This window comes from Dicentrarchus labrax, unplaced genomic scaffold (genome assembly GCF_905237075.1).
Source record: "Dicentrarchus labrax unplaced genomic scaffold, dlabrax2021, whole genome shotgun sequence".
NCBI lineage: Eukaryota > Metazoa > Chordata > Actinopteri > Moronidae > Dicentrarchus > Dicentrarchus labrax.
In genome coordinates, this window is record NW_026136708.1 from 19800860 (window position 1) to 19869847 (window position 68988).

A 68988-nucleotide genomic window follows, 5' to 3' on the forward strand; every position below is an offset into this window, starting at 1 on the left:
ATCTCTCCACATTTGCATGTCTTTAAGCCCTGTGTGTATGATTGTACTTCGGGCCTATGCATGTAATAAATAAATAAAGTGAAAAATAATATCCCTATTGGGAATTTATTTAAGTAAATCCTTGTGAAAGAAACATCTAAAACTATTCCTTGAGTTGCACTAAAACTAAAGACTTGTTCCTTGTCATGTGGCCGAACTTTACACCAAATGACATTTGCATATTAAGAGGCTTTTAAAAGTATCCTGCTGACTCAAACAAGGGAAACAATTTTGACAGAAGCAGGTTAGGATTGTGTAAGATAATAACAGAAAAACACCCAGGGTGAATCCACATGTACGCTGTGCCCCCTCATTAATTTCACGTGCTAGAAACAAGTCAAACAAGAAGTTGACAGCCTTAAGGCGGTTTCAACATCATTTACGCAAGCGCTTTTGCAGTTCGATAAGAGGAAGATGATTAATATAATGTTTCCTGAAATGTCATTCATGATGAATGAACGGAAAGAACTTCCTGTTTGGCGTTTTGTTTGGACCTAAAGCACACTAAATGAAGCAATGTATGCGCTTTAGTTAGAAAGAAATGGAGAAGTGAGAGAGATGAAACTTTAATAAAAGTTTAATGAGACCTGAGGGGAAACTGGGTCACTGCAGCAGAATTTGAGTCAAACTACAACAAAGAGCTCAGATTCAAGCTTCAGCAGCGCTAGCAGAGGACTTGGTTGGTGGTTTGATTTAAATCTGTTATAAAACAAAAGAGATAACATATTTAAAGATATTTTGAAAGACTACAGTCATTATACGTACTAACAAGAATGAAGACTAAATACACCACACACAATAAAGGTCTTAGGATAAAATTACAACATAACACAGAACAAAAATACTACAACCCAGTCAGCATTTATTAGTGATTTGCAGGACTACTAGAAGTCCGGGTTAAAAGGAGGATACATTTAGTTATTTAGATGTCTAGGTTGTTTTAACAACGTTTTAGTGACTATATTTACAAGTGAAACAGATCCTAAACAGATGTTAAAATATCATCATACAAATACTGTTATATGCAACCTAAAACATGTTACCTTTCAAATCTTGACCTCTAGACATCTCTCTCTTTTGACCTACAAAGTGCGCACTACGTTTGCGTCCCATGAGAAACCAAAAGTCAATGTTGACTCATTTTCAGTTAACCTACGTAATGTGTTAAACATACCACTCATAGTGACGTAATTGATGTACTTATAACACAAATCTTTTCCTAAACCTAACCAAACTGCATCTCACAACATGTTTATTATGTAAAATGGACCATGATCAGGAAGGTCACCTGACTTTGTTCTTTTCTGCATGTCCAAAGCTCAAAACATGTTAAATGTTTCTCATGTAGCTTTATTTTGAAATTCTAACTGGACATTGCATATTTATTTTTTTTTTTTAACTTTTTCTGCACATGCAAAACTAATGATAAAGGGGTACGTAGAGCATCATAGCTTGAAGCATAGGGCCACTGACCAAACTGCAATATTTGAAAAGTTGGGAATGAGAACATGTTTGTAGAGAGTAGACCAAAAACCAACTATAATATGGAAATCAGGATGACAATAATATAGAGAGATTACAAACATGTACAAAAAAATATGACAATATATGTAACGATACACAGTAGGTGGTTGATAAAACTCTTTATCACATGACCTTTGATCACTGCCATCCAGTCACATACTTCACCAACCACAGCCTGCCAGACACCCGGTTTAGTCACCAAAATGTGGCTACTGTATAGTGAAACCAAATATGGCTATGATTGAATCAACTATGACTGCAGAGCGGAGCTGAATGCTAGGTAGGAGAAAGGGAAGAGTTTTGAGTGGTCGGAAGACTAGAAAGGCGCTATACAAGTACACATACCTGCCAACTTTTCAAAAAACCTTGGAGTGAGAGTTTGTCGGGGGGGACCAAAATTATGCCGCGCACGCAGCCACACAAGTTGGTGGCTCAGATATCAGAGAATTGGAATTCATTTGATGTTGTACCCATGTTGTACCCTGCATTCTGGTGGTTTGTGGGGAGGCCCAAAGCCGCTGATAGGGGCAGCCTACTGCAGATGGACAATATTGATTACATTCTGAGAAGCAGACATAGCTGAAGGTCCACCCCCAGGAAATGTTGGATTAAGTAGATGTGATTTCCTGCATTCTAGTGGATTTTTGGGTGGTCTGCTAAAGATGTGCAATACCTGAACTTATTCTGATTCATGTTCGGCATCACGACTTGTAGGGCCTTCTAGACTTGAGCTGAACATTAAATCAGAAAACTATTGTTGTGCCTAAAGGACTGCCTGTATCACAATAAAGCCTTATTCATAGACCAGTGTTTAAGATTGGACCTAATGCCTGTAGGTTGATTGATATTTTGATTAGAATGGTATTAAACTGTGAGTAAATAAACAATGCAATGAGCTGATATTTTGACGCACGCACGCACACACGCACATGGACACCGATTCAAACGTGAATGTAAATGAAACCTCTGATGTTACCTGGGCAACTCCAGCAGACCGGTGTGCGAGCAAGATGGAGTGACAGCTGGGGACGGCCAATCACACAAGAAACGGCAGAGCCAATCGAGGAGCTTGTGGGCGGGTCTAAACTAACAGGCTTCAGCTTGAGCGGCCGTTTTCCTCTTGGTCCTAGTGCTTGACGAATCCCTGTTTACTATAGCGTCACATTGGTTTTGGACGGTACAAACTGCAGGGGACCGAAACGGCCCAAGATCGGATTTTTTTTGCGTGAGAAATTGGATGTGTGGCGTGAGTGCGTGTGAATACAGGCAAAACCGTGTGTCACACGGCGAAAGTGTGAGAGTTGGCAGCTCTGCCTCAGGTCCATTTACCATTTACCAAAGGAGAAGTAGGGGATGGCAAGAGACAAGAATAAAGTCATAAATTAAAAAAGAGAAGGTCATGGAGGGGCACGACGAGGGAAGGGTTGTGGAGGAATGAACTGAGGGATGTAGGGAAGGAGGGAGTGAAAGGGGGAATGCTTATTGGTGGAATTCTATGAGTTGAACAATAAAAAAATAAAATAAAAAAAAACTTTTATGTTCACTTAGTTTCAAATGCAAGTGAACGTTCCAGTTTACCAAAACATTTCATTTAAAACTATCACGTGTAACAAGGTGTTGACTTTTTCTGTTGCTCATAAGTCTCCTGCACGATGACATCACCTTTCCTTAGAAACAGGTTGGTATCAGATACACAGAGCTGCTGTATCAGCTGCATAGAAACCAGTTAAAGTACTGCACAGCAGTGGGAAAAGCAAATACTGGGACCAGTTTGGGCAGTGAACTGGTGCAAAGGCAGAAAGCCTGAATCACACTGTTTATTGTCTCATATGACCTTCGGCTCACATTAGTTGGCACAAAGTGATTCCTTTATTAAAGATCACAGCCTGTGCCTTTGACACAGTCCACTGCTATCACACTATCACAACCAGCAGTGGTTTTAAAAGCCCACAGATAACATGCAGTCACAACCGCCCACTGTTATAGGTTCAGGAGCCGGGTAACAAACTTTCTTATTCTACTCTCGTTTTTATCAGTGAGCTGGAGATTATTTACTACATTTAAAAAAAAAAGCCTTGAGGCAGCAAATATTGTTTTTCAAGAAAGAGAATCAGAGACATTCAACACAAAGATCAAACACATACTGTAAGCAGAGAAGTAAAAACGATACGAGTGCAATAGAGTTCATACATGAGTCCAGGCGCGGGTACAGACAGGTGGCACAGGCCCTACTAGAATCTGATTGGCCACCCTTACGAGTCAGAAGGTTGAAACTCATTAGTGCCAAGGATGGATTAGGGAACACCTAATATGTGAAGTACCAGAGGTCCCTTCACCAGAACCTCTGTATAAAGTGACATTAACATTTCTTGCTGGAAAGTCCCCACAAGAGTTAAATAGAGAAGACACTATCTAACAAGTTTCTGTATCAAAGATGTGAATAAACACACACACACACACACACACACACACACACACACACACACACACTTCATATTACAGTCTTCCAAGTCAGTCACAAGTCCAACAAATCCACAAACTCATCAGAGTCAGAGTTCTGTCTGTCATATGTCCTACTGTGTCACGTGAGGCTGCTGACTTCATTAGCTCATGACCTTCAGCTTGTTGTAAACACTGAATCATCACTCTGTATTCAGCATTAAACCAATTATAATAAATCTGGTTTCAGTCTCTCATAAAGGGAAATTCAATGTGTGGCCAGGGTGTAAATATTGAATAAGAGTATACGACAGTAGGATAAGATAATAAAAAAAAAACAATTATAAGACAATAAAAGCAATGACAGGGTAAAAACAATTAAAAACAATCAAGCAGTATGAAAGAAATCAACCATATCAGAAGGTCACAAAGGTTTCAAGTTTAAGTTCATTTGAAATGAACAGGAGGAGGACCAGAAGTCTAAAAACCCCCAAAGCTCTAGATAATTTGTTTTTTTCTGAGTTTTCCTGGCCACAGTATAGTTTTTCCTTCGAGCTCGGAAAGTGGGAGTTGCAATCTGCACCACTAAATCCTACATAGTGGTCTCTTGAATTACAATTAATATGAAATATAAATGAAATATAATTTAATGGTTAATCAATTATCAAATATTTTTTTATTATCCAACAAAGTGATTCATTAACTAGTTTCAGCACAATTGTAAATGCATAATATAAAACTGCTGTTATTACAACTGAGTATTAGGGCTACTGTTATTGGAGATTTTAAGAATAAAGTTCTATAGTTAGTTGTGATATTTCAAGAAAAATAATGTAATATTTTGAGAAAAAAAGTCATAATATATTGAGAATAACAAGAAAAAAGTCCTAAATAACAGGTGGCTTCAGTATGAAATATCAGATTTATTGGATTAAATTTAGTCATAATATTATCACTTCATTCTCGATTCTCCCCTCAATGTAGCCCTCCTACACCATATTACATTATAATGATTTAAAATAATAATGTTCGTCTGACATATATAATTTGTGTTTATTTCCAGCAGTGATTATTTATCCTCAGCGAGCTTTACATTGACCACCATTAGCTGACATGCAGTTAGATGTGTTTCCTGGCCGCAGCATGGTAAACATGCAGTGTTGTTATGCTGGAGCTGTATTCAGCATTACGGTCCGCCATCAGCTCGCCTTGCACCTCCGTTTCAGCAGAACACAGATTTACCGGAATGCGGTGAATCACTCAGATCGAAAGTGCAAATGATCCCGACCGGCTGCCGTAACCTTAAAGCCCCGTTTACCACATTAACATGTACAGTAAGCTGCATTATCCGTCCATCAATCCGCCGGGTTTCACACCCCGCCCCGTTTCTCATCAGTGGCGTGATGCTGGGATGGGAGGGAGGGAGGGAGGAAGAGATGGGGGGGGATTTCCCGGATACCCCGTGAAGGAGGTGAAGAAGACGAGGAAGAGGAGAAAGAGCTTCCCGGAAAAGGATGACGCAACCTGGATCAGGAATGACAGACGACCGAAGAAGTAGGAAAATAGGAGAGGACACAAAAAAACAAACAGCAACAAACAACAAACAAACGAAATAATTTAAAATGAAAACACAAGAAAGGTCCAATAAAATATTCATTATGTTGTGAGTATTATTGTTTTGATAGTTTACAGTTCTCCTACATATTATAAAGCATTATTACTGTTATATTCGTGTTATTATTCACAGTTGCAGTAGAAAATTATAGAGTCATTTATAATCATAATAATATAGAATATTATTTTAATATGAACGTGAATAATTATACACATATTACACATACAATATTATTTGCTATTAATTCATTTTATGTTAATTTGATATGCATTTATTTTCTAATTGAATGTTATATAATTGATTTGTAAAATAATATTTTATATTTTAAAGCATAATTTAGATTACAACAATCCAATATGAGTAAATTCTGATCCTCATGTTGGTGTTTTATTTTAATATTTTTATTTTAATATACTATTTTTTGTAACCGAGCCGTAAACAAAAGCTCCTCTGTCCTCCTCCTCCTCCTCCTGCTCCTCGTCTTTTATTCTCAGCAGGAGCGGATTACGTCACCCTCTTTCTTTCCGGGAAATAATGCCTCTCATCCTCCCGGTGGCTTTACCGGGCAACCAGCAGGGGACCGGGAAAAGACTCCGGGAGGATGGGAAACCTGCTCCTCCTCCTCCTGTTCACCATTTATCATTATCACCATAAGCACATTTATTATCAGGAAAGTCTTATTTAGAAATACAGGAACTAGGAATGGTCACTTTCTCCAGTAATAATAGAACAAATTCTTTGTTCTTAATCTGTAAATCTGGGGGTGGAGAGGCAGATTATTAAATAGACCCTGCACTTACATTAGAAAAGCAATTTGGGTTTGGGTTGAAACTGTAGACTTCTATACAAAACCAATTCCAAAAAAACTGATACAATAATAATGAAAACTGGCCAATGAGTCGGATCTAAACTGTATTCACTTAAATAAAACAAGACTATCTCTGCATCTGCTAAATGCTCACACAACTAGAACTTGATCTGTAGTTGGAAAAGTTTTCTGAAAGGAAAAGAGGTTTGGAAACCAACTGTCCTCGCAGCTCATTGCCATGTCTCTACAGGAGCCCTGAACAGACAAACCAAACACTGACTCTCGATAGGGTCGTTCAAGTTTTTTGTGTGTTCCTCTAGGTTTATACTAAATCCTACATCCTGGACCCGGTCCAGGATTTAGTGGCATCTAGCAGTGCAGCTCTGTGGTGCAGAGAAACTATGGTGGCCATGAAACTTAATTAAGGCCCTATCTACAGCCTGTGTTTGGTTTGTCCATGGACTACTGTAGAAACGTGGCGGTTCGGCGGCAGACTATATAAAAGACGACCCACTCCCTGTGTAGATAAAATCAACTCATTCTAAGAACGTTTCTTATATTAAGGTGATTCTACACAAATGAAAACCAAATATTATGTTCAATTCCTGCCAATAGATCCTCCTTAATGTTACACACTGGACCTTTAAAGAGTTATATACAATGACACATTGCCTAATTTTGATTTTGTATCATACGTGGGTGAAGAATCATGTACACCAGTGCCTCCAAAAGTTTGAACAACAAATGTTAGATTATTTTAAGTGACAGGGACATAATTTAATGGACCTGGTGCATGATCTCATAACAAGTGGAGTGTCGGCTCAGTATGAGACTTGTTGGACTCATATTGAGAAAGAAAGATGCAAAATTATAATGAATTTCTTTGAATCTTCTCCCTGTTTAACCTACAGTATTGTTCTGCTGTGTGGTTTCACTGCAGTTTGTCAAAAGTGTTACTGAACATAGAGTTAACTGAGGGTAGACGAACAACTTATAAGAAATAACTGGTGATTATATCCCCATAAAAGGATATAATAACTTATAACATATTTTCCTTTTCACTTTCTCTTCTACCAAGAGCAAACTCTCAATTAGCCTGTGAGAAACTCCCTGATATCCTGATCCTGTACTCTCATAGTGAAACTAACTGCTCTGCCATCACGTCTGTCTTCTGTGTCAACTAACGTCTGTGGCTGAAAGTTCATAAACCAAACAGACTCAGCACTCCAGGAAGTGAAATGAAAGCTCGCAGCAGGTGGGAGTGAGAGTACTGTGGTTAACTCGTGCTGCCTGTGGCCACCTGCTCTAGTATCAGTTTGAAGAAAATTGGGTTTTTTGTTTTTTTTTGTTTAGACTAAGGTCATGAAGCAATATAACATGATTTATTGTCTCAAGGAAAACAGGTAAAGGAAGCGAGAAAACAGCAGATGCACTACTGAACAATACTAAACATATACAAATGACTTCAATTATTAACAGTTGGCTTGTTGTTTCTTACCTTTAGCCAATAAAATACTATTATTTTGCTCCTACACGTTATTCACCATTTTTTAAATACTGAAAATTAGGCAACATAGACTTGACATAACTTAACATAATATAAAAACACCCATCTTTGTCATTACAACCTTTCTTATATAATCTAGAACCAGTTTTACGCCCACTTTTGACATTTGAATTAACAGTTTAAAAATGTTATTATAACTTCCTCCGACAAAACGACTCCATGTGTGAAATGTGATTGTCACAGCTGAACACAGAGTGAAGTCTCATTCCCGAAGTTAATAAACCAAATGAATATATTGCGTTTTAAATCTTGGCAAACAAACACAGCAGTTTGGTGGGTGTGAGCACACAGAGCTTGGTATGAAACCCTCCAAATACAAAAATAGAGAATGTAATATTTAGCACTCTGATCATATGGTATTAATAGTCAGCAGGGTCAGCAATGACTTCACGTCGCAGCATCAATCTGGATCACCACACTGACCTCGTAAACTTTTCAACACCCGTCTGCCTGCTGAGAGAGTGAGAGAGTGTCTGCGTGTGTTTCACCCTACAGATTTTTTCTTCATGGTCTCTCTCTCAATAAAACTACAAGCATGTCAGCTCTAATTAGATGCTTCACACAAACTTTTAATGTGTCGACATTATCTGTCCACACAATGTTTCCCGCCTCTGTCTAACCACTGCTGATCCGTATTCTAAAAAAAATGACTGATTTTGCTACGTTACAAAATATATTACAAAACACATGTCTGACATTGCTGGTCTTCACACGAATCAAAACCAAAAGAAAACCAGACCCGGAACTAAAACCATGAACCGGTGCTCTGGGTTGTAAGCTGTGACACACCGAACATGTTTTAAACATATATCTTGTTAAGGCAGGTAGTGACACAAAACTTGAGGGGATTTCCCAAAAAATTAAAGGCTATTAAATGTATTTTAATACATATTATTCCAGATTGAGGGAGGTTCATACATACGAATCCTGCATTTTTTTTTAAATAAACAGCATTTATGGTGTCTTGTTTCTGATCAAATGTTTTCAAAATGTCTTCTTCTCTTTTGGGTGACACTATCTCTGAATACCTAATATAATATATATAACTTCAAACCATAAACAAACCCTAAATCTGAGATTGTTTCCACTTTCTTTTCCAGAGAAAAACCATTTCATGTTTGTATAACTCATTTTACTATCCCAGAAAGGAAACTTGACTTGCAGTCAGGTGCACAAACATAAAAAACACCACAAAATGTTTCCTGTACATACAATCTACAAAACACTCACCCATAAATGAAATCTGGAAAGGGGAGGATTCCCTGTCCCAGATTTCATCGTATCTCTAAACCCTCAACCCTTTAACCTGGAGCTGGATTTGTTCAGTCAGCAACCAGATAACTATTTTCCACTGTACAGCCTGTTGTAATTCTCAGCAGGGAAACACTGTTTGGTTAAATATTAACCGTTTTATGGTTCTATTTTAATGCTGGGTGGCGTGCACCATGACACCCCAGTTATATGACCAGCACGCACACAGAAGGTAAAGGTTTCCCTGAATGGAAAATCAGCGCTGAGGTGATTTCATTGACATGTCAAGGCTTCCCTGCACAATGTATGACCCAGAGTGAATGAAAACACACACACACACACTTGTTACACATGACCAGGGGGGAGGAAGTTTCTACATCAGTCATACATAATGCACAGCAGTGGTTCCTCTTGTATAATGCATTTCGGGTAAAGTCATGAACTCATGGTACTAATGTAATTCATCCCTCTGATTTCTTGGTTTTGACATTTCTCAATCTGAACTCCTTAAGCAACAATTTGTTCTAAGAAAGACTGGATTCAGTGAAAGTGAAAGTTAAAACATTTTTGTAGTAGGCAGACTAAACAAAAAGTTTCTATATTACAACATTCAAGGCGTTGTACTGGAAATGACAGGAAATGAGGGATAAAGAAGGAAAAGAAAGAAAGGAGAGAAGGCAGAGGAGGAAAGAGCTCTGTTTCTCTGCTTGAAAATACTCCATACTTCCATCTGCTAATAAACTTTCTAATAGTGTTTTTAAGTCTAGTTTTGGCAGCTTTACTGTATTAGTATAGCCCTGCTTCTTTGGCAATACAAAATCTGTCTCTAGAGTCTCAGACATCCCTCTGCAAGCTATGGTCGCAGATTCAGAGCACATTTTAGGCGCATTTCAATTAATTAAAATATGGTTGTCGTAGTATATCGAGCACAAACTGCAGAGAAGAAGATTGTGGCGCTGGAACAGAGACGTTTCTGGATGTTTAGATTTTTTTCACCCCAGTATGAAAAGTTATGACAGTAGCTGCTCGATATGAAGGATGAACATTTTAACAGAAACTAATACATGCCTTGTAAAACAGCAATAATAATCATAATAATAATCTGGGCACAATTTTTGAGTGTCTTTGGGATCAAATAACATAGTCATGATTGCATAGGCATCCAGGAATTGAGCGAAACTAAGTAATGTAAATAACTATCCAAGCTTTGTCTCAGGGTAGGCCCACAGCCTCAGACTATAAAAAAAACCCATCTTAGATAGCTTACAGTGAAGAGACAGAGAAGAAACATGAGGTACCGGGAGATAAATGGGTATGGCACATATTAGAACCAGGGTTCTGTGGTTTTATTCAACACATCTTTAACCAATAGGCCATCAGAATGTAACTGCTAACACCTATATAACTACAGCAGCTTTACTACCAATAGAAAGAAACACTACTACATCTTCCACTTCCACAAGTTGTGAAAGCACGTGGTTATATAGTAACAAGTTTTACTTTAGAGTAAATAAAAAAGAGAAGCACCCATTCCCCTGCTAATGCCAAAGACTACAGTGGATGTAATGCTGGTACAGCTGCAAACAGCTTTCTCTTACAGCTACAGCAACTTTTATACAGTAGTACAACTACATCGTGTGTTTTTAAGGTAGAAACACAACTTCTCACTGACAGGAGGTCAGGAAAACAAGATCAACCGATTAAGACTATAAGCCACTTCACTGCTATAAAACTGTGTACAGTGAATTTACAATTGGAGAAAAAGAAAATATGTTCTTTACCTACCTAACCAGCTGATTGTCACTTCTTGAGAAAGGTCATTTCACCTTTATAAACAAATTATAAGCTCTAAATTTAGAAAAATATATCATTAAAAATCAGCGCAGGATCAGATGAAGAAAGGAGCCGATCCCAGTTCACTGTCTATCTGTCTAAGCTCATAGTTTTATACCCCGGCTGTTGACATGTAACCACAGAATAAATAACTGTTGTGTGTCATTCAGCTTGAACAGCTTTATTCACTCGTTAGTGTGGAATGTCGGGAGTGGGAATCCATGTCCGTGTCAAAACGGGGAGATCACGGAGAGGAAGGGGAGAGGGAGAAGAGTTATTAATGACTAATTTACTTGTTTATTGTTTGTCGTCATTCGATTAGTTTTATTCAGCTTTTTGGATAATTAATGGTAGATGGAAGGCAGGGAGAAAGGGGGAGGAAGGAAGGAGGGAGGGAGAGAGGGAGGGAGGGAGGAAGAGAGGGTGACATAATGTGAGAGAAAGAACAGGGATGAGAAGGAAAGGAGGAGAAAAAGAGAGAAGAAAGGGACTAAAAGGAAGGATGGGAGACTGGGAGTGGGAGGGACAATTAAAAAAGAGTTGGGAAAAGGGGGAGAAAAGGAAAGAGGGATAGGGATGGAAATGAAAGAGTGCCAGGATGGAGGGATGGGAAGAAGGGTGGAAAAGTTTGAAAATGAAGGAGGGAGGAAAGGTGAGAAGGAGAAGAAGAAATGAGGGAGGAAGAAGAGACAGAGGGGAGGAGAAGAAATAGAAGGGAAAGGGAGGGAGGGATGAAAGAAGGATGAGAAAGAAGGAAACAATAGATGAGGGAATGGTGAGAAGAAGTAAAAGAGGAAAAGAGTGAGGAAGAAGGCAGGGGAGAGCATATGGGAAGGAGACAGAAAGGATAGAAAGAAAGACAGAGAGAGGAAGAAGTAGATAAAGTAATTAAAAGAAAGAAAAAATAGGAAGAGCGAAAGAGAGAAGAAGTCAAAACAAGGGATTAAAAGAGAGAATATGACATGAGTTGGGAGAGGGGAAGGGAGAGGCAAGAAGAAAGAAAAAAGGAAGGAGGGATGAATGAAAAGGAGAGGACGAGAGAGAAGATGAAACAAAGGCAAAAATAACAAAGGGGAAAGAAATGAGGAATAAAAGAAGGAGATCACAGGACGGAGAGAGAGAACCGGACAATATCAGGGGAAAAGAAGTGAGAAAAGGGGGAGGAAAAAAGAAAGAGGGAGAAAAGGAAAGAGGAGTGAGGACTGAGGAAGAAGGGGGAAAAAGTGAGGAGAAGATTGAAAGGGTGAGGAAAGAGGAAAAGCCTGGGATGGGAGGAAGGAAGACAAAAAGAGAGCCAGGGGAGAGGGAAGGGGAGGGAGGGGAAGAGGAAGGAGGAGGAGGGGGGGGGAAGCCTGTCCTCTTATGGCAGAGCTCGGGGTTGCTCGATTGCATCATCGCAGCATAATCCTCCTATAAATAGAATGACGTCAGCCTCCCGCTCCACTCTCTCGTAGCATTCCTGCTCCGTCACCAGGCCACGCCCCCAGGCCACGCCCCCCGGCTGCTCTCTATAAAGGCGGGTGATGCAACGCACCGGCTGCAAGCGCAACTGTACGCACCGACAGGAAGACAAACAGAAGAGAAGGAGAGACTGAGCTTTATAAGAGGAGCTTGTAGTTTCTTGAGACCCACTCACTCACAGCTTTAACAGGTAGGTTGGTCTTTTGTTTCCGGGGATGAGGTTTGTTGTAGTGGGGTTTGTGGGGTGGGGGCTGTGTTTGGGTTCGTGTTGTCCCGGTTGGTATAGCGGAGAAGTCCCGGTGCGTCTCTGCGCTCCGCTGTCCCGGGACACTTTACCGAAACTTCTGAACTGATTTCTACCGGTCAGATTGAATTAAAACAGAGAAGAGAGAAGCTGTTTGGTTCAGATGTTACAATAATGTGTGATTGTAAAGCTGTTTTCATTCTAATATAACACTTTTGAGCGATTTTAACTGCGATTAATCTCATCTGCTCGGTCTTTGTCATACATTATAATAACCTAAATAACTTAAACTTAACAAACAATATAAACTTGCATGTTCCAATTAGGCTTTTCTTCATTTATAGGGTTTAGTGAAGTTTATTTTGCCGTTATTTATATATTTCTCTTACTTAGGAAAAGGCAAAAATGTTTAAAAAATGGCAATTAAGTAATATAATTATTGTGTTCCTTACTTTGAGACTTTACTCTATAGAACAGGGAGAATATCTATATATATTATTATATAACTTTAGGTGTTTTTGCATCATGTAACATGCGTGACATGTTTGTTTTGGTTTTGGTCTCACAGAGCTGATAAACATCATAATCATCTTATCAGGCTGTCAGTCATAATTCTCCATGAGTCGCTCCTCTGTTTGGATAACAAACATCGGCACCTATTAATGATTCTCTTTAATTGCTTATGGCATTATTCCCAAAAGGCAATTATAGTTAATATAATATTTAATATTCAGGTGGTACTGCAATCAAGCATATTTGGCTCTGTGACCATAAATGATTTCTCCTCCTTCTCCATGTCACCTTAGATAACCTTAAATCTCATCTTATAACTTTTGTTTTTTATAGTTTTTGTGCAATATTTAAGATCTGTAGCATGATTACTCAACAAGAAAGCTGTCACTCTATTATCTCCATTGTCTCTCTGTGATTTCTTTGTGGTTGTTAATATTTTTAATCTACTATAATATTACTACAGTAAGTTATTTTGTGTTTGTGCTACTTAATATTGATATAAACTGCCCTTGCCGGGTTTAATTGTATTTTGATCCTATATGTTATCACTATAATATCTTTATAGACATTTATAATGTTTTAGCGTTGCGTTTATAGGGACTTTTTATAGTATTTTTTTTATCTGAACCAATTCATATTCATGAACAAATTTTGCATAACATGCTTCTGAATTGTATTATTTGTAGCTGTCTTCAGCAAACAGACCCTCCTAAAATCCCAGTGACTTTGATTAACATGATAATAATCGTGTGACTCTTGTGTTTCCAGAATGATGCTGCAGCACTCAGGTCCCTCGTTGGCTGACATCAGCTGCTCCGCCCTGGTGCCCTGCCTCTCCCCGCCGGGCACACTCACCCTGGACGACTTCACTGATTTCACACCCATCGTGAAAGAGGAGCTGCGGCTGGCCATCCAGTCCAAGCGCCTGTCCAACGGGCTCAGCGTCGACATGAGCTCCGACGGGGCCAGCTCCAGCTCGGACCGAGCCTCGGAGCACCTCGCCTGTGGATCCGGAGTCAAGAGAGAGGTGAGGTGGAGGGAAACTGCAGCATGAAGTCGTCTGTATTTTTTGACACTGACTGTGAAGCGTGAAGGGGTGAAATATTGACAGTTTATATTTCTTTCTCTGGTTTTTAGGCGACACCTCAGGAGCACGAGAGGAGGAAAAGGAGGAGGGAGAGGAACAAAATTGCTGCTGCCAAGTGCCGCAACAAGAAGAAGGAGAAGACAGAGTGTCTGCAAAAGGTAGTTTTAAACTTCTATCAATTTCAGAGAAGATAACCGAGCTCAATTTTGTTTAACCTAATTTATCTACAGTACAAAGTAGCTTGCCTAACAAAGATTGAACATTGAAAGTAACATTAAAGTACAGCATTAACAATCAATTTCTCCTTCCCCCTCTCTCTCTTCTATAGGAGTCAGAGAAACTGGAGACTGTCAATGCTGACCTGAAGGCTCAGATTGAGGAGCTGAAGCAGCAGAAGCAGCAGCTGGTCTACATGCTCAACCTACACCGGCCCACCTGCATCGTCCGAGCCCAAAATGGCCAAACGCCCGAGGACGAGAGAAACCTCTTCATCCAGCACATCAAGGAGAGCACCTTACAACTCCACAACATCACCTCCTCCACTGCCACCACCACCTCCTCCTCCTTGTCCACATCCATCTCCACAATAGCACCTCTAGACGGAGGATTTCTGTCCCTCGATCACATTCAGTGTCCCAGTCACCTATGAGCAATCAGGTGTTTTACCACTTTTCTAAGACTTGCAATGCTTCCACCTGCTGCCATTAATGTAGCACATCAAGTGTTTGAGAGGCAGGTGGAGCTGCTACAGACTTATGACCTGAGAATGATGTGACGTACAATAAACGCCACCTTTGGATGACTCCTCGGTCCCGTTCGCCGTCCACAAAGCTGCTAGAGAGAGTGTCGCATAAAATGACCTCAACGCCTCCCGCTCCCTGATACCTTTGCTGCTGATTGGGCAGGAAGTGACATACCATGGACATCACCTTGACATGCATTGTGTATTTTTTTTTCAAAGCATTACAGACAGTCAGGGCCAAGGACAGATGCTAAAGCACTTAAAGACAAAACAAAACATCATTTTTTATTTACTGGTATTTTGAATAGATGAGAGTCTGATTTAGTGTCTGATTTTTGTACCAAAGCGGGATTTTAAGGTGATAAAGGCACATAATTCAACAGTTCACCCACAAAGAAAGTAGACACAGATTGACCGTGTGAGTGTGTTTGAGCTGCAAGTCACTGACTTAAAAAAAGACATTGTTGTTTGTGCTTAGTGTATGAGAAATAGTATATTTATTAAGTAACTACTGTATGACGTGTCAATGCCGTATCAACCCTGTTTGCTTGTCCTTAATCCAATATGAACTACTAAATTTGCTGCTACTACTAACCACTCAGGACCTAACTGTAGAAGTTGATTTTTTTTATTGCCCCATTTAAGAGCTAACCTCTCAAAAAGTGTGAATACAAGTGTGAGGTTGTTTGCTATCAGTCAGGGTAGGAGTAGCAGCCATAAAAGGGAAATGTACTTTGCAGGCAGGGTTTATAATTCTGCACTTAATGAGAAAAGCATAGTAAAAATTACACTATAATCGTGTATGCAGATAATACCTTACTTTTCTTAATAATTTGAAATTCACTGGCAAGCAAAGTTGTCCCAAAAAATTGAATACTGTACATAATGTCACAAGTACACTTTATTTATCACTGCGTTCCCTCTTAAGTTAAACAGAACTAGTGTTGCTTTTTACATCTTCTGTGACGATGAAGCTTCACGAGTACAAGTGTTATTTTTCAGACATGTTGTTTTCTACCTAAAATCTTATATATTGTATTGACTGCGCATTTACTCTGTACTGTGCTACTGTATGTAAACACCGGATGCCTCCTTTGGTCTTGACAGAACAAAACAAAAAAGATTATTTTTTAAAATGTATTTTATTAATAACATTTGGTTTGGTAGTTGTGTTCACGAGATATCATTAGCTAGGTATCGGAAGTGTTGCATCAGCTTTTTGCTGGTCCTTTACCACGCTTGACTCTGAAGTAATGCAGGAGGATGTGATATTATACTGTATGTTATGAGCTTTATCACTTAAACTCACTGCCAAATATGTTTCCCTCCTTTTACTCCCGTTTCCTCTCTCGCCCGTTTGCTTTAGAGTGAAATGTGGTTTATTGCGCAAACAGAAACGGAGGGAGGAACCAGAATTGGGAGGCTTTTTTCTTGTCAAATACAAACCATAGAATCAATCAAGTAGCCATGCACTGCAAGGAAGACACTGAAACCCTCAATAATTGCAATTCACTCTACAGCTAACACATCAAAAGGGAAACTCTGGTTATCAGTATTTGAATAATTTTCAGTAAGTGGCAACCCTTCACCAAGCTGACGTCTTTGCATAAATATTTTCAAACAGTTCATAACAGAAGTAATAATTTATGGACAAACAGCACATTACTGTATATCCATTCACGGTGAGGACTGAAGTTTTATATTTTATGTTTGCAAGAAGGTTTATAGTGTTTATCATCTGTAAGGAAAAAAAAACTTGTGAGAGTCACACGGTTAAAGGGACGCAGGCGTCTGCGTGTGTTCATAGCGTGTGTGTTGTTTTTGTGGTTGAAGTTGTTCATTGTCCCGTCATGGCTAGATAGCTAATAGGCACTGAGCTCGATGCGTATATGTATTCTATGTATTCTATTGTGCCTACTTCTACTGGAGGCTGTTTTTTGGCTGTTTTTTTCCCCTGTTGCTGCTCAACTGTTGGAGCATCATAGCCTAACTGAATAAACTGTAGGCTGTCAGGTACAACTGCACTGCTACTACCAATGTGTACTTCCATCTCTGTGATCTGTCAACTTTTGTTTTTGATACTTTGTTAATTAAAAATGTGTATTGCAAATGATACCATGGTGTCGTAAATAGTCTTGTAACACTTTGCTTTTAAAGTACCCTATCCCATTTCATTCATATGGAAAATAGTAGTCAGTGCTCTAAATTCTATTCTTTAGTTTACATAGATTATATACACTTAGTTACTGGTTTATAAGTACACTTGTGCAATCTAATACAATACAATACAATCCAGTGAACCCTATCTTTGTGGAGCTTGTGAGTAATAAAGTTCAGTGTCTGACACTGTCTGAAGGTAATTTGATTTAACTCAGCTAATTCCGAGGTTATAGTGTGAGTTTTAATGTAAAAATTTGTTACTTATGTTATAGCCACTTCCCATTCACCTACATCACACATTCAAACAATTATAAAACAAACAAACAAAAAAGTTCTTGTCGAGATAACAGGCATAAATAATTTATTATTGCCCTCAGTAGCTGTTGGCTTCTGTTTTACTTAAACACCCACACACATTTTTGTTACTCAGTTACGTCAGCACCAACCTTTCTATTAAATTGCATGAGGGTAACATATGAGGAAAAACAACCGTTTCCTCAGAATATATACTAATTAGAATAAAAACATAAATTCCCAGATAAACACGGGGAGGCAGCTGTTACATTTTTATAGTTGGCGGGTCATCTCTTTAGGCAATTCATGTTTTGTTGACACCTAGAAAATTTCATAACATAACATGAGTTCACCTACAGACTGAGCTCAGAGCAGCTGTGTCTGTACTGAAGAGAGGGACAAGACTGGGCATGTTAAATGAGAGAGAGAGAGAGAGAGAGAGAGAGAGAGAGAGAGAGAGAGAGAGGGTGCATGTCCCATATCAGCTAATCGGATAGGACTTGTATTATCTATTGAGATAAGCTCTGAAATACTGTTCAAATAACAAACCCACCACTCCCTACTGATATCACCACTGGCTCTACAGACATGGACAATACACACTCTGGATGAACAGAAATATTTAACCACTTTTCAAATGTTGGAGAGTTAACTTTTACAAAGAGCTTGTTTCCTCTCATGGGTTTCATTTTTGCATGTGTACTTCTTGTGTTCAAGAGTTCTGGTATGTTATGTCCATTAAGACACAAATACAATCATTTGAAAATGGGATTAAACATATAAGAAAAGGGCTCATCCAAACATACCTTGAACCAAATTTGGTGAAAACCTGATTTTTGTTTGAAAAAAGTGCTGGAAATTAGAAAATGTGGAAAAACTACTATTAGTTTAATTATTAATACTATTGGCATTGTCAAGCTGCCACCCAGAGAAATATGACTGAAAAGCAGCAGCTGAAGCGAGATTACAACCACAGCAAAAAGATCAAGTCTCAACACCAAAAATCATATGGAAAAAAACTTGTTTTTTTTAAACAAAAATAAGTTACAGATTTTAGCTTTAAGTCTCACTGCGAACTATAGGTGGGTTCACCATGGTAGGACGATGCACATGTGCACCACTAAAGTTGTTGAAAGTCAGTTATATTGACTTCTTTCTGATTTGCAGCTAATTACACAATCACACAACCAGCTAGCAGTAAACCCCACCCTCCTTGCTCACCACCAAAACAGCTTAAACAAACATTGAAAATTTATACTTCTTAATGAATTTTATTTGTAAGCGCTAAGGAAGAGCAGATAGTTTCATAAGACTATTATGTGGGCAAGATCCATATCACCCTCAGGACAGTGAGTGAGCAAGTGTGGTATTTTGTTTGCTTGAGTGAAATGTTTCAACCTGCTTCATTTTTGTTTGATACGCATCTGGTATGTTGATAACAACTTATAACATATCCGGGGGGCAGAGAGGGAACCAGTCATTTCCAGCCTTCCTCCTCTGTTAGGGAGTCCATAGAAATGTTAGCTTCCCTAAGGTTTGTAGTGGGGCTATTTCATTACATTATGTTACTTTATAATTGTTTTTTTTTTTGTTTGTCTTTTGTGTCATAGATATTCCTTGAACGATAGATAGTCTTTTTATAGGGGACATTTTCACTTGTCAGAGAAGGAAAAACAGGAAAAAGTGTATGAAAAGCACTAGCACAGCGTTAAAGCAATGTGTGGAGATAGGTCTGGCTATGTGAGACTATAAATGTATAAAGAGCTGTGTGTGTCTATCTGTTGAATTCACATAAAATCCGACAATGTGCACCTTCGGCAAGATTATGCATAGGCGTGGAGATGCTTAAGAACGTAAGTGTTGTGAAACAATGCGGAAATTATGTTTAATTTCCCTAAATCACTTTGTTATCAGTACATGGCTCCTTCTCCTCGGTCATTCTCTACCACCGCTTAAATTCTATTAGGTATGCTTTTAATAATAACACAGGTTTAAGAAATAGCACCAGTGATGGCAAAGGTGTAATTAGTATCTTGCTACAGTAAGCAGTATGTTGGTGGGCCAGCATGCACAACAGAGGCATCATAGAACTAAATGGAATGCAGACATTGGTGTTTTCTTCCATTATAATATCTATATTGTTATTAGTTATCTTTATTTTACAAGTCAAAAGGTTTTACTGACAGGAAATAACCTAAAATATAGACAGATGTATGTTTACATGTATGCTTATCTGCTCCATAAAAGGAGAATATAAGAAAGTAGATCGTATTTCATCTGCTTATGACATGAGTCAGAGGTGAACCAAGGTTCAGCTGTCATTTCTGCAGGCTTTAATTAAATGGTTTGATGGGAGTGCTGGTAGCAAAAATTGTGACGACGCGAATAGGATCTGACATGAAGGTGTTTGTGCAAATGAGATTTGTTTTATATTTTTTTATTATTATGAGAAATCCTGCTGAAACACAGTCCCTCAGTCTGTGCAGACTAGGAGTCTCCAAAGCTGCACAGGGGTTCGTGAGGCCTTCTTGATTTTAAGGTTCTTTATTAAAAAGACAGTAGGCCCATATCTTAGTATTTGATTAATTACTGTGCAGAAAACTAAATTAAAATTATTATTTTTAAAGTTTATATTATTATCAAAGCTAATTAAAATAATTAAAGTGTTATAATCTATAACACAAGCTATATTCACAGAGCCTGCACTCTCTGCTGAACAACCTTGTCCTGCTTTAGAAAAGTACACAGTTAAAACATCCAAAGAGCAAATGTGTCAACAAAAAAAATTAATAATAAAGACAGAGAATTGCACAGAAGTTTTCAGGAAAAGAAGCCAGTGTTTGGTTTTTCTGTTCTGGGCCACTGTAGAAACATGGTGGCCTCCAAGAAGACTTGTTCCCTCTTTAGATAAAAACAACTCATTCTAAGGTAACGAAAACACAACAGTTCTTATTTTCAGGTGATTATACTTTAATGAAAACATATTTATGAATATTACATTCCATTTCTGTCTATAGATCCTCCTCAGTGTTACACACTGGACCTTGAAGGAAAAATGTTGGGAATCACTGGCTTAAAGGTTAGGGGGACAGAGTTTGTCATCCACTGTACAGATGTGAAAGCCCTGATTATAAAATACAATGTTGGACTATATAAGTTAAATATGACTTGACTTTGTGGAGAAGTACATTTGGTTCTCACTTCAAGTGGAAGCAGAAGTAGGAAGTTCAAGTTTCAACACACTGAATACTGATAACAGCAGTATCGTACAGTGTATTTATCGAGTCAGCTCAGGGTCATATCTGAAGTCATTGTTGAGTTGCTGTGGTAAAGTGATCACAGTTTTTACCACTAACTTTGATCACACTGATTATTGACCAGGATGTTTCTATTTGGTTTAGTCTTTTGAAACCTAAAATCTTGAACTATTGTGGCTTGCGGTCAAGACCAGGCTTTCGTCCCATGAGATATTGGTCAATATGGGGCCAAAGTACACATACAAAGAGGGGAGGAGGGTGAAAAGGACAGGGAAGATGCTTTGTCATTCTCTCGAATGAGGGAGAAACTGATGCAACGCAGTCACAAGCGGGCGCAAGGTGACTGATGCAACGGCAGTGTCATAATCTTTGAACAGCAACATCCTGTGTGCTGAGGCCAAAGGTCACAGCTGAACACATAAGCACAACATTTTGAGGTATTTCCAGTTCCCTTATCATAGAAGTCAAAATCGACAGATAAAATAAAGTCATTGTATATGGGATATGTATAGAGAACTGCTTACTCACTAACTGACATGTTAATATAGTATACGGAACAAATGCATCCGTTTAAGGAAGTTGCACTGAACTTTTCATTCAGAAGAAACTCCTCATCTGACAACAGTATTTATGTATGCATTTTATCTAGCACTGTCAAAGTGCTAACAGCCTTTAAAGAGAGAAGGAAGTGCAACACAGACAAAATCAGACGCTGGGGAGGGAGAAATGTAAAAGGAAGGAAAATTTTTAACTTATGCAAATGTTATAAAAGTGAAAGAAAAGAATTCCAAAGAAGTAAAAAGGAGGAGCCATAACGACAGCAGGACAAGGAAGTAAACCTGTTATGTATTCACAGTTGCTTTAAGTAGGGTTTGCAAAGAGTCTTCCTGGATTCATCAGACAGTAAACACTTCTCATATATCACATCTCATATGTTAACCAAGGGAATGCATTAATCCTTTGACACAGGTAAAGGCGCAGATGAGACGTTTCAAAGAGCTCAGTTAACATGTGCAAAAGTAACTTGCAAGAAACATTTCCTAATGAGCCACAATATGATGCAATATGACTTGTGAGCTCTTGTTTGCTCTGGTGGTGAAGTTACTAAGAACTCTGCTGCTGTTAAACAGTGTAGACACTGTGGAGGATTACAAGTACCTGGGAGTTTACATGGACAATAAACTTGACTGGGCTAAGGACACTCAAGCCCTCTACAGGAAGGGCCAGAGCCAGCTCTCTTTTCTGAGGAGGCTGAGGTCCTTCAACATGTGAGTCTGTGGTGGCCAGTGCTATCCTGTTTTGCTGTGTGATTGGGAAGCAGGTTGAGGGTAGCGGACGCTAACAGACTGAATAAACTGACCCGCAAAGCCAGTGACGTTGTGGGAGTGGAGCTGGACTCTTTGACAGCAGTGTCAGAGAGGAGGATGCTGTCTAAGATTCAAACCAGGACAATGTCTCCCACCCACTCCACAATGAACTGGTTAAACACAGGACATGCACCACAGAGCGGCACAGGAAGTCACAATGAGCCATCAAAACTCTTTAACTCCTCCCTAATACCCAGGTTTAACGTGCAATACACTTGATTATTATGTAATTCTTTGGAATTATCTATAACTTGTGCAACACCTCAACTCATTACTGTTTATTTCATTTCTGTCAGTAATTCTGTGGAATATGTTTACACTTATGTTTAGATTTACATTTACTTTGTATATAGGCTCTTATTATCTTATTATATGTCTTAGGCTCTTATTATATTTCTATTTCCATTTTTACTTTTACTTTTACTATATGTATATACCTATACATTCATTTCTATTCTATATATTGTGTTAGATATTGTATGTAAGTACTATTACTTTAACGCTGTGTGAGAAGAACGACTGTAACAAACCATTTGTTGGTGTGATTGGTTGAAGTTTGCCGATTTGACGGTGATGGACAGATCGTTCAAGTGCCTGCTCTCTCTACTCCAGTCACAAATACAGTCAGTTATTGGCACAGCGCTGGCGTCCAGGGGTGTTTCCAGACTTTTTTTGAAACAAATGGGGCACTGACTTATGCAAGGGTGGCATGAAGTGTGTGTTAGTCATTTCCAATTCATGCAATTTTAAAATCGATTTTATGTAGAAAACTGCAAGTTTTTGTCCCAAATGTCTGCAAAGGGGAGACTCATAGAACACATTTCATTCAGATGTTTTGAGGTCAGAGGTCAAGGGATCCCTTTACCATTGCCAAATTTACCTTAACTGTGGAGTTTCATATGATAGCAGTAGCTTCACTATAGCTTTACAACTGTAGCCCACTACAGCCTCTGAAAGACAGTGCGCAATGGAAGATGTAAAGATAATAGGGTGGCACTTGGAGTGGCCAATCAGATTTCAGGGGTGGCCAATGCAACCCCAGCGACCCCCCTCTGGAGATGCCCCTGCTGGCTTCCCAACTGTGTGACCTTCTTTACCCAAATTTTATGGACAGCTTCCATGAAAATCTATGGTGGGGCAACCCATTATAATACCTACAGTATATAACTACATACATACATAGGGTTGGTTTATATTTACTGATATGAATAGAACAGACAGATCATGGCATGTTTTAACAATGAGGGGATGGAGTCAAAGACAGCAAAGTATTTCTAATAAATGTGTGGGGAAGCTGGAGCAATGTACAGGAAGTCAAGAAGCTCAAAATATACTTGTGGCATCCCAGTTTCTGGATTTCTCAATTGTTATGTGAAATGAGTCAAGACATAATTCCGGGGAAGCTTTAGTAACATTTGGTAACAAAAGAATTGTGAAACTGTGACATTGTTAAATGCAGATCATAAAAATGCGTGCGTTCTACTTGCTGTCTCGTTCATCCTCTTATCTGACAGAGGAAGAAGAGGAAGTGATTGAGTCAGGCATCCCAAAGACCAAAGAACCAATCATCAACAGGCCGCGTGCAGTCGGTCATAATCCCGCACTGGCTTCCCTCCTATAGACAGTGCCACTTGTGTTCATTAGAATACCAAGCCGTGACTTATTTCATAGAGACTGTGTATGTTTGTTGGTCCTGTGCAAATCTTTATCAAGTTTTAAATTCCTCCTTATCTTACAGATCTGATATTATTTGTACTACATAAACTGGCATCTCAGGAGGTTTGACGTCTGCTCAAATCCATCAGTTTATTCCCATTTATATTTTGTTTTACAGGTAGAATAAAGGGAACTAGAGATTCAGATTTTTTTTCAAATCAAAATGTATTGTGTTTGATTTATTTATAAATATAAAGATGAAATCATGGCCCTATAATTATAGCCTATATTAACTGTAAATTACACTGCTGTATATATATTTTGTCCTGTGCAGTTATATGAGGGGGGCCCAGGTGGTCATAATTTGGCTGATCGGTGTATGTATGGTGGTTGGGAGGTGTGCACATGCTGGTGTGTCTTTTGTGTGGGTCTCAGTTTTCTCTGTTAGCTTGTGCGTGTTGTTTTGAGTGTGGCACCTAATTAACTGTTCAATGGAGGGTTTGAGTAAAAATATATTCCCATAATAGTCTCCAGGAACAGATTAAGTTTTAGTTTTTCTATGGCCATGAGAACAATTATTGGTACCAACATTAGAACTGCAGTAAAAAACAATGCAGCCTCTTCATTTTATCATTGTGTGAACACAGCAGGATGGCAAACATTTTACCTGAGAATTACATAAATTCCACATTAAACTTACCCCCATGATACCTTACATGAACCCAGTGTCTGCCAGAGTTAGCGGTATGCTACAGGTGTCTTTTCTTAGAGCTTTTTGGGAAGTTAATGATGTGGGAACACAATGTGTCACACCACAAAGGATATAATGTTTACTTTGTGTTTACTTTTCACAGCTTCCTCATAAAAGAATAGATTAAAAATCTAAGTGATTTGAGTTTGTTTTAAAAATGAATATGGATAAATAAAACAATAATCTAATCCTTGCTCCATATCAATATTTAACCTTTACGCTTAGAATGAGTTGGGTTGGTTGAACTTGACTCATGAACTCTGTGTTTCTCTGGCATTAACAAAGTAGGCAGCGTCAAAACAACAAGGCAGTTTAACTTAACATCTAAAGCTATTGTTGATTTGGCTAATTGTTTTTCCTTCAGTTGTTTCTGTTTTGTCATATTTTAGGGCAGTGATGTTGGATATTGTTACTGCTGGTCTGACTGTCTGGTGCTATCTACAGTAGTTCAGTCAAGTGACACTCCCCCGCAGATATGTTTACATAGAGATAGTGGGGAAAAATACCCTAAACCCCCTACCCGGAGCCTACAGGTGGATGCTGGGGTGGTGGTGGGGCTTACGAAACGATGCACTGATGGAGCAGAGGGCTTATACCAGATTGGAAGGGTGTGTTTGGTTTGTGACAATGGAGAGTGAGGCATGATATGTGTGTACGTAGCAGTGCAGCTCGAGTTGACCGCCTGAACTAGCTCGCAGGCCTCGCTCCATATGTGATATTGGCATTGTTCCATTAACACGGTGTTTCTGCTGAGGATGTGGCGGATGATGGATTACTGTGTGGACGTTTTTCTGCATTTTATGTATGAATTTTGCGTATTTTCACATTGTTGACTCTGTGGTGGTCTAAGCGATGCACTTTTGATGCCCTCTAATGCATTCTTTCCCCCCGATCTGCTGTAATTATTTATTCTGACCTCATATTAATCCTCCCATTGCGTGGCTTAAAATAACATATGTTGAAAAAACTTTTTAACACAAAGTGACAGCCTTGAACATGACTCAACTTTTGCTGTAATGCAATGCAACATCAACGTGTAATACACTGTGTTGGTCAGTCCAATATGTGCACATTTATGCCATGAGTACACTGACACTCATGGCACAATTTGTGGGTTTTTAGCAACATGAGGAAAGTTTAAATTCTATGATTGAAAACATGCTCATGGCCAGTATTTGTAGACTTAGTATGTTTAAATATGACCTTTTTCTGAGAATGCTTTAAAACCTTATTTAGAAAAATCACAAATAGTAGAATTGAAAAGACTAAATTAAATATGAAGAATCCAATAAATAAAAAACAAATAGAGACCTTTTTATTCTCAGTGAATGTTGCCAATGACCTCAGTTTTTCCAGAATATCAACCCTGTTGTCCCCTACTTAAGCAACACACCCACACCCCTATAGCTGTGTCTGAATGTTGTCAGTTGTAGTGAATGATGTAATCTAACTGTACTCATAATCAGATGTTTTCACTTTAACACTTTACCAAGAAATTACCAAGAACTTAATCAGGATTTTACCGGAAGTGTGAACATCTATGTTTGTACAGCCCAGTGTGTATCTACTGTGTGTGTCTTGGCACATTCACAAAAGTTGCGATGGTAGTAGGCAGGTGTGTATGTGTTTTCCTGCGTGTGTGTAGCGTAGACGTGTACATGTGTCTGTGCAGGCTTTCCACCGTGTTCCTCAGAACTAGAGGTGACGGGTTCCCAGGAGTGGGCCTATTTCCGTGGTTGCTAGGTGACTAGTGTAATCATTATGGTGGTGATTTCAGAGTTAAATTAAGAAACTAGTCTGACCTCGGTTTCACACTGACCACTATGTCAGTTTCCTGTGGATGTCAGGCCGAAACCAGACACTCCTTTGTCTGGCATACCAGGACAGTGGTGCCGCAAATTCACTCAGTTCTGCTGTGCTTTATTGTAACTTAACCTGTGGTTTCGAGTCTGGTTTGACTAGACGCTCCCCGGTTGCGAAAAACAAACAAATAAAACCATGAAAGCAGTTTGAGCAACATCACCCAGGGAGATCAGGTGCACGTACTGTAAATGAGCTCTAAACGGCTTCCTGCAGTGTCATTAAGAAACTCTCTCTCTCTCTCTCTCTCTCTCTCTCTCTCTCTCTCTCTCTCTCTCTCCTCTCTAGTTTATTGAGGCTGTAAACACTTTCAGTTTTAGCCTGCACCACTCAGAGTTAATTTAATAATCTGATATATACAACATGGTCGAAAGTAAATAATTGCTGATCTGAAACCAAGAAGGACCTCTAATAAAACTTGATGATGTTCGAAGGTATTTCCAGAATCCTCAAACACTCTTCTGACCTTCTGAATGAAGTCAAACTGTTAATCTGTCTACCAGGTGCACAGGATATAGGAAATTATGAATTCCTGCAGTTTATCAGGGACACAACATTTATTAGAGATAGAACGTTGTAATAATCAATACGGTAATGCAGAATTGTTATGACTGAAACGTTTTGACTAATTAACTCTTTCACCAATAGTCTCGACTATTTCTGCTCACTGTCTATTAACGTTTATATTGTATTTTAATTAATATTCTTTTTGCAGCTGTTTTTGCTGTTTCCCAAAAACATTCATTTAAACTTACTTACATTTTGATATAAATATCCAGTTTCATAACTACACTAAAACATAGATGTGGTGTGTAAAGATTATTTTTTAACAGCAATTATTTATTATTATTATTCATTATTTAAAAGTTTGATCATTTATTCATGATCTATTTGTAGTTACAAAGACTTTCCATGCAGCAGCCTGTTGTGTCTCCACCCAAAGACCAGCTGTTCATTCTACAATAAAGCATTGTAAACAGCACTCTTCCCCATGTCTATTATTCCCTTTATTATTATTATTATCATTCCAAGAATTCATGAAAGGGCTTTTGAAGAATAAACATCATTCCAGCTTCCAAGAAGTCTGCGGCCATTAAATGGCTGAGTTCCACTTCCGTTTGCCACATCTGGTATTGCGTCAGCATCGTAAGATGGACTTGTCATTCACCTCAGCTCACGGAAGAGGAAGGAAAAATAAAAGAGAAACCCTGAGCAGACAAGATTTGATGTGACTGTGGTGAAATTTGGGAAGTGTTACTTGTCAGTGAGTGACCTCCAACGTAACCAAACCACAGGTTTCTTCTCTCTGCAGGTGAGACAGAGGTTATGGATCCACTCTGACATGTCTGTGGTTTCAGATGACCTCAAAAGCTTCAGTAAAATGAAGTAATACCCCAGAATATATTAGTTTTTTTCATAATCAGTGATGCTGGTAAATATGTCCAAAACCACAGGACGCTTATGACACACTTCAGTGTTTCTGCAGTTTCTATACATCAGTGACCGGAACGCTGACGTTTTTTACAGAAACATCTTGAGTTTTTCTTTCTTTATCTTGACTAATCGATCAATGAAAAATCACGATTACTTTAAGTATAATGTAGGCTAAGTGCTAATTTCTCTTTTATCTAACAGAAACTGCTGCTTGTTAATTTAATATCTCAATGATGAAAACTAGTACATTATTAAAGATCCCCGAAAGACATGTATTTAGACATACACCAATCAGCCATAACATTATGAGCACCTGGGCACCCTAGTAACTAGATAATCAGTGTTATTCACTTCACCAGTCATTGCTCATAATGTTATGGCTGTTTTGTGTATCCGTACACAGACACTTCTGCTGAATTGTAGAGTGAATTCTTGTGTAACTTCTATGGAAGGGTAGGCACAGCAGTGCCAATATATTACATCACTGGACCTATCAGCATATGTTATGGCTGATCAGTGTTTATACAATAGTAACATTTCCATATTAAAATCCTCAAGGTATCTACTCCTCTCTACCTCATTAAACATTTCAGAATATATGAATATGCCAATTTTGTTCATGTAGTTTTCCTGCCGGACACAAGATGTCTCATATTTCCCTGTAAAGTCCATTCTCAATGTGTGTGCAATAGTTGCTTCAGATTTCTACATCACACTTGTGTAAGTTGTATACTGGACTAGGATTAACTTCCAAATGCTCATAGGCCGTGTCCCTTAAAAGGCCAGTGTGTAACATTTAGGAGAATCTAAATGGAATATTATAATTATAGGTATGTTTATTAGTGTATAATCATCTGAATATAGGAATCGTGTTTTTGTCACATTAGAATGAGACATTTTTATCCACACATGCCCGCCATGTTGAACCACCCTGTTTGTACAGTAGCCCTGAACGGACAGACCAAACACAGGCTGTGGATGGGGCCTTTTTTCCGCCACCATAGTTTCTCTGCCACACTTCACAGCCTGTTCTCATTCCCAGGTCATCAAATACAGACTTGAGCGGTGTTCTAGTTAATTGCAGTCTGCCACTTCACCGCTAGATGCCACTAAATCCTACACGCTGGTCCTTTAAAATCAGATTTTCAATGAACACAAAGAAACTCTCAGCAGATGAATGTGAAAGCATCCTTCTAGTCACTCTCCACATACATCATTCTGCACAGTGAAGCTCAAACACAAAGGAAAACACATTTTAGTGGAGGGGGACTTTACTAATCCTAAAAATTAATATAAAGTGATTGAATGTATTATTTTCATTGGGTTTCAGTGAACAAATTGTGAAAGACTTTCCCTCTCACATTAACAAATGACACACATTTTTATTAAATTATTTTTATTTTTTGGAAAATATGTATTTGGTGCTTTGTTACAATTGCCATGCACTCATATAGCAAAGAACAAATGAGCTAATGGAAGAATTCATGTATCAGAAGGTGGAGGAGGAAATGTTAGGCTGCAGTGTGATATAAATCTATGACTGTATTTACATTTATGGACATGAGCTGGGTGTAAAAGGTTTAACCACCAGAGGACACTCTTCACTGTGATTACAAGTGTTGCCACCAGAGTTCAGCAGCACCTCAGCCTGTTTAAGCACCACTTTATCTCTGATCATGGTGAACAGTGCCCTCCAGGGGTTTTACTGGTGCATTACATAGCAGTAGCTTTAAATAACAAGTTACTCTGATCACTGTGCTCAGAAACATTATTACTTGCTTCAGACCGAGCGGGCTGCCATGGTGTCAGGCTGCATGCTGGCCGAGGTTGAGGAGGAGGCAAAGGAGCAGTGCATGATGGGACAAAAAGGCTCATGGGCCCTGAGTGCGTCGGTCAGCAGGCGCTGCTCTTCGGACAGAGAATCCACCTGAAGACGAATCAACAAGCAGAGATTGACTTAATTACTGTAATTATTCTGTGTATCGGACTCCTCATTTTGTTTTTAAATGTAGATTTAACGCACTCCTATGACGCTTCGAATTAAAGAGGTCGTAATTGTTAATAAAAATGTTTTGTGTATCTTTACTGTGCTAATAAAGTGTACAATAGTGCAGTGGTCTGTGGTGACGGTAGAAGAGCACAGAAAGCAAGAACATGATCTAATCCCAACAGGGATGAATGATATCCAAGATTAATGCATTTTGTACATTGCGTGTTGTATGTACCTCTCTTTTCAGGTTTCTGTTCCTCTGCTCCAACAGTTCACAGGCCTGGGAGAGGAAAGAGGGAAGAGGAGATGGAAAAGGAGAACAGGAAGAAGCAGAAATTATGAATGAATGAAGGCTTTAGAGGGTCAAGTTTGAAGGGGAATTCCTAAATTTAACACAACAAAATTTGATTATTAGTCATGGCGACAACACAAACAAACAAACAAACAGTTGCATAATGTCTTCTGCAAAAGTTCTTAGTTTGAGAAAACCCTTAATAATATCCTCTGGGTGACCTGTTATTGCGGTTGAGTTTTAGTTCGACTAACAGTTAGAATTTAATATCAAGATACCTTTGCCTCTAGAATTGATAGTATTGATTTTGACCATACTTCTTTTCTCTTTTGAGTACCCCAAATTTATTGAAGTGCAATACTAAAAAGCATATTGCAATCACTTGAGCATTATTTTTCTGAATTAAGGAGAAACCTTCAGCAGGCTCTCCATGCCCAGGGTCAGCCCTCAGCCCCCTGATCCTAAACCAAATCTCTTAACCAGCCTCCAGCGTGTTCCGGTGGGCCCAGGCAGAGCTCTCAGCACTCTAAGCCTGACCAAAACAACCGTTACACTGGGTCTCCAGCCCACGCAAGGCTCTCTGTCCCCTAGCCTTGCCCCCCCTGGGAGGGAGGGAGGTGGGTCCATGCCCACAGTCCAATGCCTGTTCTCACTGTATACTGCTAGAAGGCAGAAAGACATGCATTGGCTTGCTGGAGGCTGTCTCAGGGTTTGAGTGCCAGTGCAAGGGACTGGTTATGGGATTTGTGAGCCAGCCCTGTGCATTGAGATCCTGCTGAAAACAGAAAGACGGGGCAAACATTGTTTTCTCAAGTGAATGCAATATGCTTCCATAAACTGGGGGACTCTTTTAACCAAAATGGAATTCTAACTTTAACCCAAAAACCAAGTTTCAGACCTTAAATAGCCATTTGAGGAACAGAAAAAAGATAAGGGCTGCAAGTGTCCATCCAAAGGTGGAAGTACAAGACGATGCACGCACGCACCTCATGCAGAAGGTCAGCTCTCTGTGTTTGTCTCTTCCGGCTCTTCTGGGCTGCAACTCTGTTCTTCTCTCTCCTCTTCAGCTTCCTGCCTCCATCCTCTGAACCCTGAGACACAAACACGCACATCCACAAAAACAAATCTCTCTTTGTGGGTACCTAACACTGTGAGTGGGCTCCAGCTTTGTGACCCCACAAATACTGGAAAACACACCCACCCACACACGCACTATATATGATAAACAATTCAATTCCTAGTCTTGTACTCAATAAATTCAGTCCCACTTTTGTAGTTTAACTTTATTCCAAAAATGTATTTTTGAATAAGTTCTGTATGAGTCATTGCAACTAGGGCTGAGGATGTCAATTAAATTAGTAATCGAGTATTCTAGAGATTATTCCAACGATTGAGTAATCTGACAAGACAGACTTCTGCTTTAATAAAGTAATATTAGCAATAGTCTTTTGAACTGGTTTCATTGTTTCCTCTAGGATTTTCTTCTCTTGTACCCCCACTGTACTTTGTAATGGATCTCCCTTTAACCAGATGTTGGTTCGAACCCTCACGTTTACTAGCACGACCTTGACCTTTGACCTGCTGTTGGGACAGCGAGCAAGGTTGCACCAGAATAAAAACAATTTCCCTATGACGATAAGATAAGACAATAACACAGCACGTTAGTGGGATCTTACCTCACTTCCTTCACAGAGGTGGTAATTCTTGCTATTCTTCTCATGGGAGTGGCAGGAAGAATCACAGTCTGACATGTTTTAAGGGGTGCATTAAAATGAGAGAAACAGGAGAATATCCTGCACACCGGCTCCGTCAGTAAACAAAAAGTGTTATTTGTGGACGGGGCATCAAGTTCAGTGAAGTTAAAACAAACCAGGCAGAAAACCGGCTGCAGTTTCACTTCAGCTTTCTTTTCACTTTTCAATTTCGCTGCCGTTTTAGAAGAAGCAACGAGGGCAGTTCACATAAGTCATATGACCCAGAGGCCACCAGCATTTATGGACTGACAAGAGGGTTTGACAAATCATTGACCCACAATGCTGCACTGTGTGACATGTTCCTTTATGCCACATCCTGCTGCTGTAAATACTCACTAGAGCACCAAATGTGTATTAATCCACGGCTAAAAATAGTCCCCAACAAATACACTATGTCCTCCTGTTGGACTAACATCTTCAGTAGGAACCAATGGGCTTTGAGCTGAGAGGGGCAGACAGATCGGAAAGAACTGAGAGACGGACTGAGACATTGTTGGTTTTGGTTATTTTATGAAATTTGTTGACAATAAGAAAAACACAGAATAATGCCAGCCTTATCCTTTCAAATAGGTACAGGATGGATAAGAGTGTACAAATAAAATAAAAATAATACCAGTAAATGTCTTAACAGGTTTTTTTTTTAACACCAACAATGACAAATATATGCCAACGAGATATATTTAGATCTTTTAAAAAGGACAGTTCATTTCAGGCAGGGGGAACAAAGAGTCTCTAGAAATGTATTCTTATACACTATAGACAGAACAACAAGAACTGGAGTCAAAGGTCAGTTTTACGATTTCATCTGATTCAGTTTAGTCATAAAAACTTTTACTTAATTTAAATTTTCCTCACAAAATCGGGATGGTTGCAAACAACCTTTGACTTAAAAAAGGTGCCGTAAGCGATATTCTTTTGTTAAAATAAGCCACATTTCAACAGCCATCATCAAAATATAGTGTTCAGTCAGTGACTCCCAGTCTCCAGCCCCTGCTTCTGCAGTGAACAGAGAACAACATTTCGGGTATCCCGTTGGATCAACAATTGCAGTTTTCACTTACAGCACCTTTAAAATGACGTCATAGTTTCAGGACTTCTTGACCAGATAAGATTAACATGGTTTGTCAATGTTAATATGGTTAATACTAGGGCTGTCCCTAGTGTGCTGCACCATTTTTTGGGCTTTTATTAAATCCGTCTGACAGACTGGTGCCATCCGTGGTCGATTAACTCCAGTCTCCCCTCGCTGACAATCTCCTATGCTCTGCAGAGACACCGAGACGTTAGGAGAACAAGTCCCAGGTGTAACCCTGTTTCTTTCTGTGCCTGAAACATCTTTTTGATGATTTGAATCAACATACTTGAGGTGATTTTTTTTCAGCAGAAACTCGAACGCTCTTGCAGCGTTTGCCGGCGCCACCTTGTGGTTTTGTGCCATAAATCGATCGAGTCGTAGGAATGCAGAGGGAACAACAGTTCTCTGCGTTTATGGGAATTAAAGTAATGTCTCACCATTAATATTATTTATTCAATATGTTTAAAATGAGTAAACATCCCAAGTCATATCATTTTAATCACTGCTTTCTATTCTTAAAAAGAGTTCAAAAACAACACTGCGCAGAAAAACACACATTAGTTCCTGACATCCAACCATCTTGGTTGTTCTGTACGGTAGCAGAAGTGTCACTCTGGCTTGACCTCCGCCACAGGTTTCTTACTGAGAGGTACATAGCAGTCTGCGGCTGCTGCTTCCTCTACAGTTCTCTTTATTGGCTGCCTGTTCCTCGAAGCTCCGCTCACAGGAGGCAGGGGAGCGTCTGATTGGCCGTTAAAACCAAACACTTCTCTGTGGATCTCCAGAGTGGCGTGGCTTGGTTTCATGTTGAGGATCTCACAGAGGCCTTCAGCTTGTTTCTGCAAACTGTTGATTGACTACAGGGGGGAAAAAAGTGTCAATAAAGCTTCTGCTGTATATATTTATCTATAAAATGTACATTTATAGATGAAACTTGACACCGGTTTGGTGTGTTTGTTACCTTTATGACCTGGATGGCCTGTTTCACCATCCCAGGAGCCGCTGCTGACAAATCGTTCATGATGCTCTCTGATGAAACACAGACACGGTTGTATCACTTCATGTTGTATCCATAACCAGTTTCTACATTTCTACTCACATTCTCAGCTCCATAATGTACTGAAACTCAGAAGGTGAACAAAAAGCACTGTTGCATGTAGGTGTTTCAGTTTAGAGGGGGTGAAACTTTCAAATGTCCATCTTAAAGAGAAGTAGTTCTTCCTGTGTATCATACAGGAAAAAAAGTCCACTATGTAATGTCCAGATATATATATATGTACCCACAGGAATACGTATAAAATATATAAAATATAAAATAAATATTGCTTTAAACCAGAGAGACGTATTACTTGTTTTGTAATTGGTGCTGAAGAAGTATAAAGATGTTTTCTAAATGTTTTTGTCCTCAAGGATCTGGTCAGAACACCATAGTTCACTCAAATGAAAAATGTGTGTGTATAAATGATTAGAGGCAACAACCTTGATCAGGGTCTTTGGCCACCTCTTGAGGTTTGACTGCGTGTTCATACAGCCCCTGAAAAACAAACACAGCAGGTGTCAGAAAAGTGGACACCGGACACATTAGCGCCGCATGCTGCATGTACTGTATGTGTGTCTGCTTCAGTTGTTGTGGTTGTTTTAATTTAAACCTGTATTAATCAAATATATTTATAGGTTAGGTCAATAAACATTATGCCATTCCCCACACACCACCATAACAAAGTGTTTATTTTATGATTTATTCTTTCATTTACATCTTGTGTTTTGTAAGTTAAAGGGACTAAAACTTGCATTTTGTTAGATAACCATGTTGTAGAACGAACCTTGTACCTTGATACTAAATCAAAATTTAAAAAATTAAGTTGATTCTTTCAGAAATGCATGAGTTTATTTTACCTTAAATCTAAATATTAACTCACAATATAAGTTTCTTCCATGAAACTGAGCTGTCAGTGTGTCTCAACACTCTTTACTGCACATTTATCTCAGCTAAAAGAAGACAAAGCGACTAATGTGACACCCACCATGAGTTTACGTTCAGCTTTGAGGGAGTGGACCACATGTGGCAGGATCTGTCTCGGGTAGGAACGGCGCCTCCTGGTGGTCTCAACAATGGTGTCATCCAGCAGGCTTTCCAGGTCAACAGCCTCATCCACCGCTGAGTGTTTGTGGTTGAGAGAGAGCAGAAACATGAGCGGTAGTTTACTGAATGGACAGTTAGTGCTTTTTATTGATTAAGAATTTAATGTAACCCTTATTTTATAGAGGTTAAAGCGGCATAGAGCGTTACCTTCAACATCAGGTGCCTCCTGCCAAGGCTGTCCATTCACCAACACGTTGTCCTGAACAGCCGCCTCAAAGTTCTGTGCAGATACGAATCATTTTCACTACTGAACACAAGTTTCAACGAACAATACAGCTATAAACAGTTCACACATCAGTTAAAGTGCCCATAATACAGCTGCACATTATAAACTGTATCTTGGATCATGCATTATTTATAGGGCTGCACACTGATTAATTCTGATTTATCTTTTGGTCTATAAAATGTCAGAAAATAGTGACAAATAACAATTCTCTGAACTTTCTAAAGCTGTCATTCAGATCCTGTTTGATCAAGAGTTTAAAAAAAAAACCTCAGATAGAAGATATTCGGTTTACTATCAAGACAAAAACAGCAGATTCTCACAACTGAGAGAAAGTTATCAGTGGCAGAGGAAGCTTATTCTGTTTATTTTGTCCTCAGATGCCACAAACCATTAGATGTGAACAAGTAGATACTGTATATGGACCATTATCTGTACACTGTTAAACCTTATGCTGGAGTATATTTAGGAGTATCATTTCTCGTTTTTATTTTCAGACCACTTCACAACTTGTAAAAAAAAAAAAAAAAATTTAAAAAATGAGTTGAATGAATTGTATTGCTAAGAGTTCACAAGGATAGGAAACTCTTGTGTGTTTTAATGAGCTGGATTTATTTAAAGAAAGAGCTGCCCTCTAACACTTCCCAGCCGAAATGACCAAACCATCTAAAAATATGTTAAAATGGCATTTAATCGTGTTTCGCTTTTGTGTAAAAACACCAACAGCAACGCAAACCTTAAATACGATAATTTATGAATGGAGATTTGGTTTAAAATTCTCAAAGACTTAAAACAACGCTCAGCGGCCTGTTCATACCTTACAGGAGCAGTCTGCTAACCCCTGAATTATCTGAATTTAATTATTGAATGAGTATGAAGTACATTAGTAACATTAAGATGTAAATAAAACGTCAGACCCACCGCCAGCAGCTCCTGCAGGAAAACTCGTTTCGTCTCTTCTGCCACATCCGGCTGTCCGTCGAGAGCCGTCTTCAAAATGTCTCTGTATTTATTTATCTGCTCGATTACTTGTTTCTTCGACGTTGTTTGCACTCTGTACTCCTGGTTTGTTTCATCGGCTGGTAAGGGTTCACTCTCTATCATCGGCTCCATCTTTACCGCCAACTTTGTTTATAATTTTTGACGCAAACCGGAATTGAATTAGTATCTTCCTGGTCCGTCTGTTAAGGCTACCCTCTGCCGGAACGATACTTTTAGCATCGCACAAGTGTTCCGCCCGGTTGTTGTTTCGAAAGACACAGGTGAAATGTAATATCGCAGTTTTTCATGATTGTTTTCGCTCTTAGCTCGTATTATTTCTATTTTCAATGGAATATGGCTTTGTTGACTGTCACTGTCATATATCAGCCCGTGAGTTTGAAGAGGTAGACACTGAACACAACAACACAACAACACAACATGTAAACATACACTCACTGTTATCATTTACAGTTAGCCACAGCTTTTCAATTCTGTGTCTCATCATCACTGTGCAAACAAATTAATAAACTGTTTTTTTGTTTTTGCTTTGCAGGATCTGGAGGATGTGATCCAGAGGACCACCGAGGTCAGTTATAAGTTTATCTGTTGAACAATGGTCAGTAACTTCATCAGAGCAGTTTGACAGACGCTGTTACAGAGAACTGGGAGCTGCTGATGCCTGGTGATACCTTACACTGTACAGACTGTAAACTGTATTGTGGGACTCGGCATGATGAATATGAAGCCAGGCTGACCTTATTGATCTCTTAAGGAAAAGGAAACGGGGAGAAGAGCCATTCATTCGTGTGTGTGTGTGTGTGTGTGTGTGTAGGCCGGGGTAGAGACTCTAGTTGCTGTTACAGAGGAAGTCGGAGAGTTTGCCAGAGTTCTCCAGCTGCAGGAACGGTCTGTCTGTCTTCAGTGTTATGTAATCAGTCCTAGGCCATACTGTACAGTGGAGGTTGAATAATAAGGGATTTTATTTAAAGGCTGATAGAATAACAGTAGTTTGGTGCAGGAAAGCAGATAGCAGCCAAACCAATTTATTAGCCGACCTCTCCTATACACAGTGTCGTCTCATAAACTTATATTATTATATTATGAGTCCTACAGAAGGACTGGTTCAGTAAATGCATGAAAAAAAGACTTTGGCAGGATTTTTGTTTCTTTTATAAACATTTGGAGAATATTTTAAGATTTCTTTTGTTTTGATAATAGTGAAGGGGAAGTTATAAAACTACAATGAAATAAAACCAGGGGGAAGTGATGCAAATTAATGAATTATTACATCTTGGTAATTTAAGCTACAGATATTCTTCTTAATTCTGAAAGCTAGTATTATGTTTTGCATATAAACTGCAGGTTAAGTGCACCTGTCAGATCAATGTAGTCAAAACTACAAAGTGCCAGAACCTCCACACTGTACCGACAGTGAGTGCAGAGCTTGTGTAAATGTACGTGCAGTTGCACAATGTAAAGAATAAGAATGTTTACGTTATCCATACATCTGCTCTCAGCTGGATAGCATTGTGTTTATTATTCAGGGTGTTACTGTTGAATTCTTTCCTCACAGTTATCCACATCTGGTGGCTCCATGCCTCGGCATACATCCGCTGCAGGGCGGCGGGGGCCCCGGGCAGCGCAGTGTGAAGCCTCAGGTAGCAAAACAGTCTCCACCTCCTCCGTTTTTTGATTATTTTTCTTTATTGATTCCAAAAATATGAGGAGAGAAACTGTATCCAGTCTGCTCAGTGGTGTCCCAGCTGTCCTGCTGCTTCAGAGTGTAAGACAGAGGGAGAGGGGGTGTGTTTCTGAGGCCTCTGGGGGAGATGAAGGTGTATTTGTTTTTTCTATTAAGGTCTTATTGAAAGTACAAAACTGTCTTATACAATAGTGTAAATACTACAACAGGTTCATTGGGGTTTGATGTTGTAGAAAGAAGGAGCTGTTCCCCATAAAGACAAAGCAAAAAAATCATGAGTGAAATCATGTCTGTTCATTTTAATGTCACCTCTCACGTTACAGACACTGATGGAAATCTGATGCCACGTTGATCAGCTTCTCTGATGTTAACATTAAGTTGTGAAGAAACGTGTAAATCTTCAGAGTTTCAGGTTTCGTCTTATCAGCTGAATAATCCATTGGGACAAAATCTGGCAGCGAACAGAAATTGAATCATTTCCAATTGCTTGATACCTTGTTGAAGCAGGTCAGCTGAGCCGGGATTAACTCTGGTGATAATACTGTTATATACGGCTGCACAGTATGGGGGAAACAAATCATTTTGCTATTATCTTGACAGATATTACGATTGATTTCACTAATAGTGGGATTTTCACTGAAAGAAATATGGATCCATTCGTTAGGATCTGCACCAAGGGCATATCCACAATGCTACAGTACTTATTATTGTGCCTTGATAAGCAAGCACAATACTATTATTCCGGCTTAATATTATTACTCTTCCGTACGTTTTGGCGCGCTTCTCCCGCAGCTTGCGCACATACACAAAAGGTATCAAAACGTGCGGCCGATGAGGACATTAGTGCATGACTTTTCTAAGAATTCAAACGGTTTGCCGATAAATCGCCAAAACCGGTCCAAAAAGAATGGGTGTTATGCAGAACCTCCAACTGAAAAAAACTGCCAGAGTGCGGACATCATCGCTAGAGTGTGGGAGAGAAAAAATTTCGAAAAATAATTTGTAAACTGCTGTCATGGCCACAAATTTCACTCTACAGAAATAATTTATAGATAGAAACGTAGGTAAATTCGTTGGGGTCGCAGTGATACTACTGCGAAGCTGTCAGACTAATAGTTTTGGCGGGAAACGCACTGATGCGCCAGCAACGCCCTCCACGGCCCCATCTACCCCATGTTAAAATGTAGAGGAGAAACTGAAACACGCCGTGAACCCTTCCCCAATCTCCCCAGGTCACATTTTTAACTTTAGCCACTGAAACTGGCAGTGCTATAGTCAACAAGTTGACACGCTCACGGTCTTCGGTTTCATTTCGGTCGTTCCTGGCCATGCTTTGAGGGGATTCATTTTAAATGTTTCTGTCTCTCGAGGAGTTAGAGACAGAGAGAGAGCGCGCAGCTGCTGTGGGCTCCTCTGATTGCCATGACAACTAAAGCCTGCCACACACACACACACACACACACACACACATACTAGCTTCAGAGGAGCATTTAAGCTATTAATAAGCTAGCGCAGCGGCAGCTAAAGATAATTAGCAGGTGCTAACAAGCAAACAATTTAAAGCTGAGTGATTTTAATATTAACACAAAATAAGTTCAATACACCTTAAATATTTTACCCACTATGAGCTGTTCCTTAATTTACATTAGCACTCCTTCAGGAGCATAATACAATAAACACATTAACCAAAGCTAGCACTAGCAGCGATTAGCGCTAGCAGCGATAGCGGTTAGCAGCGATTAGCACGAGCAAGCGCTAGCTCGGTTAATGTGTTTATGTTGCTAGCTCAGCTAGCTACCTAAAGAGAATTAGAGGGTATTAAAATGCTAGCAAAAGAATTAGAAGATAGAGAAGGTATAGAAGGCAGCAATTAATAATATGCTGGCTGCTAGAGAGGACAAGCACTAATGTTCAGCCAAGCTAGCAGACAGAACAAGGAGAATGTGCAGCACCCAGCTAGAGAGGACAAAGGATTACGTGCTAATTAAACGTCACAAAAGACACACAATTCTTAATTAGCCATCTATTTCAACTTGTTACACCGACACAAGTTATACAGATTTACTAATGTAATAAAACATCAAGATAGATTTATTTTGTGAGGAAGAAGACACCAACTGTTGTAACTGCCTATGACTGCACAGTAAGAATAGTTTTCTTCTTAATTATGTATTATTTATTAATATAAATATTGTTATTCATATTATTGATAGCATTACTTATTATTGTTGTTATTTTTATGATTATTATTATAACTACATACTTATTATTCCCACCATTGTGGTTATTACTTATTTAGTTACTTTAGCAATTTTAATTAAACCATGACCCTTCCTGCATTATCCCAGGACAATATTATGCCAAACTCCATTTAAGAAATACCATATATTAACAATTATTTGCGCTACATAAAAGCACATAACTGTAGAAACACAAGAAAAACCATCATATCTCAACAGTCTTCTTGTTAATTCGGCCTCAATATAATACATGAATACAAACTTTTGGCCGACTTGTCGCATCAACTCGTTACCAGCCTCACTATTTCAGTGGGAGAAGACCGGCAATAGATGGAAAAAACAAGATTTATCATTAAAATACGTGGTTGTTAGTGGATCACCGGACCCAATTAAACACAGGTGTCCCCCTCATTGTACTGTAAACTACTCAGCAGTGTCAGTAATGTATGGGCCAGTGTCACGGGCCAGAGCAAGGCACAATCAAAATTGCTTAGGAATCAGTTCATCATTATGATACTGTTGTGTCACCTATTTTACCTTCATGAAAAAAATTGCAGCTTCTGTGATTTGGGCATTTTTCGATTTTGATATTTTGTTTCAATTAATTGTGCTCCCCTATATACTCACTATGCTACTCACTATTTTTCTTCAAAGAAGGTCCTCTTGTGATACAATGAAGAGAAAAATGTGAAGAAAAGCCAAACAACCTGCTTATTAGTCACATACTTTCCACATACGACAGCCAGTCACGTGTCAATAGTTTAATAGCTGCTGTATAAATATATCTTGGTGTTAAAATTAAACTAAATCTATGATGCAACTTTTAATGGAGACGTGTTTTCCACAGGACCTGGATGCTGCCCTGCCACAGTTCCACCAACACAGAGAACGCCTCGTCGCTATTGGAGAGGTAGACTGCTCACACACACACACACACACACACACACTCAAGTTTGTACTTCTATACTTGCTGGACTAATACTGACATAATACAACCCCTAACCCCTCACTGTCACTTTTACTTAAACCTTCTCCTCATCTTAGCCCTAAAACTAAGCCTTAACCCTCAAGCAGCCCTTTAGAGGAGTGAGGACAGGACAAAATGTCCTCACTCTCAAGGTCTACACGACTCTAATTGGTCCTCACAAAAATATAGATATAAGGCCATTTTACACACATTATCTATTAATTGAGTGAGTCAGTGTGGCTGGGTTGCAGCTGACGGGCTAACCTACTAACATTATGATGAACGGGATGCTGACTGCAGTTCACTTAATGGCCATTGGTGTCACTATTAATAATGGTTTATTGAAAGCTACATAGAACCTTTAGGGAGATGTAATAAAACACGTAACACACACCTATGCTTGTGAGTACACACACTCCCCCCAGCGAACAAATCCTAACTTTAATTTGACTTCTGGTAAAGAAAAGCAGATTAAACTAATTAAAAACTCCTAACCGGCCTCCTAATCTTCCTTCCTTCCATCAGTCACACTCTATCTCATGCACTTACACACACACGCCGTTCATTCTGTGGTTGTGTTTAATGCTACAGAGCCCGGTGAGGAATGTGTGTGTGTTTGTCAGAGCAGATTTCAGGCATCACAAGACTAAGTCAACAATCCCACACTCCTGTTTCCATGAGTGTTATTTTTATGGATCAGGTTGGAAGCACAGTCGGGTCCGCCCTCTGCTGCACTGAACACATTGTAGTTTATTTAGTCTATAAGCCCTTTCCTCACATTCATTTTACCTGCAAATGTTCCTGCAAGTTTATTTCCTCTGAAATTGAGCGGTAGACTTGAGACTTGGACTTCAGTCAAACTTGAGATTATGGGCTACATTAACGAAACGATTATTTTTTTTTGTCTTTTTTTGTCCTTATATATTATTATTTATAGTTCAAGGTAAGCGATTACCAGGAAGACACATATGAGACATGATGTAGTATGTAGTTAACAGGATGTACCTAAATTAAGTACATTTGCCATTTTACATTTACATTATTTTATTGTACCTGGTCTCAGCTTTGTAAAAACACGCAAAAAGATTTGCATTTGTCTTACTCTTATTTGTATTGGACTGAACATTTGAACATTTCATTCAACGCATTATAGGTAAATAATAAGTTTTTAATTCAATTCAATTTTATTTGAATAGTGGCAAAGCAAAAGTTATCTCAGGACACTTTTCATATAGAGCAGGCCTAGAATGTGCACTTTATAAAATGATATACAGAGACCCAACAGTTCCCACCGTGAGTGAGCACTTGGCGACAGTGGCAAGGAAAAACTTCCTTTTAAGACCCCGACTCTAGGGGGTGGCCATGAGCCTCGACCCGTTATCACAAACAGCCGCTACAGCTCCTATGAGCCTCTGACAGTACACCAATGGCTCCTGGGATATAATGAGTAATATTGTTATCTACTTTTGCTCTCAGATTGGATTGGACTTCACGCCATGGTGCGCTCCCACTCAGCAGGACAGAGACGACCAGATGAATGTCTTCATTAAACAGCTAAATGTCGCCAAGGAGCTGGACCTCCCTGTGTGAGCACGATACACAGTTCACCTGTAGCTGTGTAGGCTATTTGTATATTCTATTGGTGCATATAGTTTAGCGTAGCCTCATTAACGTTATACACATGGGATCGTTGAGTCCCTCAGTGCTGTAGCCTCTGAACAGGCTCAGGCATTAAGTTGAATATAGGCTGCTGAACCAAGAGGTTGGCTGGTTGACTTGATTTGAATCTGTTTTGCATAAAAACATGTGATTAGAAAATGTGCTGCCACTACTCAGCAAACTTTTTTTTCATGGTAGTAAAGTGATTATACAAGTGCTCATTGTCTATGAGGCATGCATGACTGACAGGCTGCAGGAAAATCACTGTAATGATAACACAATAAAGTAAAAAATACACAAGAATGCACCCATTTTTTACTTTGGATGCTCTCTGAATGTGAAATAAATAAGTGACTGCGGTGATGCTGACCTTCTTTTACTTCCTGTTTTTCTGCACAGGAACGTACACTCACGATCAGCTGCTAAGGTTACCATAGAAACCATGAGAGAACAAGGTGGGTGTCTGGCCCCATTTTGTCATGTACATTTGCATGTCTGCAAAACATTTTGGATGTTACAGCTTTCTGATTTTCCGCCAGGTATCAGTCGAGCTCTGCTTCATAACTTTGCGGGGAAGCCGTCGGTCGCGCTGGAAGGTGTGAAGGCTGGTTTCTTCTTCTCATTTCCACCTGCTGTCTGCAGGAACCAACAGGTAGGTGTGAAAGTGACACTCCTCATGCGCATGATTGGTCATTTTTAAAAGGAAAACGGATGTACATGTAATATTTTTTACAAGCCATAAAGTAGGCATTTTTGAGCATCATGGTCCACGAGGTACATCATCAGCACTTCCATACATTTTATGCTGAAGTGTACCTTTATAACATTTATGATTATATAGTTAGGATAAGCCCTAAGTGTGTATGTGCCCAAGTGCATACATCATGTGAACAATCAGCTGTTGCGTGAGGATAGAATTTTGCTAAATCCATAAAACTTAACTGAACTTTGGCTCATCTGCAGTCTTATAAAACACACACTGACATGTGATGCACAATGAGTGAAAACCTATAGAATACACACAGTTTAGTAACAGTAGAGTAGGAGACAACATATTAATGCATAGTGTGAATGGTAGCAGGAAAGTATAACATAAGTTATAGTCTTAGTCATAGTGCTATTATTAGAGAATTATTACTCATACTATTAGAAATAATCCACATTTAATGTATGTTTTTGGTAGTGTAAGTTTTTATTGCAGAATATTAAAAAGTGTAAATGACAGTGGCAAAAGCTTCACAAACAAAGCTCTGGGACACAATGTACCAGCATTCCTCTGTCAACCTGTAGTGGAAGATGAGGAGTGAATCTGCTGTCCTGACTTTTGTAGCGTCAGTCCATATAATGAGGATAATAGTGACAAAGTTAATCCTAATACTGCCATACAGAGAGACAAGCTGATCCAGCAGATCCCACTGGAACACATCTGTCTTGAAACTGACTCTCCTGCACTGGGGCTCGACAAGCAGGTAAGTTTCAAAAGATCGAAATGAATCACGTTCAGAGTCTGTAACACAGCTGGATCTCCTCTGCAGATGTGTTTTTAATCTCTTTCTGTCTCCCAGGTGAGGAATGAGCCCAGTAACATCGCTCTGTCCTGCCGGTACATCGCTAACGTTAAAGGTCTGTCGCCACAAACGGTTCAGCTCGTCGCCGCGCAAAATGCTTACAGGCTTTTCCCCAAGGCTAACAGGCACTAACGCTGACATACAGCGCACAACTTTCTGAAATGCAGGGTTTGGCCTGAGGGTGGCGCCACATGACACTTACGTCACAGTCTGCTTTAGGATATTGTTTTAGGATGTATTCTGCTCTGTGTTAATGGAAATAAAATCCTGAAAGTTGAAGTGTGTTCAGGTCCCGTGTGTAATTGTTGTATTAGCTTGTGGGCTGCAGCCGCCTACACCAGGTGTGATTTATCTGGAAGAAGAAGAAAAGACATGTTACAGACAAAAGATGTTTGGTGGTTGATCGTACAGTATTGCTGGTTATTTGTAGGGAAAGTGTACTGATTTGCAGTGATTGGTATTTATTAGCTGCATTTAAAGGAGTACCTACGTCTGTGATACAGTGAGCAGCATACAGCAACTCTCAAGATTCTTGTTCAAGACAAGGAATGTGTTATAAGTTAGCCCAGAGGTTCCCAAAACCTTTCATTTTTAGGTTTGAAGATAAAGTCTTCATAGTCAATCAGGGATTAAACGTGGATCACTTTAAATTACGGTCAAACTAACGGCCAACCCTATTTCCTCCCTAGTTGCTCTAACTTTCTGGGGACCCCCTACCCAAAACCAATTCAAGGGCCTCTATTGGTCCCCAAACCCCAGTTTGAAAACCACTGAGTTAGTAAAAGTAAAAGTCAGTAAAAACTGACATTCACAAACATTTCTCTCTCATTCCTTAATTAGGGGATTGTTCGACAGGGAAGGCCCTCAGAAGTCTTTACAGGTATTATTATGGAGCTACCGTAGAGACTGACACACGTTGTAATAAAGCACACACACACACACACACACACACACACACACACACACACACACACACACACACTGTGGACATTGGGTCTACAGCTCTTACGGTTCTCTTCGAAGTGCCTTCTCTCCGGAAGCTTGGCGGGCGGCGGCCGCTCGCTGCAGGCCGCCGCCCTGCGCTGCGGTCCGGCGGTCAGAGCGGTGAGGAGGACCGGGCTGGTCCGCAGGTGACTCCGGTAATGTCTCCTCTCGGTCCTCTCCCAGGACTGCCGGGGGTTCGTCTCCACCTGACACCACGTCTCCCTCCGCAGGTTGAGCTCCAGGAGAGCCCGCTCTTCACACCCGGACATTGTGTGTTTGCTGTGAATGTTTTGATGTGTATTTTTTTTTCCTGTTATAAATTATCCAAACTGTGGTCAGTTTGTGATGCTGGCGTTTCCACGGCAACGGGAAACCTGAAGAAGCGCGTCTGCGCGCCAAAGATCTTTTATGCTGTGAAAGGATGAGTTACTCCATCGAGAGTTTGAAAACAGAGTCTTAAATTATTCAAATAAAATAGACATGTATTTCCCCCCTTTTGTGTTAGATATGTCAGTTCTACTTATTGTTCCCATTTGCTCTTCAGAAAAAAAAGCCCACAAATATTATGATTACTTTTTAAAATACAGACTTCAGACCATGATGAGATATTGTATGGGACCAATCTTTGATGTTTTTAAACACAATATATCTCCTTACAGCCTGATCCTCCATAAAAACGTGGTTAACACAATGTCAAATCTGTTAACACTCTCTTTATTTTAGGTGAAACGTGCTGAAAAGTGATTGTGTGTGTGTGTGTGTGTGTGTGTGTGTGTGTGTGTGTGTGTGTGTGTGTGCGTGTCCATTACTGGCCAGTACCAAGCTTTTGGTACCAGAAAACACGGACAGAGTGAGAGCTCACTCCTCTCCTCTCAAACCAAACCAACACTGAGGTCAGAGGTTATTTGATCTGACAGTGTTACAACAAAAAGATTTTAAGTACAAGTGCCTATCATTGTGGACTATTACTTACTCTTGTTTCTTGTTTGCCAGCACTTTAATGTAAAAAAAACCCCAACAGGTTAAGTAAAGTCCACAAAGTCTATATACAGGCCTATTTTTATTTTTTTTGCACACATATCAGTGAAACAATGAAATGTGTGTATAATACATGTGAATGTGGGATCAGACTTCTACCTGCAGTTTGTACCTGCTGCAGTGGATGGAGTCCCACTGGGTCAAACTATAATTAGGATTAGAACAGATAAACTGCCTGAACATATGGGCAGACTAATTACTGTATATGGACCAAGCAGCAACATTACAGGCCTGAGCGGGACTTGAGGGGAGGCACAGGGTTTATATTGGTCATTTTAATTGATTTGTTTCATTTGGTTATTCACTGATTGTTTGCAGGATTTAGCTGATCATGTCTTCAAGAAATGATGAATGTTATCTTTAATTTAGTGTGTACTCTGACATTTAAACAGGCCTACAATGAAAAATAGTGACATTTTTGTTAAAATATCCAAGAAGATTTCAATTATAATGTAATATTTCATATATAATGATTTAATTAAATGTGTTATTAATTGCATTTATTTGATAATAATGATACATTTGTTATTCTTCATTTCTATTAATACCAGAAAGTGATATAACAGACTCAATTCATTAATTAAACTGAATGATTACTGATCTCTACCTCTAATTATATGTGGATGGTTATACCAGGAATCATTTTGAGAGTACACAGCTTATATTTCACTCTAAAGTGTTGCATCATGGGATCCCATCTTCCACATGGTCACCGATTACATTCACATACACCCGGGAAGTAGTACAACATACTACAGCTGCTCTTCTATTGGCTCCTCGGCATCGGAAGGCCGTGTGTCAGCGTCGGCTGAACAAAAGATAGTGAGACCCAGAGAGGCGAGCGGAGGCAGACGCGCACCGGGCGGGCAGATGGGGAGCACGCTCGTTTAGAGAAGCCGAAGAGGAGGAAGAGCAGATACCGGAGCGGTTTTTTTTACCATGATTAGTGCGTCTTAAAGAAGATTATTTTAATATTTATCTATTTATCTTTATCTATTATACTAGTCAGCCATGTTCTCTAAAGCATCGTAGCGGTATCCACGAGTAACCGAATGAGGAAACCGCTTTGTTTTGCGTTTCACCGCTTCCTGCCTCGCCCCTAGTCGCTTTCATCTCTCTGTTTGCAACAACGTGGGGGGAAGAAGAGAGGAGAAGGAAAAGGACCAAACGAGCATTATGGTTGCCGGTGAGCTCGTGCAGGAGCATCTGCGCGCGGATACTGGCGCACCTGACGCTATCGCGGTCGCCAGGAAGAGTCCGGAGCTGGACGGAGCGGCGGAGCGATGCGCGGATCCGACGTACGCAGCTGCGGCGGCGGCGGCGGCGACGCTCCGGGCTGTGGAGGCAGACACGGACCGGGCGCTGGAGCTAGAGAAAGAGGTACCGCCGGATGAAAGAGAGGCGATGCTGCCCAACGGAGGAGGAGGAGGAGGAGGGGAGAAGGAGGGGAATAGTCTAGAGACGAGACTGTACCGGCGCCGGTTCGCCGTGCTCGCCGTGTTCAGCCTGTACTCGCTGGTGAACGCCTTCCAGTGGATCCAGTACAGCATCATCACCAACGTGTTCACGCACTACTACGGGGTGACTAACGACAAGGTGGACTGGCTCTCCATCGTCTACATGCTGGTCTACGTGCCGCTCATCTTCCCGGCCACCTGGCTGCTGGACCGGAGGGGTCTGCGGGTCACGGCCCTCCTCGGCGCCGGCCTAAACTGCGTCGGCGCCTGGCTCAAGTGCGCCAGCGTCAGCCCCGAGCTGTTCGGAGTCACCGTCACCGCGCAGGTCGTCTGCTCCGTGGCGCAGGTGTTCATCCTCGGCCTGCCGTCGCGCATCGCCTCGGTGTGGTTCGGACCGCAGGAGGTCTCTACTGCGTGCGCCACGGCAGTGCTCGGGAACCAAGTCAGTGTGTGCGGGTGCCGCTGATTATTGATTATTGAGTGATATTTTATTGTGTGTTTTTGGATTAGACCTTGTGTGGAATAGATAACACAACAATAACAATAGAATAGAGGAGACACATGGGAGAGCTGGGGGAAGAGGGAACAGAGGAGATATGGAGCCAGTAGAATATAAGATGATATAAATATTAGGATATATTAATATTAAATTATAATTTATTCAAGGAATTAAGGATAAATGAAGAGAAAAAGGCTAACAGAACAGAATATAAGGCAATACACTGACTGCAAAGAAGTACAATAGACCTACAGTAGACTGACAGAACAGAACATAATTAAATCAAATTATTAATATATATATTATTATATATTAATATAACTGAACATCACAGTTTAAAAATGCTACACAAACAAAGATGTTATCACCAAACACTCAACTTAAATGTGCAATATAATAAAACACAGTATAGCAGAGTAAGTAAACAGTATTTTCGGTCTCTCTCTTTCTCTTTCTCTCTGTCTTTCTGTGTCTCTCTCCCTAGTTGGGAACAGCCATTGGCTTCCTGTTGCCTCCAGTTTTGGTTCCCAACACGCCCGACGACATTGAACTGATGGGTCGCAACATCAGCATCATGTTCTATGGCACCGCCGCCGTCTCCACGGGCCTCTTCATCCTCACGATTATAGGTACGCCCCACAGACACACACACACTTGCCTTGCCTCATGGGAAGTAGCATATATGTGCCGCCATCTGTTCCAGTTCCAGATCTGTGGTTCAGTTACCTCAAAGTCAGGTGAGGTGACCACAGGCCCACCTCTGCACTGGGGATGGTAAGATTCAAAGTTCAAGATGTGATTGTGCCGGTTAAAAATGTGTGCATCGGATACAATTTGGGATGAACATGGACCAGATGTCCTCACGAGGGTGGAAATATTCCAGAAACGTTCCACAGTGAGGACATTTTGCTGCTCCTTACATCTTTAAGTGACCAGCTCGGGATTAGGATTTGAGTTTAGGATTAAGATTAGAATAGGATTAGGTTTAGTTTAAGGAAAAAGCTATGGTTAGGGGTTAATGTTTTATGCTTTATTGTGTTTTGGAGAGGTTTTAGTGGTGCGTGGAGAAGGTGAAACACCCATTCTCATTTTAGACTAACCGCACATATTAGATCACAGTTTCTTTCTAATGTGGTGTTTCTGTTTTTTATTTACTACATTAGATAACTTGACTGCTTCTGTGTCTTCTACAGTCATAACGGACCGCCCTGCCCTCCCTCCCAGTCACGCCCAGGCTGTCCTACCAGACTCTCCCCCTGAAGACTACTCCTACAAACAGTCCATCCTCAACCTGATAAAGAATAAAGCATTTGTCCTCCTGCTCATAAGCTACGGTGAGAGACCAGATCAGTGGGAGCATTGTTAAGCTTTCCTTAATTTATAAAAGCATTTTTTGGACTCTGAGATCCAGATAATCACTTTCACCGACTACAAGAAGTCTCGACTCCTGAACTATCATCAAAACATAAGCAAACTGTTAGTCGGCAGGTCAGCAAAAAGCAGTTCATGAGCCTGGAGAGTTCTTCTGTTTGAAAGCTCCTGGAAAAGTTACTCCTACTACTTCTACCACTTACCTCCTTGTTTACTACCACTACTACTACTATCATTGTTCATAATATTACAATACTAATATCACTACTGCCACTACTACTACTTCTCCTACTATCACCACTTACTAGCACTACTATCATTGCTACCATTACCATTATGTTCATGACTAATACTTTTATTATTGCTACCACTACTACTACTACTACTACTACTACTAATAATAATGATAGTAATAAAGGGTACTCCGAGCAGTATCAGCTGACACAGATCACTGGGTCTATTTAAAGCCTTGTGTTTATACTGTAGCCTTATTCATTCATTATTATTTACTATTCTTAACAACATTGTATATTAAGTATTAAAATTAATTCATATAAATACAGCGTAGCACCCAAGATTTACGTTGGGAGTTTTTACCTAATCCTCCAGCCCTCAGACCACACACTTGCATTGTATGATATAGAAACACACTGGGACTGAGAACTAGAGGTTTCTGTGTGGTGACCTTCGTGACCACCAGGCCCATTAAAGCTACTCAGAGACATCTTTAGAGCCACTTTCAGCACAGCAGCTGAATGAGGCTGAAAGCGTTCTCCTGCACTCTGTTTCTGGCGTGATCGTCTCGTGGCACATGTTGTTTCACATGACTCCTCCATGTGTGAGAGAACGGCATGCACACACTTCACAACTCCCCTATAAACGATCTGTCACGCCGTGGGGCTGACGTTTCTTTTTCTCGTTCAACTGGACAGTTTAGTCTTCTTCTGCATTTGACAGGCTGTCTGACAACAAAGTTACTCTCCTATAACATTATCTATATGTCTTTCTGTTGTTTAGAAACATAATTTCTACAGTGAACCTTCACTTCGTATACGAGAAAGAACTGTTTAACTAACCGCACACTCCCCTGTCTCTTTGTTTCTGTCTGTCTGCAGGAATAATGACCGGTTCCTTCTACTCCGTCTCAACACTTCTCAACCAGATGATCATGGCCTGCTATGAGGTAAAACACACAAACAGCTCGGAGTCACACCAAGTCGGAGATAAAGTTAAGGAGTTCTCAGTGTCAGTTGTTCCAATTTAAGTGGCTCAAAGGCGGATGATCCACAGGTTAGTTTGTCAGTCCAACACTTCGATGCAGAGCCGATATCTTGGCAACTACTCGATGGATTACAGTGAAATTTGGTCCCGATGTTCATGGTCTGCAGAGGGTGAATCCTAACCTGACTGTGCCAGGTGGTTTGTTACACAGAACCATCTGGGAAGTCATGTTGGAAACTGTTTAGAGAAGGGCGGGCACTTTAAAAATAATACGTCCAGGTGATTGGATAAAACTCCATCATTCTCTGTCATGGCCAAACTTCAACCAATCAGGTCAGCTTCTACAAACTCTTACCAAAGCCAGTCGGGAGAAGAGCAAAAACATCTTTACTGTCACTGTTTGCTCTTTTACTAAGTAATACTCTCCAGTTCTTATGTAACTGGTGCTAGCACACATCAGCACAAACACCTAGCTTTAAACCACGCCCACAGGTCATGCCATAGCTGCCAGTAGTTACTCATAGGACACCGATTGTCCCCCTGCTTACTGTTAGTATGTTAATATATTAACACATTACAAGCTAAATGTTATCATGTACCAATGTACTAACTATACACGCTGATTTAGCTTTTTTTCCTTTAGTTTTGTGTCTTGTCCACGCAAATACAACATATATAAGAAAAGCAAGACTTTGTGTTGTTTCCAGTCTTCCCACAGTTGTATCTATATGTATGTGTTCCTCTCTGATTGCAAGACTAACAGTTGACGGAGCGTTGGCTCGTATGTGGGTCGTCCTGTCTGTCTGCGAGTGAGGAAAGGATCTTCCTCGGGGTCAGGTGCAGCAGCTGCAGTATTGTCTTCTGTAGTGAAGAGAAAAGTCACAAAGCGAAGCTGTCACTTGGTCTATGTGTTAACCCTCAACCACATGTGTGGTCACGTTTTAAAGGTTATGGCTGAAAGAAAGAAACACAAAGCAGGTCAAACAACACAATATCAGAACGATCTACGTCACTTCCTGGAGATTTTCTCTTTTCCACCTCTGGCATGGTTAAAAGATTTTTGCACCATTTAGCTTTTCATGATTCAAATGTACAGAAAATTTGTGGATGGAAACTGCATGGTGGAGAAAGAGAGAGAGAGAGAGAGAGAGAGAGAGAGAGAGAGAGAGAGAGGAGGAGATGTATTGAGAGAGAAAAGAACAAAGCAACTTCTGATGGTTTTGATGAGACATGAGCTTATTGTCTGAGTTCATTAGCTGTCTTCACGCATGCCTGCTGCCCACCATAACACTGTCAATGGACACTCACACACACACACACACACACACACACACACAAAAAGCATAACAGCGGAGAAAAACACTGATTCATTCATTCTAAAGCACTCTTCAACTCTCTCTCTCTCACACACACACACACACACACAGATGTTCACCCTTGCATGAACTTATAAAACTCTCCCAGCTGAACTGTCAGATGACTTAACAACTCTCTCCCACCAGAAACTCTTTAAATCCCTGACTCCCCCCCAATTAACAACCCCCACCCATATACACACTGACAGAACATGTGACTGGCTCACAGTCCACCTGTAAGGAGAACCTTTGTGTTTCTGCTCAGATCCCATGAGTTTGAAGGATCACAAAAGCCTTTTTAGTCAGTTTGTTTCCACAAAGATTATATTAACACATCTCCTCTCCTCTCCTCTCCTCTCCTCTCCTCTCCTCTCCTCAGAACCAGGAGTTGAATGCTGGGAGAATTGGTTTGACTCTGGTTGTTGCTGGAATGGTCGGCTCCATCCTCTGCGGCTTGTGGCTGGACTACACAAAGACTTACAAGTAGGCCACGCATGCACACACACACACTTTTCAAACCTATTTCCCACCAATTTAATGCTGATTTGTAAAATAGAAAACGAAGGCTCAGCTATTATATGGCCAAAAGTATGTGGACACTACCGGACACTGATGTTGGACAATAAGGTCTGCCTCACAGTCAGCGTTGCAGTTAATCCTGAAGGTGTTGGGTGGGGTTGAGGTCAGGGGGTTCTTTGCAAGCCAGTCAAGTTTTTACATTCCAAACTGGAAAAAACATTTCTTTAAGGACCTGATTTTGTGCACACTGGCATTGTCATGTTGAAACAGGATCGGGACTTCCCCAAACAGTTGAAGGAAGGTATTGTCTGATTTATCATTGTCTGCTGTAGGGTTAGGATTTCCCTTTATCGGAGGCCCAACCCTTGAAACAGACCCAGGCGTGTCCACATACTTCTAGTATAAAGTATATTATATTATGTTGTTTCATATGTCCGAGCCTTATGTGAGAACAAAACAAATCCTCCAGTAAAATGAAACATGAGACAGTCAAGTTGGAGGGAGTTACAAGAAATTGAATCCTGACCCTGCCCAAATCTGTCAGGCTGGGATCAGGTTGTAGCTCTGCAAGCAAAACTTTAGTTTAATGTGTCTCAGTAGTCTCACAACTGGGAGAATAACTAACACAGAATTGCATTCTGTCAATCAAAGTCAACTATTGACTGTCTCTGCCTCTGACGTGTTTGTGCTGCTGTTTCACAGGATGACCACTCTGATCGTGTACGGCCTGTCGTTTCTGGGCATGGTGATCTTCACCTTCACTCTGGACCTCAAAAACATCTACCTGGTCTTCTTCACAGCTGGAGTCCTTGGGTACGACTAGCCTGATTTTTTTTTTTTTGTCATTTTTGATCATAGAGCTGCTAAAACAAGCTGAACGTCTGTCGTTGCTTTCAACACACAGAAGCTGGGATTCAGACTGCATATATCAAACCATCTGACCTTTAGGCTGCATCAGTCTTACTCTGACAAACGTCTCAATACTGCTTTCAAAACAAATAATCAAGACACAGGATGTGAGCTCTGTCTCTTTCTCTTATTGTTGTAGGTTCAAACACACCTGCTGTAGGCATGAAGCCGGCGCAGTGTAGATATTTACATATAAAAGGTCATCAACAGATATACCCTTTTTTGTTTTGATCTACTTTAGATTTCTGAGGTTTACATCCTTAGAGGCTGTAGTCACATATTTAAGCAGAATAAACAGATCCTTTGACTTTATTTAAACTCAGTCTGACGTCTGTGTCTCAGGTTCTTCATGACGGGTTACCTGCCTCTGGGCTTTGAGTTTGGAGTGGAGATCACCTACCCAGAGTCTGAGGGAACATCATCAGGACTCCTCAATGCTTTTGCACAGGTATCACAGAGTTTCACAACAGTGTCCTAAAGGTGCTTCATGTAGTACTTTCACATTAATGATTCATTGTCACATTCATTTTTATTAAGTATTAGTATAGCTTTAAGGAATAAATTAGATCTTAGATTTCTGAGAGAAATATGTAAAGAGAAATTAGATTTTTAACTGTCTAATGACCTGTGTGTGTGTGTGTGTGTGTGTGTGTGTGTGTGTGTGTGTGTGTGTGTGTGTGTGTGTGTGCAGATATTTGGGATTATTTTCACTCTGATTCAGGGCAAACTGACCACAGACTACAATCCAGTATTTGGAAATCTCTTCCTCTGCGCCTGGATCTTCCTGGGAATACTGCTCACTGGTAGGCTGTGTGTGTTGATACGTGTATGTGTGTTTGTAGGTGTGTGACCGTGTGTGTGCATTTGAGTGTCTGACCAGATGTCAGAAATGTAATGTTTTCTTGTTTTATGTTTCAGCCTTAATTAAGTCAGAACTGAAAAGACACAACGTTAACATGGGAGCAGACAACAACCACTTGCAAGCAGTAAGTGCACAAACACACACACACACACACACACACACACACACACACACACACACACACACACACACACTCTCTGGCTGATATCTGCCTTCTTGTGTCCAACACTCACACACACACACACACACACACACACACACACACACACACAAGGTTTATAGCAGATAACATTGTGTGGCCACGTTGCCAATTAACTGCATACCCTTCTTACTCAACTTTATTTGTATAGCACATTTGGTACAGTTTAGTGCAGTTCAAAGTGCTTCACATATGATTGACAAGATGATAAGAAGACAGAGTTGAGTAAAAATTAAATAAGGTAGATTTTAAAAATAAAATGCAATGATGAAAATCACAATAAAATACAGGTTTAACGATAGTATTTAATAAAAGATATAGTTAAAAGAAAGTTATAGGAATCAAAGCTTTCAGTGTGTACATGATGCCATTAAAATGTCTCTATGTGCTCCTGACAGTAGAATAAGCCACTATAAACCTATATACAGTAAAACTGCCAGAAAATACCATGATACGAATGTTTGGTCAGCACTACTTTCTGGATGATCGATTTCATGGAAATTATAAACATATATATATAGGCCTATATATTTTAAAATATGTCAAAAAATACCTCTGCCACCCCTGTGGAGTGCCCTTCAGAGAGGACAGCATTCAGTCTGAGTGTCTCTTTGTTCAGTGTCTTTCCTCCTACTGGCGTCCCATGGAGTGACCTTATGACGAGACAGATTCTTGAACCTTTCTCTTCTTTCCCTGAACAGAGGCCCTTGTCAGTTCGGACATTAAGTCTCTTCTGTGTTTCTGTTCGGGCACACAAATTGTCCTCTAAACAGACAGAGCTATAAAATCGTGTCTCTTCTTGAATCCAGCCTCGCCACCAGCCGATTATCTCTAATGATTTCTGAAGGTGCCTTGCAAATCAGCCTTCAGACAAGCCAAGCCATTAAATCTGTTACTGTGTCTGGACTCTTCAATCAGCCTTCATTACATGTTCCCACCAACCTGCTGTGTCACAGCTGAAGTGTCCTTCAGAGAAGCCCCCCCCCCATCCTTCCTTTGAATCCTTAGCTCAGAGGTTTCCAACTGAAGCTCCCCATAGAGTTTGCATAATCAAGTTTGAGGTTTGCGAGATGAGTTATGAGATAGAAAAATGTATATATAGGCTACCTGTCTTTATTCTGACTTTTTATGTTTTCCTATGATGTGTATATTTATTTATTTAGTTAGTTAGTTAGTTAGTTAGTTAGTATATTTTCTTCTTTGTGAATTGTGATTATCAAATTAAATAACTTTAGGGTTAAATAGGGTCACCACCTAAAATCACTCTGTGCATGATTTCAATTTTGTTTCAATTTGGCGTCATCTGGTGGCAAAGAAAGAAATACACTGAGATGAATGGACAAAGTAACACAAGACTTCCACACTTTTGATGACTGATTAATTTGTCTTAATTAATTTGAAAGATGCTATAATCATCAGATTATCTACATATTATATCTTTAAAGTTACTATTTATCCCTGCAACCAATGCTTCAGGAATAGTTTGTTGACCGCAATCAAAATGTCTCTCTCTTTATTTGCCCTAGCTTCCTACTGAGTGTCCCGGGGACTGCCCTTCAGAAAGTAAAACCAACGGAGTCAAGCTGGAACCCTCGATCAGTTTCTCCCATGAAACCTCACTGTGACCCTGCCAAGTCACTGGACAAATAAGAAGGACTCCCTGCTGCCCTGGGATACATGTTGGCACCATAGTCTGTGAAGTACCTAGAGGTGCACTTGATTTTTATTGCCAAGCATAATCTCTTGAATAATTAGAAAGCTGGAGGCTCTGGATGCGAGCCAAGTCTAATCAAGCACAGCCACAATCTAGGTGTGGATTCAAGCCAGGTGTGACCAACAAGGCACAGAGGAGGTTGCTCCTCCCAAGCTGTTTGACTCCTTCAAAGCTCTGCTGCAGGATCCAGGACCCTCGTGCTCCCAAAACACTTATAGTATAGAAGAAGCATTACCTCCAATTGAGAGAAGTTTTGGTTTTGTTCTGGAAAGGTCATTGTGGATTGGTAAAAAAACAAAAAAAAACAGTATGGAAGCAATGACATGCAGAAGAAGCTCCACTGCACTTTATTTGTATTGTTGGTGAAGCATGGCACTCCTACTTACTCCTACATACTACTGTATGTAAATCTGGTTTCACTAGAAAACAGGCTGATGAAACAAGCTTCCTAGATCACCATCACAAGGTTTGCTGTAGTTAAGACAAAATACTGATTCTTGATGGATCACAACAGCAGGTGAAGTGTCTTTGGGTGTCTGGGAGGAAAGACTAGAGAGCCATTCTGTTTGGTTTTGTACTGCAGCCACTGCCCACTGCACAGGGCCAACGTTTCCTGAGTTTACTTGAATTATCCTTCATGCTCTGGACTGAAGTTGTATAACACACTGTACATTTTGTTAATATTTGATTTCTTCCTCACATATAACACTGATTATGTTAGTTATCAAAGACAAACTGAAGCTGCTTTGATAATGACAGTCGATGTAAATCCTGTTTATTAGAATGAGCGGACTATGTCACATATTCTATAACAGTATGTCACAGAAGGTCCAGACAAGTGCAAAGTACATGAAAGTAAATGCAGCTCGCTCGGCTGACACTGCAACACAATCAGGTGGAAATCTTCACAGGTTTTTATTTTGACACAGGTTTGCATATGAATGTGCTTTTTATTTGCCATGATCCGTAAATAGTTAAGAGTTAAATTCTTCCGTTGTGACTGACTGCGCCTACCTGGTACAGCAAAATAAAAAAGCTCAGTAAACCCAGAATGGCAAGTCATTCCCTTCATGACAAATGATTGACGCAAAAGACTAAAACCATAAGAAGAATTGTATTTAGCTTTTAGATTCCAGGGGAAATCTCTAAACTTCCCCCCTCTGTTCATTCCCTTAAAGCTGCAGTTAGTAACCTTTTTTCCAGGTTGTCAAATACCGATGCTTTGGGATCCTAGCTCAATCTCAATTAACTATCTTTCTTGGCTCTAATTGGTTGTTTTTGGTCAGAAGTGGTGGATTCTCACAAATACCTTTAGGAGCAGAGGAACCTATTTTCTTTCATAGATTATCTGTCTCATGTACTCCCGTCAGGATATAGTGAAAGTTTCAGCAAATATGACCCAAAGCTACTTTTATAAAAGTTACCTACTGCAGCTTTAAGTCATTGCCACAAAGCGATAGGGGAAGGAGAGTCGAGGCCATTTAGAACAGTTTATTTGCTATGAAGGGCCCTGACATAACTGACACCAAGAATCAAAACACTACACTATGCTTATGATTCATGTAACTGTCCTAGTAAATTATAAGTAATTCTCAAAGCTGTTGGGTCTTTATCTAAGGGCCTATTTAATAACTAATTTCTTTCACCCATTGCAACTTTTTGTCCAAATTCAAGTCCAGTTTGTTTATACCTATATTACGCTCTAATAGGGTTATGACATTAGATAAATATCTGCAGTAGTAAAATAAAATATGTATGTACTGTATAAAATACATGGCTGGCTTGCACAAAGGCTTCCTGACAACATGACTGTGCTGTAGTATTTTCCTACACAAACCACAGTGGACCAAACAGAATGTGAACAAGAAGTGCACAAAAAGAAACGCACGCACAACGTCAAGTTTTCTACTCGAATGCATGATTTTAAATGTGTTTCTAATGTTGACTCCTGTCCGTTATTACACTGAGAATCTGTATGTGACAGCTAACTTAAGCTGCTGTTTGTGAGATGTGGAGACATCACAGGAGATTAACAGTGCCATCTTGTGGGTTTCCTGCAGCAGTAACAAAACAAGCAGAGTGGACAGGAGAAGCACAAAAGTGTCCAATTCATTCTGTAACAGTAAAAAGATGCTAATTTATTTTCAGATCCATCTGTTAATTTTATTTCTGTCCTATAAAAGTTTAACTTATAAAAGGAATTCTGTTTTTTGTATCTGTCTTTACCAGTTTATAACTCAAAGTGTACTTTTTTTTAAAACTAAAGTGTGAATGAATGTTGACAACTTTTATAGTTGCAAAATCTGTATTTAACAGTCATGTAGCTTGCTTGATTTCTGTATCCAAAGTCTTACATGCTGTCTACAGTGGATGTGTTTCTAAGTTGTTAATTTGACATTCATCTGAGTGAAAAATTCATTTTTTTGTTTGTCTTTAACTTGAAATATAAAACCCTATCAACAACCAGGATTTTCCTTGGTAAAAATATATCTAGGGATCCCTTTGGCTTTTATTTTTTCAATAAATAGCAGCAGTTCCACACACTTTAAAATGGGACATTATCATCTTTTACCCCATGTTTGCAACATTTCAAAATCAATCATGAAAGAAATTATTAAGTTTATTAACTGTTTATGGTATTTGGCAATGGCATGTTATTTTAGGAAATTATCACACCTCTTTATTTGGTTCTACTGTTTCAAACCTTTGAAAGTATGTTTATGTTTTTTAGCAGTTGAAGAGCTAACATTTCCTTGTCTTAATATAATTATTATAACAGGATGTTTTATACACTACACTACAGTCTTGACATATGGTCATATAATTTATCCATCTAAGTCATCAAGTTAGTCTAAGTAAAATTATGAAACTGGACCGAAAAGTAAAGGAATTCAACTTGTTTCATTCAGGCTATGAGACATTTCATGAAATATGTTTTCATTCTTTTAAACATTTTGTTTTCTCTTTAGTCTCATGTTTGGAGAACTGTATTTTACGTTGTCTCCATTCTGTTTTCAGTATTTCTGTATATGACCAAAATAGATTTTACATGTGAAATCAGGAAAAGATATCATAGTATGATAGCCAGAGAGACATTTTATGCATTTAACTGGCTTTGCTGTAACCATGTAACCATGAAACAGGTTTACATCTCTATATTAATCATTTTCTGGGTGGCAGGATGTTTTCATGGTTGTGGCATTACTGTTATCTGACTCATAAGATCTTAATGACAGTAGTCCAACTGGCGTCGGCAAAATCAAAGACAGAAGAACATTTTTTGTATTTTTCCAACCACTGTTACTGTGGCACTTTTTAAAGGATAAGGCTTTTGTTAGTCTATATTTTTCTCATTGTGAACAAATAGACCAAAGCCAGCAATGTGTTTTTGTGTCTGTCTTAGTCAGTACTTTCCTTTTTTCCTATGTACATACCCAGCGCCTCACCGATAGTCACAAACAACAGGCCACAAATACATAATTCAATGATTAAAAAAGGTTCAGTAATTGCCTGCTTTACAGTTGGGCGTTGTTACTCAAACAGGAGGAAATAGTATTAGGGACTATTTTAAGCTATAAATGAATACACATTTGGTGCTTTTTTTGTGGCTGCTGGACGGTGTGCGTAGGATTGACTCATGGCATAGAGGAAGAAGATATATCAGGGTTTGGATATACACACATTACATACATACATATAAATTAATTGTTAATAAGAAAAAAACTGAAAATATCATCAGATATGTATACTGACCCAAGACCACAGCAATTCATACAATGGGATGTTGGAGAATCTTCTCTGCTGTCATACATACTGGAATCACATTATATGCAGATGACACTATACATTTCTGTTGCAATCAAAAGTCGCTGAGGAAATTCACAACAATAAAAGGATTTCACTCCAAGGCCTGTGAGTGTCTTCATTTTCTTTTCTCACACAATGCAAACACAGAGGGAGCGAGTCCTCCTCTACACAGTTTGCCATGTTTAACCACCAAGTTTCTACAGGAGTCTAGAATGGACTGGCTGGTCAAACACTGGCTCTAGATAGGGTTATTCACGTTTTTTTGCGGCCACTGTGGTTTCTCGGAAAGTGACCAGTATTCAGTGAGTTGCAGTCGTCATCTCGCAAAAATACACTGTTACATACTCTTAAATTTGGGAGATATAAGGTTTTCATTTGAGAATGATGTGGTACCAACACAGAAAAACATGATATAGTAGAAGCCACTATGTGTCTTTAATAAATATATATATATATATATTTCAATGCTGTCTGGAGTGTGAACAAATGATTGTGCACGTACACATACAGACACCTAAGGAAATGATCTACCCTCTGGATATTTTTAAAAGATGAGTGGTGTGTGATGCCGCTTTACAAATTACTCAGGAACTCCACCGCAAAAAGGAAATTTCATCATCACCCACAGCCTTGTAACAGAGACAAAGACATTGCCTGTTTACAGAGAACAGATACAGGATGGCTTCACTGGAATTAATCCTCATTTTTGTGCTTCAGTTTGGAGGTAATTGCTCTGATTGTCTTTTTTTTTATTGAAGTTTATCAAAATGTAACCTTTCACTCTTATCATTAGACTGGGACAGAATAAACAAGAAATGTATTTGTGTTGTTTAATCTGAACCTGAAATTGCTGAATTCTGGCAAAAACATAAAAACATATTTGAAATCAGATAATTTATGATTTGTAGTCAATTGCAGTTGGATATATTTCCGCTTTTGAACTGTGTAATGGACAGTGCAGCAGGACATATAGCCCAAGATGCACCATTTCCTCCAGTTTGAGTAACATTTGCTAAAAATGTTTAGATGAAGATATATGACATAGATGAACATTACTCTCTCATATGAACACAGCCACTACATGACAGAGGGTGACACATAGGTGGTTACAAATGTTAAATCCCAATTCAGAACTGGACAATATTTATGTTTCTTTTTGAAAATAAAATAAAATACAATCCTTGTGTTATGTCTTTAGTCTCCATGCATATGATGTTATGTGTAATGGGTCATTTCTTACAGAACATGTATTCTTTTCTTTCCAGCAGGCATAAGTGGAAAACGTATCTTTATTTACAACAGATCTGGACATGATGCCATTCTGCCCTGTACCAGTGCATCACCCTATGACACAACATACTCCAACGTTACATGGCTTTACAACAGAGATCCATCTCAGACTTTCACTGAGGTTCGGGAAGGAAATGTTGAGAAGAACTCAGCCCGAGCTGCCAGGATGAGTCTGGACCCTTCCTGCTCTTTGGTCATTAACAACATCACTGCTGAGGATGCTGGTCAATACGCCTGTCGTAAGGGGAGGGACAGTTATAATGATGTATATATATATCTAAGTGTTTTGACAAGTGAGTCTCAATTTCATGAAAACCCATTGAGATTATTAAGGGATTCTGGCGCATGTTTTTTGGGACGATAATTGTTGTTTCAAGCTCAATCTCATTCCAATTATATACCCTTTTCCTGTCCACTATGCCTCTACTTACATTTTTTATCATGTTTTCTCTCAGTCTCTCCTCCAGACGCTGATCCAAAGAGGGACGGTGAAGTCACATTAGAGTGCTCTCTGTCGAGATACGCTGAACTCCGTTCTTGTCAACAGAACAGCGTCCGCTGGGTGGATGAGACAGGAACTGTGCTGCTTGATGAAGGTGTCGGGTACAAGTTCCTCAGACAGAAGAACTGTGTCTCTGTTCTGAAAGTGAAGCTTCAGAGTTACAACTGTCACAACAGGAGATACACTTGCCAGTTTGTTGACAGGAAGAACAATGTAAAGATAGAGGCTGACTACACACCTGTCTTCATAGGAGGGACAGGAGACGGTCAGCCAGAAAAACCTCATTCAGGTAAGATAATATGCAGCTCACCAGATACAGAGCTTTGCCTGTTGGTTTCATTAACTCACATTAAATATGGTATTTACTTATTAATAAACATGTTTTTCTTTCTAAATCATGTTCAACAGATTCTACAGATTGGCCTCTGAGCCCTATCATGTTGGCTCTAAGAATAACAGGACTGATCCTAATGATTGTAATCACTGTTCTTGTCATCAGACACAGAGGTGAGGAAACTCAGACCATCATTTGGTACAACTGCTTCATATAAATCATATGTTTAGAATTTTAATGGTACTTTTTATTGTTGTTTTTCAGTGAACACAAAACCACTTGATGACGACAATGTGAGTTAAAAAATAATGAATAAAATTAGGAAAATAAAAGATGTAACTTCTTCATTTGAGACTGTTGTTCCTTCTGAGCCCACAGAGGCTGCAGTCTCTCTGGTAGAAACATCAACAGTTTGTTCCCTTCAAACAATTCAGAATCTCATTGGTTGTGTTGTATTTCACAGGTGCATCAGGATGGCGACGAACTCAATTATGAAACTGTAGAAGCACGTCCTGCTACTACTAGACTGCACTGATCAACAACTTCCACACCAACGTCAGCTCACCAGAAAGTCAAATATCATCATTTTCCCACATGGACAACAATACAGGCAAAAAGTTATCCTCCCAACCATCAATGCTTTTTTAATGTAATCTGTAATCTCACAAACTAATGTTAGTTGATGATGTGCTCTTTGGCCTTTGAATTTAACGCTTGAGTAAATCATACTTTTCCAACCCTGAGACAAGAGAACATGAGTTTATGCCAGAGATTCAAACAAGTTCACGTCAGAGGGCCAAATTATTATTCAGGTTATTATTAAGTCTTCCCTGAGAGTTAACCGCAAAATATGTTGCAGTGTGCTTATTATTTTGTCATTTTAAGTGCTTTAAGTCACCAGAATGCACAAATCAAAGGCTCTGAAAGTCTGAAAGCGTTTTGAAATCCTCCCTGTTTTTAAAAGTATGCACCAGCCCTGTTTCCAGCAGTAGCAGGAAGCTCTACTGTAAACTACCTGCTCAGCACCAAACAACCAACAGACACAGTTAGGGACGAGCTGTTGAACATAAAGGAACATTTAGCAGCTAAAGAGCCAGAAATGTTTTTAAGGAGTTGGTGGAGATCAACACAGACCTAAAACAAGAGTGAATGGTGGGCTTACATTAAACAGGTGGATAAGAACACAACTTGCTGCTGCTTTGCTGGATGTTGTAAATACAGCTGTTGTATAACATCTGTTGTATACGTGATAATATGTCAGAGTTCTTTTTTTCAGATTTTCTTTTTCAAAGAAGCAATAAATTGGTAACTTGAGCTTTAAATTATTTTAAATGATTTTATTTCTGTTTAAACATTTTCTCATATAAATGTGTTGACAGTCTGATGTCAGCCTGACAGTATTAACCATCATATTCAACCTGAGTGTGTCTAACTATGTTTTATTTGACAGTATTGAGTTTGTGTCCACATTAAGTTATGAATACATTAGCCAGCGCATTAGCAAAGTAACTCACTGACATTCCTTCTATCCAGCAAAGACCTTATGTTGTTAGTGGTGTTCTGATAACCTGAGGTACAGCTTATTATAACTACAGTCTGCCACTGTCAGTGAGACATGGAGGCATTAAAGAACAGTAGCACCATCTTGTGGGTTTTCTAGTGTAACAGGTCTCAGACAGAGTACCTGTAAACAGATAAGGTTCCTGTAAAACAGGAGAAAGAATGAGACAGGCGACCGTTGCCTCTATTCCGTGTAGCTTCGCTCAGCAGAATGAGAAAGTAAACAAGAGTCCGTGCGCAAGGTGAGTCCAAAAGGAGAAGCAAAGCGCCACACTGCCTCCTGCTGGTCACACTGAATAGCTCTGAGTGTATCACATAAAAAAGGCTTTTGCTCTTACCAAGAGGCAATAATTGACCATTTTGGCACATATTAACACATTTCTTTCACAGAAATAATATTTTCAACATAAAGCAAACAAAATTACACAAAACGTGACCTTACATTTCGTAAGCGTCACACGAGCAACAAACTATCATCAGAGTATCCAGAGGGCATATTTTATCCCATGACAGAAACAACATATACTGTATATAATTTATGTTTGTAGATCCTTGAGTGCATTTAATTTCTGCATAATAAAAACTGTGTCTTAACATGTACTGTTTGTATATTTTGAGGAAGTCTCATCACTTCCTGTAGATTATGATCTGTATCTCTCTTCAGTAAAGTCACTTTTAATGTATCTTAAATGATTTAAAAACTTAATAAAAAGTTATATTCTAATCTTTTTGTACAAGAAGTATTAAGTTTGTGAAAGACAAAGTTTCTTTTGTGGCTGTCGTGTGCAGTCTGCTTATAAAGAATATAGAAGTGATGATAGTCTAACTCTGTGGCACTTGTGGTGGGCTGGGTGGTGGGTGTTGCTGTTAAAAGTTATTTTCACACATTAAGTTGTCCACAAACAGGAACTTTGTTTCATTGCCACCATTTCCAGATCTATAGTAGAGAAGAAAAGCCTCACACAGCGTCCGCCTGCTGACAGAGAATAGACACAAAATGTCTCTACTGGAATTAATCCTTATTTTTGTGCTTCACTTTGAAGGTAAAGCTCTGTTTTCTTATTAAAATGGTAATAATAATATTATTAATAGAAACACTAGAGTTTTAGAATTTCCATTAACATTTGTTAACGGCTCGAGTGAAAAATAATGAGGAAATAGTCACTGTTGTCTTACTTTAAAAGTCATTTTAATGAGCTTTGATCAACTTTCTGGCCTGTAAAAATGAACCAACGGCTGTGAGACAAGAACAGGATAGCAATATGAATCAATTATTTTTAGATAGATCCTTAAATGCATATATACTTCAGCATATGCAGATATAAAGATAAGTAATGATTATATAGTCAGTCTGCTCTCTGTGTTCTCATTGGTTCCTTTAAACTCCACCCAGGGGCGGATCTAGAGAAATATTCATGGTGTGGTAAGAGCGTGGCAGAAATATCTGCTGATTTAATCACATTTTAACACAATAACATTACACTATTGTGGCACATTGGTGATATAAATAGAATAGATTCAGATAGAAATATATAAATGTGGCATTAGAAATCAATAAATTGTTTTATATCCAAATCTTCAGACATTTTTGTGTGTTTATTGAACTTAATCTGATCACTGAGTCTAAAATGTGACCATAACAGATCATTCAATTATATGAGTTTGATTTTTAACACACCAATTCTAAAATAAATATAAATCTACTTCAAAATGTGTTCAAATGTGACGGCAATTGACACCAAACTGGGGTGGTAAGGCATTTTTTAGATCCGACACTTGATTCCATCCATATGATAAAGTATTATTGTATTTACATTATAACTTGATGCAGTTAGTACATAAAGTGCATAAGATGACACAAGTACATACAAAAGTAAACAAAGACAATAAGATCAGATCTGCAGTTTTTATTTGGTCTCAGACAACATTTGTTCATTGTGATCGACTGTGTGTTGCTTGTTTTGTTCCAGTTTTCACAGTGGAGGTAAGCTGTATCCCAAAGAGCCCTTGACTCACTGATTTACTGAGATAGAAATGAGAATTACTCTCATATAAACACAACCACTAGATGGCCAAGGGTCTCACTCTCCCTCCCTGTGGTTGCAAATGTAAAAAAAACCTGCAACAACAAAAAAACAATTCAGAATGGAACAATGTTTGTTTGTGTTTGAGAATAAAATGAAATAAAATTCTCATGTTAACTTTGTAGCCTTTCGACCACTCAATGCCCTGTACACTACATGCCACACTCACCCCATTCACACACTGATGAAAGTGGCTCTGCCATGTAACGTGCCAACTGCTCACCACAACTAAAACTTCACACACACTCATACACAGCATCGAGAGGAGCCAGGGGTCAAACCACGAACCTTCCGATTGGTGGACTACCCACTCTACCTCTGAGCCACAACCGCCCTGTTTAGACTCCATACAGATCATAATTTATTCTTTTCGTTCCAGCAGGCATCAGTGGAGAACCTATCTATGTCTACAACAGACCTGGACATAATGCCATTCTGCCCTGTACCAGTGCATCACCCTCTGACAGACAACGCCACATTGCTACATGGTTTTACAACAAATATGGATTTCATGAATCCATTGAGGTTTGGAAAGGAAATGTTGTGGAGAGCTCAACCCGAGCTGCCAGGATGAGTCTGGACTCTTCCTGCTCTTTGGTCATTAACAATATCACTCCTGAGGATGCTGGTCTCTACATTTATGGGTATTTTGACACTACAGAGGTATATCTAAGTGTTCTGACAAGTGAGTCTCAATTCCATGAAAACTCATTACATTTATAAAGAGGGAATTTTACTTTTGGCAAATGTTCTGTGGGACAGACATGTTGCATTGTAACAGTTATACAACCTTTTCCTGTCCACTCTGGCTCTACTTGTAAGATGCAAGGTGTCTGTCAGTTTCTCATTAAGGTGAACCACGAAGAGTTTACCTGTTTATTTTACATCCTTCTTTATATTACAGTAAAGTAATTATCACTGTGGCCTTTTCCCAAACCGACCCCTCCCTCACTCCGTCAGCTGTGAAAGACACTCCACATTATGGGGACACCCCTTTTATTTGAGGAAGACAATGTCCATAAACTCACATTATACATGGAACTGAATGTCTCTCTGGATTGGGACGGCCCTTAACATGAGGGACCCTCACAGTGAATGAGTGTAGGTTGAGTGGATGGAGCTCCATGAAAGAGAGGAGATTATCTGATTGGCCATTGATGATCACAATGCTCCTGCTCCTTCATTTATAAAAAAAGTACCCCTCCCCCAGTTTCCTCCAGTGATTGCCATATCAATTTGCTGATAGATACTGTTTATAAGTTTCCTTTTATAATTTTCTTTCCTTATTTTGTTTGTCAAACCACAATTGAAAGTTCTTGATTTGTTTGTTTCAGTCGACCTTCATATTTTAACTCAGTAAAACAAAGATGACAGAAGATGAATAGAAACTTGTCAGGACCTTTTAGTAAAGTCGCTCAAACATTTTTTACACTGAGTTAACAGTTATCACTTGTTTTCTCTCAGTCTCTCCATCTCCTCCAGACGCTGATCCAAAGAGGGACGGTGAAGTCAAATTAGTGTGCTTTCTGTTGAGATACACTGGACTTGGTCCTTGTAAACAGAACAGCCTCCGCTGGGTGGATGAGACAGGAACTGTGCTGCTTGATGAAGGTGTCGGGTACAAGTTCATCGGACAGAAGGACTGTGTCTCTGTTCTGAAAGTGAAGCGTCAGAGTGGCCACAACAGGAGATACACCTGCCAGTTTGTTGATGAGAACAATGTAAAGATAGAGGCTGACTACACACCTGTCTTCATAGGAGGGACAGGAGACGATCAGCCAGAAAAACCTCATTCAGGTAAGATAATATGCAGCTCACCAGATACAGAGCTTTGTCTGTTGGTTTCTCAAAGTTTCACATGTTGGAGATAAAGTATTTTCACAGTAGAACAATTTGTAACATTCTAGTTATTTTTTTCTTGCAGGACATTAAATATGGTATTTACTTATTAACAGACATGTTTTTCCTTCTAAATCATGTTCAACAGATTCTACAGATTGGCCTCTGAGCCCTGTCATTTTGGCTCTAAGAATAACAGGACTGATCCTAATGATTGTAATCACTGTTCTTGTCATCAGACACAGAGGTGAGGAAACTCAGACCATCATTTGGTACAACTGCTTCATATAAATCATATGTTTAGAATTTTAATGGTACTTTTTATTGTTGTTTTTCAGTAAACACAAAACCACTTGATGACGACAATGTGAGTTAAAGAATAATTAATAGTATTTGGAAAATAAAAGATGTAACTTCTTCATTTGAGACTGTTGTTCCTTCTGTGCCCACAGAGGCTGCAGTCTCTCTGGTAGAAACATCAACAGTTTGTTCCCTTCAAACAATTCAGAATCTCATTGGTTGTGTTGTATTTCACAGGTGCATCAGGATGGCGACAAAGTCAATTATGAAAATGTAGAAGCACGTCCTGCTACTACTAGACTGCACTGATCAACAACTTCCACACCAACGTCAGCTCACCAGAAAGTCAAATATCATCACAGTCATTTTTCCACATGGACAACAATACAGGCAAAAACCTTTCTTTTGCAAAGAAGCAATAAATTGGTAACTTGGGATTCAAATGATTTTAAATGATTTTATTTCTTTCTTTCGTTTAAACATTTTCTTTCATCACTGGTTTAATTTTTCTCATATAAATGTGTTGATAGTCTTGTGTGTTGATTTCAGCCTTACAGTATTAACCATCTTCTATGCAGCAAAGACCTTATGTTGTTAGTGGTGTTCTGATAACCCGAGGTACAGCTTATTATAACTACAGTCTGAAAC

General features: G+C 39.5%; 7 protein-coding genes and 1 long non-coding RNA gene across 13 annotated transcripts in view; 5 read left to right on the forward strand and 3 right to left on the reverse strand.

The window, feature by feature from the left end:
• Window positions 1-12603: 12603 nt before the first annotated feature.
• atf3 (activating transcription factor 3) lies at window positions 12604-17236 on the forward strand. The gene is made up of 4 exons (XM_051408434.1): window positions 12604-12727; window positions 14063-14321; window positions 14432-14539; window positions 14710-17236. Exons 2-4 carry the CDS (start codon window positions 14064-14066, stop codon window positions 15028-15030), a joined length of 687 nt encoding a protein of 228 aa, XP_051264394.1. The 5' UTR covers window positions 12604-12727; window position 14063; the 3' UTR covers window positions 15031-17236.
• Window positions 17237-29281: 12045 nt separating this feature from the next.
• On the reverse strand, window positions 29282-32087 carry batf3 (basic leucine zipper transcription factor, ATF-like 3). Its single transcript, XM_051408437.1, has 4 exons — window positions 31861-32087; window positions 31171-31275; window positions 30128-30172; window positions 29282-29829 (listed from the first exon to the last, which is right to left on the reverse strand). Exons 1-4 carry the CDS (start codon window positions 31933-31935, stop codon window positions 29683-29685), a joined length of 372 nt encoding a protein of 123 aa, XP_051264397.1. The 5' UTR covers window positions 31936-32087; the 3' UTR covers window positions 29282-29682.
• A 341-nt stretch (window positions 32088-32428) lies between these two features.
• Window positions 32429-36545, reverse strand: nsl1 (NSL1 component of MIS12 kinetochore complex). The gene is made up of 6 exons (XM_051408431.1): window positions 36301-36545; window positions 35304-35376; window positions 35038-35171; window positions 34493-34547; window positions 33975-34042; window positions 32429-33870 (listed from the first exon to the last, which is right to left on the reverse strand). Exons 1-6 carry the CDS (start codon window positions 36490-36492, stop codon window positions 33622-33624), a joined length of 771 nt encoding a protein of 256 aa, XP_051264391.1. The 5' UTR covers window positions 36493-36545; the 3' UTR covers window positions 32429-33621.
• A 46-nt stretch (window positions 36546-36591) lies between these two features.
• tatdn3 (TatD DNase domain containing 3) lies at window positions 36592-44775 on the forward strand. Of its 6 annotated transcripts, none has more exons than XM_051408424.1 (10): window positions 36592-36800; window positions 36914-36946; window positions 37193-37266; window positions 37934-38018; window positions 41150-41212; window positions 42746-42855; window positions 43328-43383; window positions 43468-43580; window positions 44317-44397; window positions 44494-44775. In XM_051408424.1, exons 1-10 carry the CDS (start codon window positions 36708-36710, stop codon window positions 44626-44628), a joined length of 843 nt encoding a protein of 280 aa, XP_051264384.1. In that variant the 5' UTR covers window positions 36592-36707; the 3' UTR covers window positions 44629-44775. The 6 variants fall into 6 exon arrangements, with proteins under 6 accessions (XP_051264384.1, XP_051264386.1, XP_051264388.1 ...); XM_051408426.1 differs by having other exon boundaries at window positions 36592-36764; XM_051408425.1 differs by having other exon boundaries at window positions 36649-36750.
• On the reverse strand, window positions 44733-45899 carry LOC127368031 (spermatogenesis-associated protein 45-like). The gene is made up of 2 exons (XM_051408438.1): window positions 45506-45899; window positions 44733-44848 (listed from the first exon to the last, which is right to left on the reverse strand). Exons 1-2 carry the CDS (start codon window positions 45747-45749, stop codon window positions 44829-44831), a joined length of 264 nt encoding a protein of 87 aa, XP_051264398.1. The 5' UTR covers window positions 45750-45899; the 3' UTR covers window positions 44733-44828.
• Window positions 45900-45915: 16 nt separating this feature from the next.
• flvcr1 (FLVCR heme transporter 1) lies at window positions 45916-60531 on the forward strand. The gene is made up of 10 exons (XM_051408412.1): window positions 45916-48417; window positions 48959-49103; window positions 49668-49808; window positions 50961-51028; window positions 52801-52904; window positions 53643-53753; window positions 54192-54297; window positions 54541-54652; window positions 54768-54835; window positions 56437-60531. The coding sequence occupies exons 1-10, from the start codon at window positions 47695-47697 to the stop codon at window positions 56533-56535; spliced, it is 1677 nt and encodes a 558-aa protein (XP_051264372.1). The 5' UTR covers window positions 45916-47694; the 3' UTR covers window positions 56536-60531.
• Window positions 60532-62392: 1861 nt separating this feature from the next.
• On the forward strand, window positions 62393-64622 carry LOC127368581 (uncharacterized). The gene is made up of 4 exons (XR_007885852.1): window positions 62393-62512; window positions 62632-62730; window positions 62822-62850; window positions 63021-64622. It is a non-coding gene; the product is annotated as an uncharacterized LOC127368581 (long non-coding RNA).
• A 419-nt stretch (window positions 64623-65041) lies between these two features.
• Window positions 65042-68988, forward strand: part of LOC127368569 (uncharacterized) — a 140204-nt gene continuing 136257 nt past the window's right edge. The window contains exons 1-3 of the mRNA XM_051409504.1: window positions 65042-65160; window positions 66581-66886; window positions 67666-67998. Of these exons, the coding sequence (XP_051265464.1) occupies window positions 65115-65160; window positions 66581-66886; window positions 67666-67998 (685 nt within the window). The 5' untranslated portion in view covers window positions 65042-65114. The remainder of the gene's footprint in view (window positions 65161-66580; window positions 66887-67665; window positions 67999-68988) is intronic.

Excerpts from the sequence above, each read along its gene's own strand:
- atf3 (XM_051408434.1), top strand. The coding sequence starts at position 14,064 with ATGATGCTGCAGCACTCAGGTCCCTCGTTGGCTGACATCAGCTGCTCC. Across the intron at positions 14,322-14,431 it reads GATCCGGAGTCAAGAGAGAG|GCGACACCTCAGGAGCACGA; the intron begins GTGAGGTGGAGG and ends TCTGGTTTTTAG. Across the intron at positions 14,540-14,709 it reads AGACAGAGTGTCTGCAAAAG|GAGTCAGAGAAACTGGAGAC; the intron begins GTAGTTTTAAAC and ends TCTCTTCTATAG.
- tatdn3 (XM_051408424.1), top strand. The coding sequence starts at position 36,708 with ATGGAATATGGCTTTGTTGACTGTCACTGTCATATATCAGCCCGTGAG. Across the intron at positions 41,213-42,745 it reads GCCTCGTCGCTATTGGAGAG|ATTGGATTGGACTTCACGCC; the intron begins GTAGACTGCTCA and ends TTTTGCTCTCAG. Across the intron at positions 43,384-43,467 it reads AGAAACCATGAGAGAACAAG|GTATCAGTCGAGCTCTGCTT; the intron begins GTGGGTGTCTGG and ends ATTTTCCGCCAG.
- flvcr1 (XM_051408412.1), top strand. The coding sequence starts at position 47,695 with ATGGTTGCCGGTGAGCTCGTGCAGGAGCATCTGCGCGCGGATACTGGC. Across the intron at positions 51,029-52,800 it reads TGATCATGGCCTGCTATGAG|AACCAGGAGTTGAATGCTGG; the intron begins GTAAAACACACA and ends TCCTCTCCTCAG. Across the intron at positions 53,754-54,191 it reads TTCACAGCTGGAGTCCTTGG|GTTCTTCATGACGGGTTACC; the intron begins GTACGACTAGCC and ends TCTGTGTCTCAG.
- batf3 (XM_051408437.1), bottom strand. The coding sequence starts at position 31,935 with ATGTCAGACTGTGATTCTTCCTGCCACTCCCATGAGAAGAATAGCAAG. Across the intron at positions 31,276-31,860 it reads ACCTCTGTGAAGGAAGTGAG|GGTTCAGAGGATGGAGGCAG; the intron begins GTAAGATCCCAC and ends TTTGTGTCTCAG. Across the intron at positions 30,173-31,170 it reads GAGCTGACCTTCTGCATGAG|GCCTGTGAACTGTTGGAGCA; the intron begins GTGCGTGCGTGC and ends TTCCTCTCCCAG.
- nsl1 (XM_051408431.1), bottom strand. The coding sequence starts at position 36,492 with ATGGAGCCGATGATAGAGAGTGAACCCTTACCAGCCGATGAAACAAAC. Across the intron at positions 34,043-34,492 it reads GGCCAAAGACCCTGATCAAG|AGAGCATCATGAACGATTTG; the intron begins GTTGTTGCCTCT and ends GTGTTTCATCAG. Across the intron at positions 33,871-33,974 it reads AGGCCATCCAGGTCATAAAG|TCAATCAACAGTTTGCAGAA; the intron begins GTAACAAACACA and ends TCCCCCCTGTAG.
- LOC127368031 (XM_051408438.1), bottom strand. The coding sequence starts at position 45,749 with ATGTCCGGGTGTGAAGAGCGGGCTCTCCTGGAGCTCAACCTGCGGAGG. Across the intron at positions 44,849-45,505 it reads AAGGCACTTCGAAGAGAACC|ATAAATCACACCTGGTGTAG; the intron begins GTAAGAGCTGTA and ends TTCTTCTTCCAG.